Raw genomic sequence first — 68,436 nt, forward strand, 5'->3', positions numbered from 1 at the left:
GAGAGTTTGCAGCCCTGGACATAGGCTGCACTCGACAGTTATTTATGTATTCATTTATTTAGTTCGTTTTTACTCCATTTTCCCTAAATAATACGTTTGTTATGCAACCGTGCAATTCAGAGCCGGTCCTGACCACCCTGGGGCTCTAAGCAAAATTCTGTGAAGGGGCCATCCTACCTGACCCATGAGCCATGCAAACCATTGACCACTGCCACACGGTCAGACCTGACACCCCAGTGCTCCCACTACAATCCTCCCACCTTTAAAACAGTTTGCTCCATCTGTCGGTCTAAGAATAATCAGACCTACACAGAACAGAATGAGGTATAAACAAACAATATTTATTAAACAGAATGTTTTCTAAAGAATCTTACGATGAGTGAATATTAACATCAGCATAAATAAGACGTTGTAGAAAATATAAAAAGTTGAAAATAATAAAATGTATCACTGAGCTTTGGCCCTGCTGCCCGGTAATCAGTCCTGTCCTCAGCATATTATACAATTAACTTTGGCTCTACGATGTAAACATACGCCTAGAGGCAATGGCTGCAGCTTTATGTCTCAAAATAGTCAAATGAAACCTGTACAGCCGTGTGACTAGCTTTGGCTGTACAATGTAAACATAAACCTGTAGGCTATGGCTGCAGCTATGTTTCTCACAAACAGTAAGATAAAGCCTACAGGGCTCTGTGGTTGACTTTGGTTCCTTTTAGCCTGGGCATCATTTTCAGCATCAGCATGGGCCCCGGGCCATTTGGACTGTCTGGAAGAAAATTGAGAAAGTGTGTCACGTAGTTAGTTAAGCGATCGTTTACGCAAATGCACTTCTGCCATACACTCTTACATGGTACTGAGTGCATAAAACATTTGAATGTTTGAATTGAAATCTTACCATCGAAATATTCCTCTTCTGCACTTTCTTGAGGCAAAATCATTCACGCTGTCATCATAGGACATGCGTTTCCCCATGTCATGATTTCATGCTCGTGATGGCCAAGACCATTCAAACGTCCCTGTGTAACCGAGCCTTTTCCTACCGCTCTCCCTTCCTCTGGAATGGTTTACCTACGGAAGTTAGAGAGGCAAACTCTCTCAATACTTTTAAAACAAGACTAAAGACTTATCTATTTTCTCGAACTTATGCATATTATAATTTTGATTTGACTTTGTTATAAACATGTAAAGCCCTTTGAGACTATAAATAGCGATACTGGGCTCTAAATAAATATTATTATTATTATTATCAGTATTATTATTATATGGAAGACCTCAGGGAGCTTTTGATGAGCTTTAATTCTGAGAAGCTTCTCTCTGCCGATGCTTCAGTCACTGGTAGGGTGACTGCTATTCTTAGGGCTATCGAAAGGTTAGAAACGAGGGTTTTTCTCACGGAGAAAGGAGAGTAGACGGCAGATCGGGTAAATTCTAAGTCTCGTGCGCCAGATCCATTCCACTGACGTCACAGTCACCTCTGAAAGTTAAGAGCGTTTTCAACTTCCATGCACTGAGCCTTTAAAGATCCTCGGGACATCCGAGAGGCAGTGCTGAGGTCCGGCAGCACTCCGTATTTGGAATTCACCCGGTGGAGTGTTTCAAATCTCTCATCCGTGGATTTCAAAGCAGAGTCGCAACCACAATGTTGAAGTAATCGACTTCAATTGTTGTTGTTTTTTCAGTGCATCAGTTATCTCATAGCTGAAATGCCTCTTGCTGTTTCTCAGTCTCTTCTCTTTCAGAACAGCCTCCACATTCATTTCTTCACAAATGCTTTTGGCTGTTGTCTGGGCCTCAGTGAATCAAGTTTCCCGCTATGTAGAGAGGGAAGCTTATGCATTTGATATTGAATTTACTGCTATGTCCGGCTGCATTAGGGCGGATTGGAGCAACTTGTTCACCTTGTTTGTCATTGTCAGAATCCCACACCATTTGGCACAGCAAATCAAGAAGTGGTAGGACCCAACTTCCTCTGTGGTGCAATTTTGAATCCCTGTAATGGTGTGACTGACCGTTGCTTCCGTGAGAGCGAAACCTAAAAGCTAGCTGACCATTTGTTTTTACCTGTCTGGGTTAAGGTCTCCATGGCAACCTGTCGCGTGTGGAGACAATTTCTGTAAGTAACCCAAATCGACTCTAGGAGCCGCTGAAGCACAGTGACGGCTGCGCCAGTAGCGTTTTCTGTCCAACTGCACGGCAGTTTTTGAAACAAAATGTTTAAGTCAGATTAAAACGTTAATCCACACATTAAACATAAAGTGGTATGTTCCCATAGATTGAACGGGTCTTGCTACTTAAACCTGGTGAACAAAACCGAAATGAGACACATGGAAGTTATTTTCTGGAAAACACAAAATGTTAACTAGGGCATGGCTGCATGATACAAGTTGGGCAAGTTTGGCCCGAGGGTGAAGTCTTCTTGAACATTTAGTAGTCTTCCGGTGAACGCACTGAGTTCGGATGCTGTGAATCCTGCTCGTATTTTTGAGGCAGAACAAACCAAATTGCATTTAACTTAGATCTACAACAGGAACTAAGGTATGTTAGAACGACTCTGTTAACGTTGAAATGACGGTTGTGTGTGGATTGTGTGTATGTGTGGATTATCCGCGAAACGCTAAACAGTGTTTGAGGAAACGTAACACGACTCTTGCATATGATACCTGTTTGGTTTCACTTTAACTTTGTCATAGTATAATAGAATATGATATTATTGTATTAAACACCATCCCGTACAAAGAAGCTGCAAGTTACAGAACATGCACAAATATGTCAGTTAAATGGTAAGATAGGCTAATACGTTGACAAAAGTTTCTTATATTACATTTATTTAGTGGTAGGACAACTCTGGCTACCTTATAATGTGTTATATTATAATGTGAGCTAATTAGAGAAAAGAAACGTATGGTAACTTAGTTCACATTGTAATATTTGATTAGGAATGTGCGTTTAATAACAGTATCAGGCTGCTGCCCTCAATAGATCTCGGTCGTCGAATTCGAAACTATGCTCCTTTTTAGCCGAAAACTCACAGGGTAGGTTACTTCGTTAGCGACGGAGGTAGTACATAGTCATGAGTGAAACAGTGGCAATGAAATATCACGAACTTGGCAAAGTTGGATAGAATTTTGAGCTCGGAACATATTTGTATAAGCATATTTATCACACATAATTTTCCCTCCAGAGTTCGGTAAACCCCGCCCCGTAAGGCAGCGATGTAACGTGGGCCTCTTGCTAACCCTCTTTGAAAAGTCATTACGAATTCAGTTATGACCACTGATGTAACGTGTTTAGATAAAGGTATCATAAAGATTTAGCAACACTCAACGCTTACCTTACTTTCTTATTCTACCTGTGTACACCTGGGGTGGGGAGGTCTTCAGTCTGTAGTGCTGTTTTCCTGACCTCGCGAATACTGGCTGTCACTTATTTAGGTTAAGATCGGGTTACTGGTTTAATTATGAATGTCCCCTGACCCAATTGTATCTCACAAATTTATGGAACCCGAGGAGTACAGGCAGAGGTGGCAAAAGTACACACATTCTTTACTCAAGTAGAGGTACAGATATTTGTGCAAAAAATAAGACTTTGGTAAAAGTAGAGGTACTGATTGAACGTCTTTACTCGAGTAAAATGAGTATAAGCGATTTATAGGGCGATGAGGGGGGACGCCTTCCCCCTTGTTAGCAAAATGACCAATGTGAACCTGCCATCCCCTTACGTACCCTATAGAGTCGTGTCAGTGACCATTGGGCCATCCCCCATGTTAAGAAAAAACAAACCGCATTCTGAGTAAAAGTGAGAAAGCATTGGCTCTGAAATGTACTCAAAGTATAAAAGTAAAAAGTAGTCCTTTGAAGGACATTTCTACCGACTGTTTCTGTGCAAAGTTAACTGAAAGTCACGTCATATTAATATAATTCATATTAATGTAATTGCTAACAAGGGGGATTGCATCCCCCCTCATCGCCCTATTAATCGCTTATACTGCTTTTACTCGAGTAAAGACGTTCAATCAGTACTTCTACTTTTACCAGAGTTTTTTTTTTTTTTTTTTATTTTACACAAGCATCTGTACTTCTACTTGAGTAAAGAATGTGTGTACTTTTGCCATCTCTGCCTGTATTCCATACATCTGAAAAATGATTCGCGGTAGTGTTATTTTTGACGTTTCTGTTCTCCGTCGCTTGGTTGTAAGGTTACCAATCAAGCCTGTCAAGAAAAATAATGCATGGCTTGCACTTTCTATTTCGTAAGGAGGAACTTCTACATGTTTCTACCTTACATCAGCCTCGGGTTCCATAAATTTGTGAGATACAATTGGGTCAGGGGACATTCATAATTAAACCAGTAACCCGATCTTAACCCAAATAAGTGACAGCCAGTATGCGCGAAAAATCAAGAAAAATAAATACTCGAGAAAAGTACAGATACCCGAAAACTCTACTTGAGTACAGCAATGAAGTATTTGTACTTCCTTACTTCCCACTTCTGAGTTCAGACCGCATGTGAATTGTTGGTTGTGACAACTTACTGCATTTAAAATTTTAAGATTTTCCCCGGGTCAGCAAAATATTCCCTGTCTCATCAACCGGAACATCGCTTCAGTTGTCTGCCCGCTCATGTACCACTGTGGAGAAGGATGATTATTTGGGAAAAATACAAATGCCATCCTATAACGCCGCATCGAAAAACATTCACCATATTAATTTAATATTAATCACGGTGATTTGAATAAGAATCATAAAGGACTTACTGAAACATAATTATGCAAATGAACATTTTTTCCCATGAAATGTGAACAAATGTCATCTCCTATTTTATACACTGATCATGTGTATCTCTATTTGTATATCTCTGTTGTATGTTACTGTCCCCCTAACCCCTTTTAAAAGATCCTTTTCAAAAATGTCTTTTTAGGATTTAGTCTTTCTAAGGTGAAACATGGAGATTCTGCGCGACAACAAGACCGCCCTCATCGAAATTCTGTCCACTGATGCAGAGTTTCTCCTACAGCACGTGGACAAGAAAAAGCTGCTAACTCCCCGAGAATACAGGAACCTGAAAAGCAATAGTGCGAATGGCGAGAAAACTGCTATTGACTTATTGGACAAACTGAGGGGGAAGGGGCCAGACTCCTGCTGTGAGTTTGTCAACTTGCTGAAAGAGGACGAGATACAGGACACCTTTCCAGAATTAAAACGAGTTTTATCTGCTCAGCCTCCGACCGCCACGCCGGGTAATGCCACCTGTTACGCTCTCAGTGCTGCTAGTCGCTGAGATTTGGACTATGATCGAATTTTTGCCTGGATCTCTTTGTTTGTGTAACCTTTCTGTTCTCTTTCACAGAGCCTCAAGGCCCTAGCAATACTAACCAAGGTAAAGCCATCTAATTACCCTCACAGTTTTGGAAGATACTGAGATTTTGGATAGAAATGAAGTATAAATCTCTCTGTGACACGTAACCTGTTCATTTTTGTTCTACTCTACAGCGATTCGAGCAGCAAGACCCAATGAGGTGAGAGATTAACCAAACACTTTTTAAACCATTGTCTCATCAATCAGGATCTTACAGAAACCCACTAAATCCATCACTCATGGGTCTTAGCTAAGTATTGCAACTGTTTTCCAGGAATACAGCATAACTAATGAACCACGAGGTTACTGTCTCATCTTCAACAACATAGACTTCACCGCATCCAAGCTGTCACGAAGGAACGGATCCGACAGTGATGCTGGTATAACACTCTCTCTCTCTCTCTCTCTCTCTCTCTCTCTCTGACTCTCTCTCTCTCTCTCTCACACACACACACACACACACACTCTCACCCACTCCCTCTCTATCTCTTTTTTGTAAATATGCACACCGTCTGAATGAAGTGCTTAGTATATAGTTATAAACCATACATTGTAATTTCCCCATTGAGCTAAGAGAAAAATGAACGTTTCAAGATTGTGTTGGGAGAGTGTGTTTTATAACATAACCATATTTCCAGACACTGTGTCATATATGGCACCAAACTGTAGAGCACAGCGGTGCTGAAACTAACATCGCTGCTGCCATTCAATACAAGTCTTTGGTTCTGATGGTATAGCGTCTTCTTTTGTATGCTGTTATTCATTTGAATGCCTTCTTAGATGCTCTGGAGAACGTTTTTAAGTGGCTTGGATTCCGTGTGGAGAAGCGTCGGAATCTGACTGCTGCGGAAATGCAGGACACAATAAAGGAGTTCAGGACAAAGCCCGACCACGGAGACTGCTTCGTGTGCTGCGTACTCAGCCACGGCAACCAAGACGGGATTTTTGGGGCCGACGGAGATCTGGTCCGGATGGAGAACATCCTCGATCCGTTTGATGCGAGCCAATGCCCAGGGCTGGCCAATAAGCCCAAACTGTTCTTCATACAGGCTTGTCGTGGAAACCAGCACCAAGACATCGCCCAAGTCTCCTCCGACGGCCCTGAGGACTCAGAGGAGATTGAGTCTGATCATCAGATAACCACCATTGCGGCGAAATCAGACTTCCTTGTTGCCATGGCAACTGTCAACAACCATTATTCCTACAGACACTTCCGTGAGGGGTCTTGGTTCATTCAGTCTCTTTGCACGCAGCTGAGAGAGGGCTGTCCCAAGTGAGTGCCAATATATTGCTTACATATACTGATATTAAATATACCAATATATTTCTCAGGGGGGTAAAGATTAGCTAGTGAAAGAAAGTTAGAGTTGTATAGATAAAACCCTCATTGTCGTACAGCACTGCAGGGTGGGCTTTTTTCTTCAGTTGACGCATTTGGATACCCGCTAATACCACGTTTCTCTCTTTTCTCCCCAGCGAGGAGGATATCCTTAGCATCTCTGTCCGCGTCATTAATGAGGTCAGCGAGCGCGAGGCGAAACTGAAGGGACAAACAGTCAAACAAACACCTGAACCGAGATTCACCCTGAGAAAGAAAGTGTTTCTCCGCGTGCCTGCCAAAAGCCGCCCCCTCTGAGCGTGGAACCCACTTCCTGTGGGTGTCCAACGCCGGGACCTCAGTTTCTACTGAACTCATGGCATCTAAGCGAATGCCATACTTACATATCAAAGCACTCAGGGATTCACGTGAGAACAAAAAAAATCCATTTTGTAACGTTTATCCGTACTGAAAGGGAAACAAAAACATAAGATTTCAAACATGAATATATTTGCCATTTCATGCCTAACTGCTTAAATACTTAAAGCGATCAATAGTTTTTGTTTGTTTGTCTGTTTGTTTGGTTGGTTGGTTGGTTGGGTTTTTTTTTTTTGTTAATACAAGGAATAATGAGCCACTGTATCCATTTTTTTCTTAATCACTTCACAGGTGAATGTTTGTATTGCCTGATTCTGGGTCAGTTTAGTTTTGTTTTTTTACGTGTTTGCTTTGATAGAAGCCTTTTACCAAATACTGATGTAATTAGGATGCAATAACGAATTAATTCAAAGGTGTGTGCTGGCGTGTGTGGAGAGAAAACACAGTGTTTACAACATATATTAAAATGTCTTCCCTGTCTAACATGATATAGGTATAATTTTCACTGAGTTGGAACTGGGAACTTTTCTTTCTCTTTATTGAGATATTCATTGATGTGTAAACAATAGAAAGTTAACTAATCACTGCTGTACTTCACTGCTATATTTCAAATATGATTAAAAAACTTAAAGACATGCTTCAGTTTCACTGTACACGTTCATTTCACAAGTGTCGTAATTTCACGAGAAGCTTATTTCATAAGACCTTCCCAGTAACATTTCTTTTTAATGGTTAAACTTCCTTCTCAGTGGCTATGCTACGGATAAGCATTTTCTCAAAACTACTGACTCTGCAATATGGAACATTATGGGACCACAATGCTGTGATACTATGAAATCAACATGTTGCAAAGTCTTCATACTGTTCAAATCTCTCATATGTGCTTTGTTTGCACGTACACACACACACACACACACACACACACACACACATTATTCCAGTTCTGTGGGGATACAGTATATTAACATGTCTTGGTCTTTTGATGTTATTGTCCCTGAGACTTCGGTAACGGAACACTGATTCTATGTGGATCCACCAATCACAATAGCTTTTTTTTTGTTCCTTAGCCAATCAGGTTTCAGTCCATGGGAAGAACCAGCCTTTTGGTAAGAGCATAATGAGGTTCAGGCATCTGTGTCTCCTGAACTCACCGGTGCTCACTTTGCCATTCACTCTAGTCAACATGGTCAATATGTCTTCCTTCCTGACAGAGTAAAACATCAAAACATCATCACAGAGCTGAAAACTCAGAGAAAAAGTAGGTTTAAAGGAAAAAAATGTTTACGTTCATGAAGACTGTACTGGTTTATGAGCTTCACGGTTTTGTTTCTGAAGCAAACAGCTTAAATCCACCGCCTGAATGTTTCAAAGACTTTGACTGAAAATCCGTTGGCTGACCAGCGCTTTCCCTGTGACTGCCACTTACTAGACGCAGCCCAGCTCAAGCTGTCCGCAGAGCTCCCGAGTATAGACAAAACCTTCTACGGCGTGGCGAAAGCTTTGGTAGTCCTGAACCGTTGCCACGCCGATCGGAAAATCTGCCATAGCCGGGATACTGATGACGGTAGTTATACTGCGGGTACCAACCGTGGGCTGGTCACTGTCGTTGCATTCATCTGTTTGCACCAGAATAACCCTCAGCAGCTCTCCGCCCTGACTGCCCTCAAAAAAGGAAGAGCTTGGGCTTCTGTGCCAGGGTTTGACAGGAGGCGAAGGGGTGAGTGAGTTCACTGATTGGTCCCTGTGAACCGTCCACTCCCAGGACGTTACCCATATCACCGTGGGACGAGACGCAGCAAGCAAAAGCATCAAAGTCAGCGTGGTTTTTGCTCGCAGATTCATTCAGTATATTCAACGTTTCCTGCCCAGTTAAGTCCTTACATACAGATACTTTAAAATGCATTTTGCCGAAGATTTTTTGGAGGTACTCTGAAGTGAGTGAGACAGAGAAAGTGAGGTAGAGAGAGACAGAGAGAGAGAGAGAGAGAGAGAGAGGGAGAAGGATTTGTTCAAAGCCTCTTTAACATCCATAAACTCATATTCAAATTAGAGCAAAACAGCCAGTCAAAATCAAAGCAGAAACACTGAAATACCTTCATCCTTCTCTGTCCCCTTCCGGCTGCGGAGAGTTCTGTGAGATTGAAACTCATAGTTGTTCGATGATGACACAGTGTCCAACAGGGCGGCGACTCATGGGATAGCAGCCCTCCTCCTGAGAAGATGCACAGTGAAACTGTTTAGTTTCCACTTTTTAAGATCGTAGCTGTTAACCTGAACTCCCAACCTCTGAAAAGACTCCTGCTGTTCTCAATCTTTCACACACACACACACACACACACCTTTCCTACTTAAATGGACATACTTACAACACACTAAATAAAAATAATAATTTTATGCAAAAATGTAATACTTTTATATACAGTGATGGGATCAGCGAGAAAGGAGATTTAAGAGAAATATCAAGTGTATTTGTTCATGGCAAGTAGCAGTTTGAGTCTAAATGTTGTGTATTTGCCTGTGTGTATGGTTAATTGGGGAAAGAGAGAGAGAGAGCGAAAGAAAAATTTACTTCCTAAAGAGAAGCGGTCTCACTCCTGTCCTTTCTCACATCTGAACTGTTGCACTGTGCTGGCCTGCATTTTGTCACACTGATTCAAAACCTTCGACAATACATAAAGGTTGTCCTCTCCCAGTAACTCCTTCTTCTCCATCTCAGCCAGAGCATCTAGAAAGTTCTGAGGAGAACCAGAAAGGAACATGCACAAAGTGCATGAAACACCTTGAGACCAAGGCAAGTCCAAGCAGCAAAGCAGATCAGTTTTTCTAGCGTGGCACTTACTGACTGATTTCTAAACAGCTTTCATTGGAAGAAGAAGCGATCCCTAAATTGACACAGTGATTACAAATTCCAGCAGGTAGACGGAGGGATGACGAGTTCATTTTTAGAAGGTCCGCTGAGTTGTACGAATAACCCATAGGCAGATACGGTGCTATAGAGAGGCCAAGGATGTAAATAATCCACAGCATCCGCAGCACGACGAGGTGGGACGCTATCCAAAACTAAGCAACCAGCTTACACACAGCCAAAACAGTGACGACAGTCAAGGTGCCTAGGGTCCGGAGGAGATCAAAGCGTCGGATGGTGAAGAGCGGTTCTTCAAGGAAGAGCTGGCCAGCCATCAAAACCTTCTCGTCCAGACATTTGATAAGGTCGTTGCCGTCACTCACATGTTCCAGGAGCTTCGTGCTGATGTGCTCCAAGCATAAGAACTTGAGTGCCGCAGTTTCTTTAGAGTTCAGTTCTTCGTCTATATTGGCTACTTTAGGAAGATCCATAATCGATTAGCTACAGGGGTGGAATAAAAGAGAAAGCACCTGTGCGGACTGTATAATAGATCAGTGTAAATCTACATCGATTACCTGCTGCAGTTTTGTCAGTAGCACGGTTAATTTTTTAGTCTGCTTTTCATCTATCTATCCATCTATCTATCTGTCTATCTGTCTGTCTGTCTGTCTATCTATCTATCTATCTGTCTGTCTGTCTGTCTGTCTATCTATCTATCTATCTATCTATCACCCAGCAATCAAAAGATAACACGTGAAGTTGATAGGTAAAGTAGGCTACACCACTGTGAAATATAATGAAAAACTAAAAAAAAACACTTACTGAAAGACAATCAAACAGTTGGCAAGTTAATGTCTTCTACTGTAATGACACAACAAATTCTACCAAAATATTTACATTCCTGATCTGTTTTTGATCGATTTGTCAGAGCGCTTAGAGAAGTGTTGTAAATTAAGATGAATATTTTTGGATTTGTTTTTGTTTTTTTTTTTCTACCGCAACATTCAGAGCAGAGTGGTAACTGTACTCAATTCTTACCGACGAAAAATGAGGTGAAGAAAATCTTGCATAAATACGTTAAAATGCATTCGAGAGAAAACGTTTTCTTCATCCGGACACTTCTGTTTCACAAGTCAGAAATACGCGTGCGCTGCGCCGACTGCCGGATGAACCTGTTGTACCTTGGTGCATAAATTGAGCAATATGCAGCCTGAAGGTAAATGTAAGTATCTGTCATTGCACACACACACTGTGAATAGTGAGCAGTGAATTTGTCCTCTGCATTTAACCCATCCAACACACCAGTAGTGAACACACACACCAGACGCAGGAGCAGTGGGCAGCATTCCTTGCGCCCGGGGAGCATTGGGGTTAAGCGCCTTGCTCATGGGCACACAGCCATGGATGAGCCCGGCTTTCTAACCTTTTAGACCACTGCTGCCCTAAAAAACAGAAAAGGACGAGCCAGCCAGGAGTCGAACCCAGAATCTTCTGATCCGTAGTCAGACGCGTTATCCATTGCGCCACTGGCCCTGGCAGAAATGACGTAAATGTCGTTGAACAATGACGTGCAGACATACCTCGAGGTGACTTCGTCATAGACATGTAAAGTCTTTTGAGACTATTCATAGCGATATTGGGCTCTAAATAAACTTATATTATTATTGTTGTTCTTATTATTATTATTATAAGAATTAAAGGTCAAGGGGCTCAAACAAGACAGAGTTCTTGAGCTCTTGAAGACATTGCCCGTATGTTACGGGAAGGGGAAAATAGTGTCTGGAAATAGCAGTGGATTACAGCTGAAGACAGCCCTGCGTGATGAAAAAGGCTGTGGTTGTGTGAAGGTATAAGCAAAAATCAATGAAAACGACGAAATACGGAGTACAGATGGGGCTTGGGATGAATGCATTGATTGGGGTGAGATGTGCTCTGTCATTTGGAGGTACTTTTCATCAAAAACTTTTGATCTTGAATAATAAATATTTTGCAACCGCAGCTGTCGCGGCAATTTAAGCAATTTATATTATCACCTCGATTCTACAAATACTGTGCACCTGTAACTTCCACAGATTTTCCAACAGCTTCGTGATCAAGAAAGAAATATATGTAGGTCCATACAGTCCTTATACAGGGTCATTACTGAATGTTAGAACTAATGTGATATTTTACCACCCAAATTAAAATAATTTAGAACACAAAACAAAGGAATAAATAAAAATAATTGTTTATATCATATGTGAAAATATCTTGCTTACTGAATATGAAATCTACAACCAAGTAATGTGTGAAGTGCTTTGTCTCTGTAATTAGATGTTTGTATACATGTAAACAACAGGCTGCACTCGTGGACCAGTAGTTATTTATTTATTTATGTATTTATTTAAATAATGCATTTTCTTTCATATGATCTTTGCTATAATATTCATTAATACTCATAATAGTGCCCCAGGAAGAAGCCTCATCTAAGTTTGATCTGGTATGATGAATGAATGCTTAAACAGATACATGAATAAAGACTGATTCAATCCTTAACAAAGAGCTTTGAACAGATACTTAGTCGTGTCAAAGACTCTGACACCTGGCCACTTTGTTGGCTCATTTCTCCAAATGGCATCTAATAGAGAGAAGGCAGAAGGGAGGAGCCTGAAAATATTGACTCTTTCACTACACCTTGGCCTTCCTGCATGACACAGAACAATACTAATTCTAATATTCCAAAGTCAATCATCAACTGATGGTTGCATGTAAACAAAGCAGATTTGCGCATGAATGTTGTTATTGCAGAAAGCTGCTGCTAGCAGCACTGTGAGTGTGCAGCGGCTAGCTTGCTGGTTACTATGCACAATCAGTCGTAGCTGCATTGTGAAGGAAATAATTGAGGCTACATCTGGTTTGGTGAATGCATGAAAAAGTAAGTGATTGAGCAAGGGTATACACTGATTAAATAAATGCCATCTGAATCAACATCTTGTTAGGAGAATTGGTGGAATAGCTATACGTCAGCGATTGTGACGTTAGCCAAAATTAGCCTAACCTCCCCGCCCGGGAGTCGTAGCGTGGCTCGTTGGTCTAGGGGTATGATTCTCGCTTTGGGTGCGAGAGGTCCCGGGTTCAAATCCCGGACGAGCCCTTTTACTTGGCCAGAGCTTGTTTTGGTGGATCACTGATCCCTTTGCTGGTCTGAAGTTAATGTGCATCATAGCACATTTCATAGATGCTCGAACAATTTACTGACAGACTCCTTACATGGACAAGTTTTTTTGTTTTTGGAATCAGAAGTTTTCTTTCATACAGCATTAGAAATAATACTTATTTTTCCGTGCCTAAACCTATATGACTAAACATTTTTTCAAAATTAGTCACTCTGTCCTATTTTCATTACCAATAGGATTCAGTAAAAAATATTGACACAGAAAGCATATTCCCACCATGTTTTATGTGTCGGTTTTCAGAAGTTTTTGAGCAGCTTACCTCTCTTTCTTAACATTGCTTCTGAGATAACACAGCAACATCACCAACTGACACACTTTCTGATTGTTGTAGCTGCCCTACCCTACATACTGCCCTACTGACCCCAAAAGTCTCCTCTATGAGGTGTGGAAGTAACAAAAATTAACTGATAAAAATGGAGGTGATGAAAATGCATGTGAATTGAGAAGCAGAGCAGTTAACATGGACGTGAAATGAAAAATAGAGTGATAAATTATCAAGTGATTTAACTTAAAGTTGATTTGATTAAAACAGTCGTGATATGATGAAAACAGAGACATGTTTCATAATTTTCATTTATCACTCATCATTTACAACACAAAATTGCCACAGGAAAGTACCCTCAAGGGTGGAAGTAACAAAAATTAGCCGATAATAATGGAGGTGATGAAAATGCATGTGAATTGAAAAACAGAGGGATAAAAATGTGTATAAACTGAAAAATAGAGTGATAAATCATCAGTTGATTTGATAAACATGGAGAAGGCAGAACTTTCCTTTTACCAGTTTACTGGCAGGTAAAGGTGAGTGAGTGTGTGGTCTACAAGAAACAAACACATGCAAGTTCCACAGAGAATAATCAGATTGCACATTCTATGTGATCATGACACTACATACTGTGGCTGACAATGAAATAAAATAGCAAATTCAAGGTAAGTAATGAACTACATATGCTCTGTCAAAGCAAGAACCGATATAACAATATCAGTGAAAAAATTAATAAACTACTCTTCAACATTTGGTTTTATAGTCTCCCTCCTTGAAATATGTTACATATTTTAACTATAAGGAAATGCCTTTATGGTCTCATAGGCTATTGATGGCACACTCAAAGGTTGGAAGGTTTTTCATTCAAGGTTATCTGATACATGTTAATAACACAAATAACGCTAAATCGGAAGCATGAACTCTCACAACAACATGTATGTTTAACCTTTCTTGGCAATCTAGGATAATTATGAAACACAGCAATTAAACAGGTTTAACAGGCAGAATGTAACGTCCACCTAAGGCAAACTTAACGAATTGCCTCTTAGAACGATCGGTTACAGTGCCGATATAACTACGTATGAAACACAAGGCAAGTAAAACCTACTTTTTGGTTCAAACACACAGGTAATCCAAGGGGGAATTAACTGCTCATTAAACTGGTAACTTTAATTTACTACAACTGTTTCCTGCTATTATCTTTTTCTTCTTCACTTCCCGTTTTTTTTTTTACTTGCTGGTCTACTGTAGGACTGAAATGAGTCAAAAAGTTAAAGCATTTATTGCCGTATGCACAGTTAAAACAACGATGTAAGAAATCACTCATGCGTAGAACGGATCGGGCGGTGTAGTAGAAGAGATTAAATTCTGCGCATGCACTGATTTGAGCGCACGTGCAGTACGGATCGTGCTTCCGGGTACGAATTGTAGTTTTACAAGGATTAACGGGCACTGATTGGCTTTGGCCACTCAATGAACACATGAGGGGGGGGGGGGGGGGGGGGTGGGGGGGGGGGGGGGGGGGGGGGGGGGGGGGGGGGGGGGGGGTTGATACGCTCATGCATATGACGTGATCGCAGGGGTCCACTCTCACTTCAAGAGTCAATTGAACAGCTTAAATAGTGGGGCTTCAAGTTGCTCGCTCGTGCCGATCTGTAACCAACTTCGCCAATTCTCCTATAACAGCAAAGAAAGGTAACATCAGCCGTTTCTTAGTCATTGTGTAATGGCAACTACCAAAAGATTTCAAATGTCTCCATAAATGTGCAAATGTAATGGTACTCCAGGGCGTTGTCGCTGACTGCGTCTCTGAACATGGCTTTTGCACCTGTTGATGATGTTAGTGTAATGCTTTTATAGATCAGCGCTAGAGGTCTGGCAAGCCATTCTTACATTGATTTATGACAGCATAATTCAAAATTATTTGGCCTTAAATACTCATAACTCCTGAATATAACTTTGTTAACGCTCAGATTTCATCTCGCATCCTTAATATTCATAATTCAGATATGAATGTATTTACCCAAGAATGATATTAATTACCGATATTAATATATGCGCGCGCAAAATTCCATATCTCCTGTGTGTAACTTTGTTGACGTACAGATTTCATCTTGCATCCTTAACTGTCATAACTCATATATGAATGTATGTACCCAATAATTATATTAATTATCGATATTAATATATGCGCGCGCAAAATTCCAGAGCAACATTCTTTTTATAAGCCTAGAGGCTAATATTTAATTATTAAACGTTACGTTAGAGTGCCAGTTTTTTTTTTTAATTTAATCCATTGGTTGCACCCCCGCCAATGATATCTTCTTATTTTTAGTAATCGTGCGAGCAGCGCGCAACTACACTGTTTGAGCGACTGACAGGCGCCAGGACGGCTACAACGATGGTGTGTCATCTACTTCAGTTCGTTTCGGCGTTCCTTGGATACATGGAGACTGAGGCAAACGAATTTGAGATGTGGCGAGACTACATGGGTTTAGCATATACAGTTACCGCCATGAAAGCGGCATTAGGAGCTCCCCAGGTGGATGCAGAAGGCGAAGTGAGCCGGGAAGGATTTGATGTTGGAGAGGGTGAACAACCGGTGCTACCCCGTCAAAGTGAGACGAAGATTTCTGCACTCCTCGCCGACTCGTCGACTTCTGCTCCTCGGAGCGAAGAATGTGCCGTGTCAAGACGTCGAGGTGCACGCGTTCCAAAGGAGCGAAGGCGAACCACCCGTCGCCTCACGACTCCAGAAACACGCTCTCGTTCATCTGCACAAGTGTGTTGCAGCCTCTGCAAACATAACGGTGAGTCGGAGGCTGTGTACACTTCTCACTGGTTGAAAGACCAGCGCGGCGAAATTCTCTGCCCGTACCTACGGCGGTATGTCTGCCCTCTATGCGGAGCTACTGGAGCCAAAGCGCACACCAGAAGGTTTTGCCCATTGGTCGACAGCACCTACTCTCCAGTGTACACTAGCAGTCCGCGCTAACTTATTTTCTCTTAATTTTATTTGATCTCTTCTCGGGAAGCCGTTAATAACTTGGGGTGGATGCACGCCTGAACTCTTGTCTGACATACGAGGACACCCCTTTGGACAGTGGAGGCACGGTAATTTTAAAAGTTTTGTGTTTGCGTTTTCTTAATAGTTTTATTTGTGTTGTGCCATAATAAGTGTTTCGCATACAGATGAAGCGTTGTCAAAAGGGTTTCCTATTTGTCTAAGTCTGTTACGTTGTGGCTCGTTATATATTCATTTACGCATGCATGTTTGCACTTGAATGTACCATCACTTGGTGTGTTTTTAATTTGCATATTTTTTGTCTTCACAATGGTGAGATGGTGTGTTTGAAGGTTTTTCAGCCTCAGCCGAGCAGGCTTGTACTCGGGTAGCTATTGGCTCGCTTTAAATTCGCTGAAGTTTTGAACGAATATTCCATGCCCCTGTTTTAAAGATTTTAATTGTTGCTTTGTTCAAGAGCATTCAACGTTTTGTGGTAAAAATGTTAAAAAGGATTTTTACTTAAAAAAATAATTGTGTATGTAACACTTAAACCTTTCTGGGTGGTTCTGATTACTTTTTATATTAACCAGCTGTTTTTGCATGCGTTTGTATATTTAAAAAATGTTATTACCAGTGTTTCCCTGTGTTTTGTGAGTGTGTTTTAAAATCTCAAGCAATGAAAGCAATGCAACTGTGGGAGGAAAGATTTATACTTCTTTTAGTACAAATACATAGCCATATTCGTAATAGTACATGGGTCGTTGACATGTTTGCTCATCACACCCAGTCATAAATTAGACCCTCTTCCACACAACCAACCAGGCAACTTTTGTGCATGTCACTGTTAAGGTAGTTATAGTTTCCCTCTAAGCTTTTGCTTGTCTGGGATGTCTCAGAATCAGTGGCGGTTCTAGGTTGTATGGCGCCCTGGGCGAGCCTTCAGCGGGACAGGAATGTATTTTCAACATCTAGGGTAGCCTAGTTTAGATGAAATTACAAAGAAACTGCTTTACAGTCAAATTATCTCTGTTGGTGATTCCGCTTTTCCAACTCAACAAAATACATTGCACAGCCAGTGTACAACAAAATATAATGTGCAGCCAGTGTGATTGGCAGGTGGTGCAGAGTGACACCATAACCGGGAGTCAAACATTAATCCTAAAATAATGTGGACTGGACTGGCTATGAGCTCCCTTGCTTACGAACGAGAACGTGTTGCTGCTTATTCTTGTCCAGAGTTTATATGGATCAGCTAAAGAAAGGCAGATGACACCCCCTTCCCAACATAGAAATATATCTACCTGCACAAATCAACGAGACTTTAGAAGCGAGCTAGGTTACTGCTGTCATGGTTAACTTCTCTCTCTCTGCCTTTTGGTGTAACATTGACGTTGTTGATTAGCATAGATATTCTGAGAGCCAAAAGTCCGGCTTCCAGTGCCCCAGGTGCGTACTGGTCTTATATTATTCTTGAGGATTTTGCACAAACCAGAAAAAAAATGCAAATGCAATGTCTGTGAAGCTATATATTCACAGTATTATGAATGAATTGTGGTTTGTGTTGTTGCATTTCATAGTGTGACCAATTTTACTAATTGCATTAGTACTGTACAAGGTTGGAGGTGCACCATTTGGTAGATTCTCCCTGCTCCCCCTACCTCAGGCTTCCAGCAGGGAGACCTGAGGTCAACCAAACCCCCCCCCCAAACTATTTCTGACTGGAAGACCTTCCCAGACAGTAGCCTACCTAACTCACAAACTAGAATCAAGGAGCCCACTCCCACATCTGAATTTTTTTTGTGCGGGTGCCCCAGCGAGATGCCGCCCTGGGTGGCTGCCCCGTGTCGCCCATGCCTAAGTCCCCCCCTGCTGAGAATCCAATACCTAACTATAATTTAAAATCATCTCCTTCATATAAGTTCTTCTTCCTTCCTTTTTTTTTTTTTTTTTTGAACTTCAGTGTAAATGAAGTATTCCAGTACTTTGTGATCACCTACCTACCTGATCCCACAACCCGCAAATCACCAGGCTCTTCATTAGTGGAACCAAGTGCAGTTGTGCTGGGGTAGGATTTAAACAGTGCAGTTTTGCTGGGTATGTCAGAAAGCGGGTCTAGTGAAAACCTTTATTTTTCAATTCATGTGCATTTTCATCACCTCCATCATTATCGGTTAATGTTTGTTACTTCCACCCTTGAGGCTACTTTCCTTAATGATAAATGTCAATTTTGCTTCATTAAAAAATTCACAGTTATTTCAGCTATTAGATTAGATTAGATTCAATTCAACTTTATTGTCATTGTGCAGAGCACAGGTACTAGGCCAATGAAATGCAGTAACATCTAATCAGGAGTGCAAAGCACAGTATTATTTACAGATAAGTGCAGGTATAAGTGAATTCTACAGCATAAGTGATGCTATATCTTACAGTATGTACAGCATTATAGACAGTGGTGAGCAATATATACAGATTAATATATATGTATAATATGTTAATTATGTGATGCATTCTGCGATGGACTGGTGACCTGTCCAGGGTGTTTCCCCGCCTTTCGCCCTATGAGCGCTGGGATAGGCTCCAGCACCCCCCGCGACCCTAATCAGGATAAGCGGCTTAGATAATGAGTGAGAGAGTGTTATTCATTGACGTGAAGCTGACAGAGCGGGAAAGGGGAGTGTATATGTATGAGTTATACATACATAATAGACAAAAATATTTACAATAGGTTGTATGTACAGTATAAATAGGGCAATCTGAACAACATGAGAGGTTCAGCCAGTGCAAAAAAAACAGTGCATATAAAAGTACAGAGACAGTGCAGTAATGAGTGCAAATAAAGCTTAGCGCTGTGGTGTGGAGATCAGCAGGGTCGCAGCCTCATGAAAGAAGCTCTTCCTGAGCCGGCTGGTGCGGGAGTGGAGGCTCTTGTAATGCCTGCCAGATGGGAGGAGAGTAAAAAGTCCGTAGTTATGAGAAAAGGTCAATCAAAGTGGGAGAACAGAACTACAAGAATTACAGATTGAATCGACAGAGATCAAGAATCCACCCTTTAGCACCTTTATTTGTTTCTTCGATAAGATTTGGCCAGGTTTCTTTTCCTATAAGAGAGTTGAAAGTGACTCAGAGGAGTTGACAGAGTTCCCCACCCTTAAAAGAGAGGATAGTAGCGTTTCATGGTGAGCCACGCATTTGAAGTGAACTTGGAAACAGTTGGAGTCACCATGGTGCTATAGCTCGAGTTGTTCCCATTGACGACATTAAGTCGAAATATCACAAATACACCATTGTAGAGTACCGCTTTGGGTCATCTATTGAATCAATAGTTCCCCTACTACCCCTTTACCTTAGCAGACAAGCAAGATCCATCCACTACCTACCAGATAAGAGCCCTTAGCAGTACCTGCTCTACCAAGGTGAGTTCAGGTGCCATAAGCTCTTACTTGGACACTGTAAAGAGCATTGCCAAGCAGAGTGGGAAGTCTTTCATCAACGTTCCTGTGTGAAGAACTCTCAGATTTCAAACTCATTGACACCTGCTGATGTGAGTGAAGACAGTGATTACGGAGATGAATATGATCATGCAGAGCACAGCCCTGCTAGATATCCAGACACTTTGAAGGCAGGAAAGCCTATTAACCATGTTTCTCGAGATACAAGTCCCACGCTCAACGTCAGAATGCAGAGTGAGTGTGAACAACCAAAGCATAACGCTGAACTTTCCGGTGTTGCAAGCTCAGTTGACTTCAATCCACCTGAGGTGCAGAGAGTCACTGTGGAGCACATACTCAAGAGTGAAACAACGGCAACAGTCCCCCCCCATTCTTTAGTTAAGCTCCGCACTTCCTCTGGCAGAAGTCCACTGCCCAAAAATGAAACAGAGTATGACACCTGATGTAGCAATGTTGAATGACTTCTCGATGATCCTTCCTTGTCTGATTTGCACAGAGTCCGCAGGATCATGAAGAGTCTTCTACCTCCAGCTACAGATGTCATTAAACCTTTAGCGTCTCATGCCTTTCTACAAGCTTATCTTGAAATGCTTGATTCAGCTTTTAGTACAGTTGAAGAGTTGTTTGTAAAGTTCACGAACGCGTTCCAAATTGATGGTGAGAAGGCGTCAGCCTGTCTCAGCAGACTGCAAACAGCCTTGAACAAGGCAGTCTTGAGAGGTGGTCTTTCCCAGTCTGAGGCAGGCCACCATCTTATTCAACAGTTTTGCAGAGGCTGCTTGGATGATACCTTATTACTGAGCTTCATCTTGAGTCAAAGAAAGCTGACCCACCTCAATTTCAAGATTTGTAGCTTTCGTTTAGAACCAGAGAAAAGAAGAGTGCACTGAAATTGTCACGCATGAAACAACACCTTGGTGCTTCAAAGCAGAAAGCGCATTTCCCACCTCAGTCTGCACCTGCATGTCACAAAGATACTGCCTTTGCAGAAGATTATTTGACTGTCTCAAAGCTTTAACTGAAACAGCAGATATGAAAAAAAAACAACAACAGATAGCTGAACTCAAAAATCAGCTTGCTTCTCTGAAGCCCTCAAAGCTGAAAAACAGCAAATCAAATCAAGGCAGGCCACATTTGTCCTTGACCTCAGAACCTGTGTAAAGGGAAATTTGGGGTCTCCTTATGGAAAGTTGGTAAGTCTCAGAGATAACAAACTTCAGATGCGATGAATCATTTACCTTTATTCCAATAGCATGATCACGGGAGAGTACACTCCAATCAATTGGGAGCGCAGTCTCTCCGAACAGAGAGAATTACAGAGTATTTGTACAGTGATGCAAACAACTTTAGAGGTGGCGCGATGAGGGAGCAGGACCAGTCCATTCAGCCCCCGAACTTCAACACATCATGTTACTAAAGGAAAACTGCAGAGTTAGCCCAAAATGCTCCCTAATAACTTCCCTTTGTCTGACATATGATTTTATCTTTAATACAGACACAATTTTAGACTGTGACAGATGGTCACAGCCTAACATCCCTTTAACAGTTTCACTTGTGTAATCTAAGATACTTTCACCCAAGGTTACAGACAGTTCAAGCACTGACCAATACTCTGGATTACATAGAGGTTACAACAGATCAATAATACTTCTTTTGGGCTTGCAGACACATTCCTACACACTCAACCATCGCATTCTCGCATAACTTCCTCGTTGTTATTTTTCATTGTTCAACCAATATGATATTTAGTATTGCAGCTTAAGACTTGGTTACACAGAGTATATGTTCAGGCAGTGTTAATGCTTGAATATTTTCCACACCTGTTGCACAGCAGCTGAGACATGATAAGAGCCACACTAAGCATTCTAAACCATGCCCTGGATACTCTTTCAAGTGTGGAGAAGATGGGTATATTGCCACCACATGTGATAACCTTCCTAACTCGACACTAGTTGAGACAAAGAGAGCATCACTGTGCTTAAAACAACAAGAATGAGGGAGAGAAAACGGTCAGACTGATTCAGCCTCTTTAAAACGAGTATGAGTTCCGGTTGCGGGAACAAACAGGAACTTATGAACCACGCAACCATCCCAATAAGAAACAGTCAATAGTGCATTGTAGATCCCTCCAACTCTCCCAGTCATATCTTAAAAGACTGGTAGGATCAAAGTACACTGCGCAAGTTAAGATTGCTGGAGTGAACTGTAACTGTCCTCTAGATACAGCAACACAGGTGAGCACCATCCCCTTGTCATTCTACCACACTTGTTTGCCAGATCAAAAAATTAAGCCTTTGAACCATTTGTTTGAAGTAAGTGGAGCCAATGGTCAGCCAGTCCCATACGAAGGATATGTTGAAGTCTCTATTACTTTCCCAAAAGACATTGCTGGGCCTGATGTTTAAATTTCCACACTAGCTTTAGTTGTTCCTGATTTCAAGTCTTGATTGGAACCAACGCCCTTGATTCTCTGTATGTTCGATGCTCTGACTCAGATACATTTGAACGCCATTCACCATGTTATGGATACAGTACTGTTCTTAAAACTCTTGAGATACAACATAGACAAAACAGAGACCGTTCTCTTGGAGAGGTGAGACTGCAAAGCAAAGGAACAACCGTAGTTCCAGCCCAACAAACAGTTACGGTCTGTGGATTAGCAAACACAAATTGCCTTCATATCGACAAGTGTATTCTTTTGGTGACTCCATCCAAATCTTCTCTTCCCAGGAGTGTCTTTTTGTCAAGATCTGTGGTCTGCATCCCACCCACAAGGCCACAACAGTTGTCAGTCCTATAATGAGTTGATCCATGATGTGATACTTCAGCCCTATTCCATTGCTGCTGAAATAAATGCCATTGAGAGTATCATTTCTCAGAGATGTAATGTGAATTCCATGACTTCCAGCCAATCTAACTCAAGACCGACCATTAGTTTCAACTTTGAGAATTCTCCAGTGTCACAAGAATGGAAAGACAGAATCACTAGAAAACTGAATGACATGTCTAACGTGTTTGCACAACACGACGTTGACTTTGGCTGCACGTTGAAGGTCAAGCCTCTCACTTATATTTTGACATCTGCAAAACTGGATGCTACCAGCTATCGTTGGCTGTCATCCTTGGCTTCATTCTGCTTCAATTTGAAGTATCGGGCCAGCAAGCAAAACCAGGGTGCTGATGGACTGTCAAGATGTCCCCATGGTGAACTGGTGAATGACATCGTGTCACAGAAAGAGCATGAACGGATCAAACAGCTGACAGCAAAGCATCTAAAGGGAAGGTGAACACTCTATTGTGGACCATGCTATTGTTCACGCTGTATGCAAGAAGCATATCATCCAGCAAGGCTATGACACATCTTTCGCACTAGCAGAGTCTTTATCCATTGAGCAAGAAGCCATTCCTGATTGCTTTGAAGAGGAAGTACCATCTTGTGGGTTTCCAACCATATCTGGTTTCTCAGACACAGACCCGAGAAATGACCAAAGATCGGACTCAGCCATACAACAAATCATTACCCACTTGGAGACAGGTGAAATACCATGCCCTTCGGTGTGACATGAACTCCCTTGTTGTTGAGAGAGTGGAATCGTTTTGATTTGAAAGATGGAATATTGTATAGGCAAAGACAGGATAACGGTCTGACCATTTACCGATTGGTGCTACCAGAAAAGCTACGTGTCACTGTAGTGGAGAACTTACATGACCACTTACATGGCCACATGGATGTTGAGCATACACTTGACCTTGTTCGTTCCCGCTTCTCCTGGCCTAAGATGAGCGCTGATGTTGAAAAGACGATTAAAACATTTGAGAGACGTGTCAAGCGGAAAGCTGCGCCAGAGAGCTCCGCCCCCCTGTTCAATATCCAGGTGGTTTTTGTTCGCAGATTCATTCACTGTATTCAACATTTTAATGTGGACAGGGAAAACAGAGAGTTTCAGGAACGATGATGCTTGTCATGACAGTGGTAGAGCAGAGGTGGTACAGCTAACGTTGGTCTATTATTATTTTAACAGCTCAGGTCATTCAAGCAACGTAATAAATACCTGTTTTTTTGTGCACCATATCAAAATAATGAGCATATATCTTTTGCACATGGTGTATAACATACATTTGGGTCTATTAATTGTCTTAATATTTTCAATTTGGTAAAACATTTTTTGAATAAAGTTTTTTTGAATAAAATGATGGAAATACAAACCTTCACTCTTAATACTGTGGCCTATATTTATGGTAAATGATACAATAGATTAATAATACATATATTTTATGCATTTATGATTTACTAAACTTTTTTTTTTTAGTTGTCTTTAGAGCACAGAGAACAGAGCACAGCTGGGGCTAGTGACTGGCCTGAGACATTCTCTATCATTTGGAGTTAATTTTCACGTAAAACTTGAGCTCTTGAACAAAAAATATTTTACAACCGGAGCTGTTGCGGCAGTTCAAGCAATTTATATTACCAAAATTAATCTATTTAGAGAAATGTACCTTCCACAGATTTTTCAACATTCGCTTGGTGATCAAGAAATAAACATATGTAGGTCCATACAGTCCTTATACAGGGTCATTACTGAATGTTAGAACTAATGTGATATTTTACCACCCAAATTAAAATAATTTAGAACACAAAACAAAATAAAAGTATAACTGAAAATAATTTTTTATATTGTATGTTGAATATGAAATCTATAACTTAGTAATGTGTGAAGTGCTTTTTGTCTGTAATTAGATGTTTGTATACATGTGAACAACAGACTGCACACATGGACCAGTATATTTATTTATTTATTTATTTATTTATTTAAATCACAGGTTTTCTTTCAGATGATCTTTGCAATAATACTCATTTTTCAGTGCTTAAACCTACTGAAATATGACAAAACATCTCAAAACTAGTCTCTCTGACTTATTTTCATCGCAAAATCAAACACACTGACACACAGAAAGTATTTGCCCCTTCCTCTATGAGTTTGTCCTCTGGACTTAGTGATGCTCTGCGGTATATTTGAGCAAAGTACCTCTAACATATCTTTCTGATGACAAAAGTCACTTTAGAGAACCACTATATTCTCTCTCTAACATCAGCATATGAACTGCCACAAAACAGAAAGGTGGCGTGTTTTGCATCAAACGTGATACTGCACTGACACTACACTGGTACATAAAGCTGTACATCCCCCTATGTGCAATACCGTTGTTCACACTCGCCATTTTAAATTTTAATTTTAAGCTTCCCTCACACATGTATATAGTGTTATATTTCATATTTTGCTGTATTTATCGCGCACCCTCGTTGTATTTTAATTGATCTACTGCTCATACCTCCCTTATTTTCCAATACCTTTCTTAATTAACTCCTTATTCTCCTACTCTTTATTTTTTTTAATCTCTTTTTTTACTCTTGTTCTTAACTCATCGTCTAACTCTAATTTATTTAAATCCCTTATTGTACTCTTATTCTTACGACTAGTGTGTTCTTATTGCTGAGTTGACCTGTTTCTCTCGTCTCATACATTTCATTGTACCGTTGACCCTGTGTTAACCTACATATGACAAATAAACTCTTGAGACCTTGAAACCTAAAACGTGAGAAAACATCTCAGGTGATCTGGAGCTAATTGGTCTGGGGATATGGTTCTCACTGTGCGTGAGACAGATCCTGTGTGCAAGCCCCTTTACTTGACCTGAACTTCTCTTTCTCGTGAGAGAAGGATGAGTGCCTCATAAAGTTTGTCCACCGATGTCTACTAAATCTTAGCAGTCTGTAAATTGTCTTTTGTGGCTTGTTGGTCTAGGTAGGGGTATGATTCTTGCTTAGGGTTTGAGGCGGTTCTAGGTTCAATTCCCAGACAAGCCCGTTAATGTAGCTCATGATCCCTTTCTTGGCCCCTGGTGGCTTTAGTGTCAGGAGGCTCTGAGACCGGTGGGGATAGGGGCTGGGCCAGGGGTACTCTCAAGTTACACTAGCAAAAGTCAGACCTGGTCTTCCGTATCAGCTGGCCTTCCTGTCTTCGTCATTTTTGTAGCTCAGCTCGTAATTTCCTTTTTTTTTCGACGTACCCTCAGTCAGAGTCAGGACTGCTTTTTCATCCCCATGGCGGCAATTCCAGGAAGAAGCATCATCTAAGTTTGATCTGGTATGATGAATCTATGCTTAAACAGATACATGAATAAAGTCTGATTCAGTCCTTAACTAAGAGCTTTGAACAGATACTTAGTCGTGTCATAATACTCTGACACCTGGCCACTTTGTTGGCTCATTTCTCCAAATGGCATCTAATAGAGAGAAGGCAGAAGGGAGGAGCCTGAAAATATTGACTCTTTCACTACACCTTGGCCTTCCTGCATGACACAGAACAATACTAATGCTAATATTTCAAAGTCAATCATCAACTGATGGTTGCATGTAAGCACTGTGAATGCGCACCGCCTAGCTTGCTGGTTACTATGCAGGACCAGTCGTGGCTGTACTGTGAAATAATTGAGGCTACATCTGGTTTGGTGAATTCATGGATAAGTAAGTGATTGAGTAAGGGTATAAATTGATTAAATGATTGCCATCAGAACACCACCCCTCCACCCCCTCCCCTTCCAGAGACCATTTTGTGGCTCGTTGGTCTAGGGGTATGATTCTCGCTTTGGGTGCGAGAGGTCCCGGGTTCAAATCCCGGACGAGCCCATTTACTTGGCCAGAGCTTGTTCAAATCCAAAACTTTGCCTGTGTCCATCAGGGTCAAGCCCTGAGTCAAATCCCAGACAAGCCCTATTAAGTGGATTGCTGATCCCTTTGCTGCATTATAGCACATTTCATAGATGCTTGAACATTCAACTGACAGACTCCTTACATGGACGAGTTTTTTGGGGGTTTTTTGGAATCAAGTTTTCTTTTATACGGCATTTGAGATAATACTTATTTTTCAATGGCTAGACTTGTATGACTAATCATTTTTTCAAAAGTAGTCACTCTGTCCTATTTTCATTATCAATAAAATTCAGTAAAAATATTGACACAGAAAACATATTCTCACCATGTTTTATGTGTCGGTTTTCAGAAGTTTTTGAGCAGCTGACCTCTCTTTCTAAACATTGCTCCCGAGATAACACAGCAACATCACCAACTGACACTTTCCGATAGTTGTACGTGCCCTTCGCTACACTTCGCCCTATTGACGTCAAGAGTCTCATCTACTTAAACATTTCTTTACCGAACTCGCGAATGCGAACTGTAGATTTTACACATCGACCGTAAACACTCGACACATTGGAGTGCAATAGTTTTGAACACACCAAATCAAATTCCGCTCAAATATCTTGAACACTGGAATTCAGGTATGTGGGAACAACCTTAGTTGATAGTATTTGCGAATATCTAGACGAATCCAGCGGTGCAGCATAAACTTGAGGCGGTAATTTCACCGTGTAAAAGTGGGTACAATAGACCTATTATAATATTAAACCGTGTCCTGGGCAAAGCAATTATGTTATCAATTTTAACTTAAACCATTATCCTTATCAGTTTTATTCTTACTATCATTTCCTTGTCTAACAAGTTGTTCAAGCCACGTTATAACGACTACAGTAAACGACTTCAAAAGTGAAACCGATACTAGATGCAGTCATGAAACTTCAATAATAACAGTAGGCTATATTTCGTGTATTGATTAGATCATTTGTGTCAATCGTATGAACCGGTTGTAATAATGGGCGATTAATTATATATTTGACACAAACATCACTTGTTTGTCCATTGTGTAAACTCCATCGAATTGAGGTTCAGGGCGTACTCTCTCGTTTCCTGTTTTGACCTATTCTAATGAATTTCCTTTCGTTTGCGTTTTGAAAGCATTGCCGCACTTAAGGGCTATAGCCTGCAGATTACACATAGGTATATAGATAACCATTAAATAAATCCCTAACTGAACTATGCAAATACACTGAGCCTGAGCTACAGCTGGATAAACGGGAAAGTAATTTCGCAACGGTTTACCCTACGTTCACACGGGGGGCGGCGAGAACATCAAAGTGACCGAAAAAGTGACCGAATTCTTTAGAATCAAGCCTTCTTGGCTTAGCAGTACTTATAAAGCTTTAAATATTCATGTTAAAACAAGCCAAGACAAGTTCGTTTATGTGCGCTCTAAAAAACGACATTACTTTCGGGTTGACCTGATATTTAACATTTACATCTACATTTACATTTAACATTTAAATTTACATTTAACGTTTATATTTGTGTAATATTTTTTCATTTTGCTTTAATGTGGATCATTACTCTTGGAAAAGGTATTACAATATTTTACATGAATTTCTCCTTAAAGCTTGAAGAAAGTGACAGTTGAAAATTGTGGTGCATTTTTTTTAATATATCTGGCAGTGCTAAATGTGGAAAAACTGAGCAGGAAAACAGAAGGTGCAACTTTTTACAAACAGCACCCCCCCCCCCCACCCCCCTTTAAAAAGACCCTAAAACAGTCCTTTTCAAAATACTTCCAGGGTTCCATTAAGCTTGGTTTTGTTTGTCTGAGGAACCATGGAGACTGTACTTGGAAAGAAGACAACCCTTATCAGTATTCTGTCCAGTGATATAGTCTTCCTCCTGCAGCATGTGCAAGAGAAAAAACTGATAACGGATCGTGACTACAGGAAACTGAAAGTCAACTTTAGGGACTCTGAGCAAATTACTATCGACTTACTGGACAAACTGGTTGACAGGGGGGATGATATATGCCTTAAATTTATCAGTTTGCTACATCAGGAGCCAATACAGAAGACCTTTACACGGTTAGGAGAACACTTCTCACCTCAGCCTCCTGCCACCTGTCAAGGTACAGCTACAGATTGCACTCGCAATGTTTCTAGATGCCCCAGGAACTTGGGCTTCAACATATATTTTCCATTTAAACTTTAAAATTCAAGCATGTAACTTGTATCCCTTCTCTTCCATTCCCCAGAAATTTCAGCCCAGAGAACCAGCGAGGTGGGTCATCTGCCAAACACGTCTTACAGCGTCACTTTGTCAATCTGCAACTTCACCAAAAGCGAGCCTCCCAAGATGAAACCCGTGTTTTTTTGCATCATTTTCGCATTCTGTAGATTTACACTGTAATATTCCAAACCATATGCTTATTCCATACGTACAGGACTCTGACACCACTTACAGTATGTGACCTGTCCACTCTGTTAGACAGTCTAGCTTCAGCCCATGACTATAAACCCTGGACGATGTGCATGAATAGACTGATAAACACATCTCAGGGTGACAGTCTGGTGGAGAGATCTCTAGGACAACCATTGTTTCAGTTTTCTGTATTGTATCAATGTACCATGTTCTGCATTACGTCAATACATGCTTACATAACACTTATAAAACATACATATATGCAGTAGCATATTTTCTACTGTTTTCTGCTGTTACTGCTTTATATCAGGGCTTTGCAGGGAGGGAGGTTGGCCCACAACCAGTCAGTATGTGTGTGGGTGGAAAGATAGTCTTGATACAGTACTAGGGGACTATTCAAATTCAACTGAAAAGCCATAATTTATGTGTCTCTGTTCATCACAACTTTTTACAGGTCTTGGAATACAAGTTGTCAAGCGTCCCACGTGGTTTCTGTGTGATCATCAACAATGTGGATTTTATAACTATGGGAACCAGGAAGGGATCTGAACGCGATGCCGGTACGACCTTTTATCTCTTTTATTTGTTTGATTGTTTTTCAATGTACACCATTTGAGTGAACAGCTTAGCACGCTGTTGTAAACAGTGAAACGGAATGTACTTACTGAGCAGACAGAAACATATAAATATGTGGGAAAACATCATTTATTAGCAGAAAAAGACATGAAGAGAACTTGATTGGCCTGTTTTTTGCAAAAGACAGAATTCCAAATTTCAGTTTCTATGTCATTTTAAGGCTTGAACATGTATTACATGCTTTCAAAATGTTGGTCCAAGGAATGATGTTCTAGGGAGGTCTTCAGAACTTATTTGTTAGGGTGCTGTTGTTCATTCTTTTGTCTCTGTTTTGTCAGATGCCCTGAGTAAGGTCTTCAAGTGGCTCGGATTCACTGTGGAGCTCTACAAAAACCAGACTTCCCTGGAGATGCTAAACTTGGTGCATGAGATCAGCAAGAGGGGTGACCATGGAGACATCTTTGTGTGTTGCATACTCACCCATGGCAGCAATGATGGTGTTTTTGGGATTGATGGAGACATTATCCGTGTGAAGCACATCCTTGATCAATTCAATGCACTCAACTGCCCTGCATTAGCCAATAAACCCAAGCTTTTCTTCATAGAGGCATCACGTGGAACCATGCATCAAGTCAGTGTGCAGGTTCCTTTTGTTGAACCTGAGAGGTCCAAGTATCCTCGATTGGCCAGTGAACATACATTGCCTCACGGAACCAAGTACCAATATACTGTGCCTCACGGAACCAAGTACCAATATACTGTGCAAGGTTCCTCAGATGGCCCCAAGGGGTCTGAGTCTGAACATCACATGATCACCATCCCAGTCAATTCTGATTTCTTTGTGGGCATGGCAACTATTGATGGTTACTTTTCGTACAGAAACCAACGCGACGGCTGCTTCTTCACCCAGTCTCTCTGCAATCAACTGACTCAAAATTGTCCCAAGTGAGTATAATACAGGATATGTGCTCTGTGCATATGCATATTATCCATAGAGCTCTATGATTTGGTATTATTATGGTATTCGGTTTTACTGATTCGGTCGCAAATGTAACGCAAATGTAGGAGTCAAAGAAACCAAAGAAACCTTAAATCTTTAGAGGTTTGCATGACTGCAATGTGGGGCATACTCAGATGAAATAAGAATAGACTCACAGCATCTGCCCAGTGTTAACTGATACCTCCTGTTTCATTCTCTCCCGACGAAGTGAGGAAGATATCCAGACCATTTTTCTGCGTGTTGTTGACGAGGTCAGCAGCCGCGAGGTGAAAATAATGAAAGAAGCATTCAAACAAACACCTGAGTCAACTTCTACCCTGAGAAAGAAAGTCATTCTCCGTGCACTACCCAAAGGCCACACCTCCTGAGTCTCAAACCTCCTGACTGTGGGCATCTGATGGTGCTCAGTGCTGGAATCCCAATATCTACTTAAAGCTTTCACATAAGCATACCACAATATTGCATATCAAGGCACGAAGGGCAGACTTGAGAATATGAGATGTCTGTTTTGTAGTGTTTGTCTGTCTTTAAAAAAAATAAAATAACATAAACCGGTTTTTCAGATGTGAGAAAGAGACGTTGAGAGAAGCACTCTGTTTCCACGCGACTGTACAAATTATGTTCCCGAACATCAGCCCGTACCTGCTCGTGATCATTAAATAAATGTGATCTTACACAGCTCTGTTACCTGTATTCCAGCATTGCATGTTTCAGTTCAAATGTTGTACCTGTTTGAGTCACAGTCAGAGAAAGACTGAGACGACTCATTTTTAAGGAGTAAACTTTTCTTTTTTTTCCTTTCTTCCTCGCTCTCTCCACCAAGCAAGCACACGCACAACCTGATATTGGTGTTTTTGAAACACTGGTTAACAGCAGAAAGTAGGTCTTGAATGGTTGGAAAGTAGATTAACATCTAAAAGAATGATTAATAGTGAACGCTCCGTCGAACAGTCTGTGTGTCTGTGTCACTACTCAGAACTCACCGATTTCATCCTGATCCCTAAGTGACAGAATTCTGAGTACATGTCCCGCAGAGGCTAATATCGTGAAGAATTTAGGCATGTATCTGTGCTTCGAATGTCTACAGATCCCAGCAAAGTGCGAGACACGTATTTTTCTTTACAATTAGGAGTACGAACAAAAAAACGGTGGCACAAACACGTCATGTTCTTAACAGTAAGACCAGAGCCATTGAGAGGCTCTGAGTAAGACGTGAGTAAGAGCACTATGATTGGACAACGCCTAGGAAGTGGTCGTGTCAGAGTTGGGCGCCAGCGCGAAACGTACAGTTTGTATGGCCATAGCAACACCCTTCGGATTTAGAAGGCGAGGCTCGAAGTTTTTATACAGATCAAATTGAACTCGAATCCTCTACTGTGCATACCAGAATTAAGGTATGAGAGAACAACCGCCTCAGCACTGTTCAAATGATTGTATTTATACTAATTACGCTTCGTAGTGTAGTTAGCCTACAATGCAGTGAGATACTGTGGCCACGACAGAGTGCCTTTTGGCCCCATGGTAAATTGCGCATAGTTAGGTAGAAAGGAATATAAAGGAATGCATACATTTTTAAAAAAACGTCCACTGAAGTGAGGCTGTAACTCACAAAATGTGCGCGATGATGTTAGTTAGACGAAATCGTAAGATAGTCTGCAAACCTTTCGGCAGAAAACATGACAATTTTCGCTCTTGTTAGTCGAACCAGTCTCGCTGTATAGTACTCGAAATGTCATATTTTACCACTCGGCCGTAAAGTCTAAACATTTTCGCAATACTATATTTACTTACGCCATGTGTTGATGTGCGTTTGTGCTATTTCCGCTTTTATTTTAGAAGTCGGTCTATTAAAACTCCTCAGATGGTCTAAGGGCATCGAACTTGATAGTAAAACGTATGTTACACGTAGTAGACTAAAACCTTTATGGCTATAGGGTCCTTAAGAATCAGATAGCATTGCCTGAAGAGGAAAGCGGTCATAGAGCTTTATACAGGTAGATATGAATTGGAGCTCAAATAGATAATGACACAAACACTGGGCAGTCTTGATTCTTAAAACCCCTCCCTGCTTGGAGCCATGGTAAACTGGAAACTTGCTCTCCTTGCCAAGACGTCTGGCTTACTTACATTTAGAAATTCATTTTCGTTTGCAATTTTAAACGACTGACCTACTGCCTTGAACTAGGCCTATTGGTAGAAGGAAGCTGTAAAGCACAACTTTTCTTTCACTCTGGGTTCGTCCTGAGGAAATAATTTCACCGACAATGCGTGTATAGGCCTAATAGTTACTTAATTTAGGCATAGACCCTGGTGTTAGTATGACAGTAGTTTAGTTATTAGTGATATGATTTTATCTCGCAGATTTATGGCACCTGGAGAAGTAGTTTACATATCGAAGTGAATGAAACAGAAACGTCACAAGACTATTTTAGCCGTTTATTTTATAGCCCTGTATGAACAAGATGTCTGTGTCACTTTCGGTTTGTGACCAAACGGGGCTAATAATTTTGATCATTGTCTATCAGATGTAGTTGTGCGTGCGTAACATCAGGTTGTTCTTCCTCTTGTATAGCCTGCTTTTTGGTTTGCTACACATTTACGGATTTCAGAAAATTTATTTTCAGGGTGCCATTTTCCCGCTGAAGTATGGAAACTCTACGTAAAAGCAAAACTTCCTTGATCGATATTCTGGCCGTTGACGCAGAATTCATCCTCCAGCATGTGCACGAGAAGAAGCTGATTACCGATCGAGAATACAGGATCCTCAAAAGCAGCTCTCAAAACGGCGAGAAAACTGTCGTCGACTTATTGGATAGACTGATGGGTAAGGGAGGAGATGCCTGCAACGGATTTGTCAGTTTGTTACAACAGCGGGAAATACAGGAAACTTTTCCGCAATTAAGAGAACTTTTCCCTTAGCGTCACTTTGACAGACAACAAATGGTCTGGTCTCCACCGAAACTGCAGAAAAGCTTCGAGATATATTCCCACTGGACAAATTCAGTCTAAAACTGTGTACAAGTTTTACAGGACACGCTCAAAATGATGTCACAGCCAAATCAAAAGACGATACAGCTGGAAATGCTTCGAAGAGAACTCTGCAGATCATACGGCGGTTCACAAAAACCCCAGGACTTCAGGCGAATGATTCAGGAATGATTCTATTGAGTCCATCAATGGATTATAGTTCCCTTATTGTCCTCGACTCTATCATCTTGGGAATCGGGATTGCTTCCACTAAAAAATTTTCCTCCTCCTTGAGCAGACTGGGTTCATACTGCAGTGGTGGGCAGGAAATTATTAATTGAACCGCTAGACCCAGTCATGAGGAAAGTGACGTGTTATGATGGAGCGATACAGCCGCATAATTTCGAACGGTTGTCTTACATTAACAGGCCACACAAATGCTTATCCAGAAGTAGACCCCCCCCCCCCCCCCCCCCCCCCCCCCCCGTGGCCGTCGCCTTCCTTGGTAGTTTTTTCTCCCCTGCTTGCCGTTTTATTATCCTGTTTTATGACCACCATTTTTATCATCACATATTAGTTCTAGTACTGTTGTGTTTTTAATTTTTTTTTTCTTGTATTGATCATTCCAAAAAACCGCACTGTACATTTTTGTACTGTACAGTTGCAATGCATATGATCTGTTCAAAGCTTGAACCCCCCCCCCCCCCCCCCCCCCACACACACACACACACAATTAAGTATTAATTATTTATCTAAAAAAAAAAAAAAAACTTTCTCAGATCTTGTTTGTCACCAAAAAAGTGACTGATGCACTGGTGATCCATACTGCGATTTGATAGAATTTCCATTTAAGTCTGTCTGGTAACCTGTTGTGTTGTCAAGAGGTTCCAGTCCAGAGAGCCAAGCAGACTTGTGATCACTCAAAGACTTTTAGAAGTAGCCTATACTGACTCATCAGTAAGCAGCTACTTGGTATTTGAACAAATAAAGTTCGAAATCTTAAAAACTACTGAAAAAACGAAATCTTGTATGTGTCTTGAATCGTCGTTACCGTTTCCAACATCTTGAATGACGCATATCCAGAGAACCACATGTTGTCTGAATCTTTGTCAGAGGGGAGTTGTAGATTGGCTTTGATTCGCTGTGGAAGTGAACAAGAACAATACTTCTCATTGGACGCAACTTCTTTGCTGAAGAAATGAGAAAACCACAGGGATACTGTGAGAGTCTATCCAGGGGGCACTAACTGAAGTTTAGGTCCAACAGTCAAATTAACAGCTCTGTTAAATCAAACTTCCTCGTCGCCGTGGCAACTTTTAATGACCACTGATTCTTCAGACACGCAGTCAAACAAACTGCTGAGTCAAGATTGCATCCATTTTATCGTAACTTCTACACAAACCACTGTTATAAATTTGCATTGGCAAATTTTGACAAATTCTGAACAATTGAAATTCTCATGGCTAGGTATGCAGCACACATTGTGTTATGTGTATATACGGTACATATATATGTGTGTGTGTGTGTGTGTATGTATATACAGAGAGAGAGGTAACTGAATAATTTCGTTTGTAATTTTCACTTTATTTCAACAGATGTGTTGCTCCAAACAAATCAGACTGAGTGCTCGTTCTGTGTAGAAATTCAAGTTCAAAGGACTTATGGCAGAAAAAAATAAAGAAAATGGAATTACTCACAATAGATTTTAAAATATCAGCATCGTCAACATATCCATAATCCATAAACTATGTCTATTTATTGCTCAGCCAGATGTCTTGTTTTTCTCTTTAATCAGATATTTATATAAATATAAACAACAGGCCATCAGCCATACATTCATGGACCAGTTTCACAGTGTGCAGATACTTCACAAGTGTCAAAGTGTCAAAATTTTGGAATTAGAAGAATCAACCTTCCTGTGGTCTTTGCTATAATACATACAATACATACATACACACACACACCCACACACACATATATATGTCAGTGTGTGTGTGTGTGTGTGTGTGTGTGTATGTATGTATGTATGACTAAAAATGTTAAGCGTTAAACCACGATCAGTTCTCAAAACTACTCACACTATGGTATGGAATAACTCATTCATTCATTTATTTTCAAAACCACTTATCCTAATTAGGGTCACGGGGTGTGCTGGAGCCTCAGTGTTCATAGGGCGAAAGGCAGGGGAAACACCCTGGACAGGTCATCAGTCCATCGCAGTATGGAGTAAGTGAAGAGCACAATTTTGTGGAAACAGTTTTAGAGCTCAGTAAAGTTTTCATGCTCCTCAAGTCTTGTTCTCACACACACACACACACACACACACACACACACAAACACACAAACATCACTCCATTAGTGTATGTACACACAGTGCATTATTGTATGTTGTTAAATATAGTGTCACGTCCTGTCCTTTAGATGTCAAGGCACCATGCTTGAGACGTAGTCAATGGTTGACTGATTCTGTGTGGGTCCAGTCATACGAGGAATGGTGTTGTTCCTTAGCCAATCAGGTTTCAGTCCATGGGAAGAACCAGCTTTTTGGTGAGAGTGTATCGAGGTTCAGGCATCTGCTTGTGTCTCCTGAACTCACCGGTGCTCACTTTGCCATTCACTCTAGTCAAAATGGTCAATATGTCTTCCTGCCTATTAGAGAAACACATTAAAAAACTATCATTGACTTAATGAAAATTTCATCTGGATGTCATCTTATACAGAGAAATAAAAAAATGTAAAACGAATGAGGTTTGCATTTATCCGTGAGGTTCACGGTTTTGTTTTTTTTGTTTTTTTTAACCAGAGTCAAACTTCTTCACTACCACTACCAGGTGCCACTTTTCTGTAACCACTCGTCCTGTCACTTACTTGGGACAGCCGTTCTCGAGCTGTCTGCAGAGCTCCTGGATGTAAATAGATCCCTCGAGGGTGTGGCGAAACGACTTATAATCCTCCACCGTCGCCATGCCGATCAGAAAATCCGCCTTAACGGGGATGCTGACGGCGGTGATGGTGCGGGCGTCCTCCTCGACCGGCTCCTCCTCCTCCTCCTCGTCGTCGTCGTCCGGCCCGTCCGCCCGGACCAGGGTCCCCTTCTGTAGCTCTTTGCCCTGACACGCCTGGATGAAGAAGAGCTTGGGCTTCTGCGTGAGGGTGTGGCAGGAGGCGAAGGGCTGAGTGAGGTCGCTGATTTGTACCGGTGAGCCGTCTACTCCAAAGACCACGCCCTTCTCGCCGTGGGACAGGACGCAGCAAGCGAAGGCGTCAAAGTCGGCGTGGTTTTTGCTCGCAAATTCATCCACTATGTTCAGCATGTCCTGGCCTTTTAAGTCGTTGTGCACGGATACGTCGAAATGCATTCTGTCGAAGATTTTTCGGAGACACTCTGAGGTGAGACAGAGACAGAGAGAGAGAGAGAGAGAGAGAGAGAGGGAATCTCTTTAACACCCATATACTCACACTTAAGTGAAGAATAAGACAGCCAATCCAATCAGAGCAGAAATGCTGAACTACCTTCATCCTTATCCGTCCCTCTTCGGCTGGAGAGAGTTGTGTGAGATTCAAACTCGTAGTTATTGATGATGACACAGTGTCCAACAGGGCGGTGACTCATGGGATAGCACTCATCCTGCTGAGAAGGCGCACAGTGAAGTCTCACTGAAATCTCTCATCATTATGTGTTTAATTAATGTCTTTACCAGAGGTCGACATTACAGAACTTCATAAACTAACAGACGAACAGCTGTAGAAATACTATCCATCAATGTACAGCTTCATGGGCAGTTTTGTGTGTTACATGTTTTTTTTAAGCCTTTCTATCAATTGCTTGGCGACACATTGTTCCTCACATGAATCCGAATTTATTAGTATACTGTTGTCTCCTTCGGCATTCTACATTAACACGGGACAAGAGTTTTGGTTCCTGTGTTTAACGCAATTCTGGAGATCCACCATCAGCTAACTCCCTGGATTCCTACATTTTTGGCCGTTTGCATGGATATTATTTTGGTGGTCATTAAATTGGATATTTATGTATATATGTATGTATGTGTGTGTGTGTATGTTTGTATGTATTTATTCTTACATTCTCATTGTTAGACACTGATAAAGCATCCGAAACTACTGAGGAACCCCTTCTACCTATTGATGGGAGAAAGAGAAGAGATTAGAGAGAGTGTACCGATTCCTTACTCAACCAATGCGTATTCTAAGCACATTACTTGGAGTGTGAGTGGTGTGGTATGATATAGTGGTGTAGCATTAAAGTATACACGTTTCTACAAATATACTTACGTCCTTGATTGATTGGTATGTCTAGAAGACCCATTGAACCCTGATAAAGATAGAGAATCCACTCAAACTGAGCAACATCTGGGTGGCGTATATCAGCACTAAGTGGAATACTTGATTAATTCAATTAAACTGTGTCAATACACATAAAATGTTAGCTTTACGATGGATGGCAACAATAATTACATTGCTTACATTATTAGCTGTTAACAAAAATGAAGCTAAAATGATTTACATTACGTCGCAAGTTGCATGAGTCGAATCAAGCCAGAAATCCCTTACATGAAAACCATTTGCAAGATGCTACAATAGAAACTGCTTATGAAACATTCATACTTGAAGACTTACAGGATCAGGTAAAGAAGTCTCTTGTGATAGGTAACCTCCACTTACTGGAGAACAGATAAACAATACATCACAAACACATTCTCTCTCTCTCTCATTCAATGACTGAGGTGTGTATATGTATGTGCTTGGTTGAGTGGGCGGTACCTGTGACAGACAGATGATTTTGCTCCTTTTCTCTCTTTTCTTTGAAGTCCTGCACTCTGCTGGCCAGTTCTTTGTCACATTCATTCAAAACTCTCACCAGTTCATCAAGGTTATCTTCTCCCAGTAACTCCTGCTTCTCCATCTCAGACAGAACATCTAGAAAAGTCTACAGGTGGAAAAGAACAAAGACAGAAAACACTGCTATAAAAAACGCATGAGGACGATACCACTCTAAACAGCACAACAGAAGAGACTTATGTTTTCACTGTTGCTCCATTTGACTGACTAATAACCAGCTTTTGTTAAGGAGAATGGTTTACTTGCTGAAGAAGAAGAAGAAAAACTCACAGTGTTCTGCTGTAGTTTTGCTTTGGGTAATCTATTAAGCAGAAATTTGACAGTGCGAAGATTTTCGTTGGTCACGTCCTCGGACAACTCATACAGCAGTTTCCTGTGACAGACACAGAAAAATGTAGTTCATCAAACAATGACTGACAGTGCTCCTGAAACAAACGGTGCTTTGAATGGATCTTTTCTTTAATGCAACGTGGTCAAAAGTACTGCATAAAGACATGCCTGTACAGCTGAAGCGACCTAATGCTCACCTGTATGCTGATATACGGGGGTTTTGATTTTTTAGGTTCTCTCTGACCTCCTCTTTGGAGGTGCCAAGGATGTGGAGAAGATCGTAACGTCCGATAGTATACAGCAGCTCCGAGACAAAATGTTCGTCGTCCGTCAGAGCTTGCTCCCCCAGGCGCGTGAAAAGATCACGTCCATCGCTCACGCACTCCAGTCGCTTTTTACTAATGTGATGGCTGCATAGGAACTTGAGCGCAGCGACGTCGTCAGACCCCAGTTCTTCATCTATTTGATGTAGCTTCAGAGGGTCCATTTTCAGTTAGCTACAGGAAAAAACCAAACAAACACAGCTGATGCTCTGTGTCGTTTTCAATCTAGTAGCTACTTTTTTTCTGGGCCTGAATTGTCCCGATTCGTACTGCCAAGGTCCAGGAGAGCGTCTGATTATCAGGACAGCAAAAACAAGCAGAATACAGCCATTAAGAAGGATGCCTATCAAACGTTCAGTCGTAATAACATTATTTCATGTCAAGCACACATTACAAGAACCATCTATCACTTGGGAATAATATGAAGCGGACATAGACCGTTTTGGGACAGAAAAACGAAACTTCGGGGAATTTTTTGAAAAATTCGAGATCTAGAACGGAAGTCCGTGTATCCTATCTGGCTGAAAGAGCCAATAACCTTAAGTATAATATTTAAATGTGATTAAAAAAAAATTTACTCAACTGACTAGAAGTAGTGAAAGAACGAAAAAAAAAATCCCAGTTGTTCGAACGCGTGACATGACCATGACTCATACCCTTACATTATCAAAGTTCAACAGAATCCCAAAAGGTATTGTTGATTTCGTTAATATTACGCCACTTATATCAAAACCGAAGATCGGTCAGCTGTTTACTAAAGTAAGGTTAGAGTTTATTAGAATTTCTGTAGCCCATGTAGGGTCACGGAGGAGTCGTTCATTAAAGTTATACTGGTGTTTGTTTACTTCACTAAGTGAAATAAAGTACTCGCCTTGACTCATCGTTTATGTTGGTAAATGTAGATTCATACCTCAATCGAGAAGTACAAAACACACACACAAAACGTAGAAAAGAAAAAACAACTGATTGGTAAATGCCAAACAAAAGTTACTCAGTAAACACCGGGATGACAACTGTTAACTAGGTGTTTCCATTCGCAGTCTGTTTTCTTTGCTATGCGGGAAAGTTCAACAAGAAAGGAAACCATTATGTTGCTTACCTCGACATTCAAAACAGTGGTCGGCGAATGAGTAGAGACGAAATGTTAAAACGTAGCCCGTTGAATAATGTAACTAAAGTACGCTGCGTTCCAGTGTCGATCTTCCTAGTCAATTTCGGTTTCAGACGGAAGTGCGAAGCAGAAAAAAAAGTGTTCGTAGTTCATATGCTGATTGGCTGCTGGTGAGCCCTCACACCATGCATTGGTCTACAAACGTAAAATAATTTTACCAACACAACTTTAATACTAAAAGAGCAAACTTTATTAACATGTCCAGTCTACAGTCTTTACACTGAATTAAAACACAGGGTCAAGGCTTGTCAATCTCCTGTCTCTCGGGCAACCTGAGCGTTCGGGCGCTATGAAAGGCGCCACCTGGTGGCTGCCGGGATGAAAAAGGAGCAAAGTAATCTTGTGCGAAGGAGAAGACATCGTGGGGTTTTCTCAGCAAGAGGAACTGCAAGAAGTCAGCCAGCAGAGCTTTCAGCTCCGGATGGTGTTTGACATACGAGGAGTGGTCAGCCTTCAATTCCTCCTGTAACATAGACAATGTAGGAGAGAGAGAGAGAGAGAGAGAGAGAGAGAGAGAGAGAGAGAGAGAGAGAGAAATTTCAGGAAGAAGAGGACACAATTACAGTATCCCATTCGCTTCATAATGCTATTAAAAACAAAAATATGAATATTCACACTCAGGGGTTTCTGACTGGCTGTGACTGTGCGTTCTAATTTTTTCTTTTTAGAATACAGGACCCCTTTTATTCATTAAGAATGATTAGCCGGTAGAAAAGAACAGTTTGTTTCTTTAAATTCTCTGAATGTGGAAAATAGCCTATCACTGTTTTTTTCAGCCACCTCAGCTTTCAGAAGCATATATCTCTACATGAATTTTCGAACAATATGTTTGGTCAAAGGTCTGAATGAAACCAGAATACTTCATATAATGCAGATATAAAGGTTGCAGGTATCACTGGTGACGTTCCTCCTCTCTGACAAGCTTAATTTTTAAACTGTGACTGTGTTCTCTTCTTGACAAACTTATAAGAGAACAGAATATACAAATGTCTGCAGAGTATTTACATAAAAAAAACCCATCACCTTTCTCTCAAGAAACTTTATGTACAGTTCCATGTCCTCTTCCCACACCAGGGGCCTCTTCTCAAAAACAGGTTTGAGGTCTTCTTCTTCTGAAAAGGTCATATTTCAATTTTGGTGAGTTTGGTGAGTAACTCCTCTACTGTCGATTAACAGTAGAAAAAAAGAGTTAGACATCATATGTTAGCAGTCAACAAACCTTGACTACTGTGGACTGGAAGCTGCAAAAGCTTCATTCTGGCGGGAGAGCCCACCTGTACTCGACTCGCTAAATGTCTAGGTGGGTTGGACATGTTTAGTGAAGAGATGAAACATTTTAAAACATTTTCTTTTTTTTTTATCATGTTTTCTATAGACAAACACATTTTCTGTGGGGGGGAAAAAAAAAACATCTGATAATCTTTTAGAATATCTCTTGAAAATGCCGGAGAGACATTGGGTAAGAGACCTATACGAAACATGTCATATCTAAGCCAAAAAGGAGCGTCACCCGTCAAACAGAAAGTAACACTGCCAGGTGGCTAGGTCGTCCTCTTTTGTGGAAATGGTCCTTTCGATCCCAAACACGTCCACCACTTCTGTCTCCACCATTTGCTTCTTCTGGCCCAGGTCCCTCTGGTCCAAACATAAAAAACACAACATGATCCGTTTTTGTTAAAAATGCCTTACGTTCCTCCCGTCACCTTCCATCATCTCAAAACCAGGTGGCTTGGCCGGTTTTCCCTGGAGACGGCTGCGTGCATAGCTCAGAGTTTCAAGCTTTAAGGGTGACGGTTAAAGTTTGGCAGTTGAAACACAGCAAGACTTCCAGGCTAAGCTGGCCACCCCTGATAAGACTTATTGTGGCTTAAAGCTTAAGCAAGACAGTGTCACCTCAGGCTAACGCTCCCTCCGACATTTATGAAGCCAGTCACTGCATTTTCCTTTTTTTTTGTTTTTTTTCCCCTAAAACCGGCTTGGTACTGCGAAGAGACAGGACACACTTTGGGCGTTTGCCCCTTCTTTACCCTGACTCTATCCACGGATATAGATATAGACTCCTGATTGACAGGGATGGATGTGACGTCAGAGGGAGCAACTGATCACGGCCCGTACACCTGTCCTAGGGGGAGAACAGCCAAACCTGAGCTCTTACGCTCCTGATGTATCGTTTACGGGACCCCCCCCCCCCCAGACGTGGTCTTATGCTGAAGCACTGCATCAGTTCAAACGCTCAAGCACTCACGTATGTGGACAGGGAGACCCGAGTCTCCGTGTTGAATGACAGAAAGGTCATGTTTTCTGGAACTTTCTTCCTGCGCGCCAGGACACGCAGTATCAGGAGGTTCGAGGCCTCGGACACAAAGCCCTGCAGAGAGTCCAGAGGAAAGGAGAAAGCCCGCTTCTTTACCTCCTGCAGAGGAAGCGAAAGCTGAGTCAACGCGTTTAGAAAAAAACAGCTTTTTCAGTTCCTGACCTCAGCATGATTAATTGAAGTAGAGACATGATAAACGTGGTCTGTTAATATCTCGGCCAATTCTCCTTTGGGAAAGAGGTCTATGGAACTCAGTATAACTTCTTGGCAAAACAGAAGTAAATAAATGAATAATAACAAAGTGTACAAACAAGTTCCGCATGGTTGTAAGACATTTACAACCTTAGACGTTCAGACTGCCCTGTGGTTTTTAACCACAGTGCAAACTTCAAAAACTGAAGAAAAGTTGTGAGAAGTATTGGGAGTATGGCGACCTGTCTCACCTCTCTCTCACAAATAACTTTTTTCACAATCAGCCGTCCATCCTGCCGAACCATATGCACCTTTCTGTCCAGTGTGTAGTCCTTCAGCTGAACCATTCACGCCAATGAAAACAAAAGAAAACACAACAAAAGAAAACAAAACACAATGTGAGATACAAGAAACATACATGTATAGGCTAAATACTATTTTTGAAGGCTCGTACGGCCGAGGGACACACAGAATAGCTCGTGACTACGTGTAGCTGGCACATGCATCTGTCGTGATAACGGATATCTATTCATAAGGCTTCGTTACTGGCGCGAGGAAGAAAATACCTTCAGGTATTCATGGTGATTATGTTCTAACGTCTCGAGGCCGCAGGTCAAGTACGCTGCGCATGTTAGGGAACAAAAACAGGTGTATTAAGAAAAACTTAACAACGATCACGTAAACGCAAATCGTGTCCCTATACGAAAACTGAGCTGATTACAGCCGCTCCATCCAAGCAAGGCGTTGTGATAAGCTGCCCTCTGACTCACCCATAATTGAAGTTCCGCAGGGGTTGTTATCGATGGCTCCGTGACTTTTAGCGTGGACCAGGTAGCAGGGTTTGCCGTTGTAGCCGGCTGCCTGCACACTGACACGGAACTCCCCAAGTTCCCGGCCCATGTCGGACTCAGTCACCAAAGAGTCCGTAAACAGGCACTCCTGCAGTTCTCTGGGCTCTACGCAGACGCAGAGAGAGGGTCACATTTGAGAAATCACACCAAAAATTCTAAACAAAAAAGAGCGCGACAGGAGGTGGGGGGTGAAGTACCGCTGTGGTATGTGTTTGTTTGTTTGTTTGTTTTGTTTATGTGCATACTCTGTAGTTTTAATTATACTAAAATGCTGTCTGAAGCGAAATGTTTTAATGCATGTATGGTAGGATTCCTGTCGAAAATAATGATCATGTAGTTTTATTTTAAGGTCACAGCTGATATCTTTCTGTTCAGACGTGCATATTGAAAACACTGTCATCTTAAGACCTCTTGGAAGTGCGAAATGCCCATTTTCGTTAAGAATAAAAACACCAACAGCGTTTGCAACGGCAGCAAGCGAACAAAGGCTTGGAGGTTTTTAAATGCCATCAGCAGATGTTAACTGACCCCCAAAATAGCATCTGATAAATTATATACATATATATAATATATATATATAATATATATATATCACCTCGAATGAAATATGGTTTTTAGGCTGTGAATTTTCCAGGTACTCCAAGAAAGTATCGATATTTGCAACAGGGCTTGAGGTTGCTGAAATGCTTACCAATACTCGAAAGAAACTCGACAGCCTCTGTAGACGCTTTTAATTCTACTTTCTCTTCTTGCACTGCCTCCTCCCCATCCATCTCTTGATTTCGATAATGAAAACAATATGAACAAAGTTTCAGTTTAGAAAGGCAAAGAAGAAGACGTAAGAAAACTGCTCAGTGACAAAACCCTTTTAAGTTAATTAGGCTGCAAAGCGTACAGAAGCAATTTCGAATGTCTTATCCTCACTTGCTGATAGCTATCTTACCTATACAGCTATGCTAATTTCCCCACCAGCGTTTGAATCTGTGGACTACGAACCGATTGTCCCGTAAATGGCCGACGCCGTGTTACGACATAATGTATAAAATTACATTCGTAGGACTAAAAGTGACCGAAGACATTGCGAAATACAGAAAGAACAGCTTGCGTTAAATATTCATATTCCGCTCATTCGTTTCATTTCGTAAGACCGTCAACATTTCAGGTTGCCCTAGCAACGCTCTGCAATGTACCGTACATCTTGTGTAGACGCGCAACAAGAATGTGACATTAGAAGCCCACCATCTAATGTTACATCTTAATTTACGCCCAGCCTCAATAAACCATACACTTCATCTTATATCTCATCTTGGTAACTTAACTGTTTTGGAGTTTATAAATTAGAACCTCGGTTTAAAACGCAAAACGAAACAAAGACACAGTGATGTTAAAGAAGAAAATTTATTATTGACAAAAAAAAAGTCAGCGTATAAATATTTGTGCTTTCAGTACCAACCTTACTGAAAAGTTAATCAGTGTATGACACTCCATCCTAGTAATGAATGGATAAAGGAATGAAAAGTGTTTAGTCTAGTGTCACTGGTCAAGGTCTCAGGGTGGTCTCAAACTAAACTTCACATTAGTATGTCCTCTGGATTATGCAAAAAAATTTCTCCAAGAGGCCTCCTGGTCCTTGATACCATAAAACACCAACCTTACAATATCAAAATCCATAGGTGCTGTCACAGTTTGCATAAAAAGTCCATATTCACATTTTTTGCCATTAGTTTGCACACACCCTAACGCAAACCACTGGGAATTCGCTGTTTGTTAAGAGGGGAAAGGCTTTAGTGGCGATGTCTCCCCCCCCCCGAACCTTCACTTGCCAACGGATCGAATTATCGGCCCTTATAAATGTCCTTGCGTTTCCGCAGCGCCTCTAAAACCCGGGCCCGGTAAGCGGTCCAGTCCTCATCCTGGCTCTGCTGGAGGCCCAGTGCCCGGTGAAGCTCCTGGGCATGGCTCCGCAAAAACGGGTTGTACTGCTTCTCCTCACCCAGTGTGGACGGGCTCTAAGAGGTGAACACGGCAAAAAAAAAAAAAAAGAATATTACTACTGAAATACAACAGGAGGATTCCCAGTAAAGAAAAAGGCATGGCTCATTCAGCTGACAGACTTCTATAGCAAACAAACAAACAAACAAACAAACAAAAAAAAGGGAATGGCCATTTCATGATGAAAATCAAGACTGTGTAACACTTCGCAGAGTTTATGGCATCCTGAAAAATTAGCACCAAGAATAATACCTAATACTAAAACAGATGGAGGTCCAATGCTAGCACAATAACTTGACGGTCACCAAGATAATATAGATAACACAGAACATAGACTTTTCACAGGCAGCAGGCCCAGACAGGCATCATTCTGGCACCTCACCGTACACAGTCTTTGATCTCTCTGCTGTAAGACCCACTGCAGCTTCTGCTCCCGCGCCACGTTACCAGGCTCCACCTCCACGGCAAACATCAGGTTATCTTCTGCGTATTCATGACCTGCATACAAAAGGGAAAAACTGTTAAGTCTGTTACCCCTAAATCTGTTCATGTGTGTGGAAATAACAGATAATTGTTCCTGTTACATCACCTTCAAACATTAAGTGAAGGCAACTAATTGTAAAAACGTTGAGTAAACGTAGGTGATGTCTGAAAGGGTCTGTATCCTTTACATAATGCTGTGTATGAAGTAACATATTTACATATTGTGTTGGCAAAACTGTTTTTTTTTTTTTTTTTTTCATTTTTAATGTGCAGGGGGGAAAAAAAAGTTTGGTGAACTCCAGAACAACGGATGGGGGAAGTGAAACGCTGCTCTGTGTTCAGTGTCCCTTTTAAATGAGTCACAACCAATCTAAAGAAACTAAGGTCGTGATCTACCAGGCCACAGCAGAGTGTCATCATTCAGAGAACCCACAGTGTCCAGGGAAGAGAGCATTGTCGTGGCGCTCCCTTCAAACATTCTGCCTAGTGATTAGAAAAAAAAAAAACTTTATTAGAAACATATACGATAACCACACGCTGTACGTCCGGGAATTTCTGCTGCGTTGGCCAATTTTCCAAAGGAATGAGACAGGGTCTCTTACCGCAGCCGCAGAGGAACACCAGGTCCCCGGAGAACAGGCTGCTGGGGCTTCCGAACGGCTGTCCGTCCAGGAGGTAGATCATGTGACCGACCGTGTGCCCGGGGGTGTAGAACGCTCTGAAGTGCAGCCGTGTGCCGACGTTTATGGTGTCTTTATCCGAGACGGGGCTGAAGAACCCAGACACGCGGCAAAAGGGTCAGAGACGGCGATTATGCGACGCTTAGCCCAAACTCCCGCCAGTCTTTAAAGGCAACATTTCGTACGCGCTGGCGGACTAACACAGAGACGCGGCTCGTAAGAGTGTTCTTGTTGTTAAACAGACCAAGCGCAGGGATGAGACTGGCAGGGTTTTCACATAACAGGTTGCAATTTATGTAACAGCTGACATTTTTACGCATCTCATGTCCAGTAAGGTCTAAACTCAAAACCACTCAATGGACGTTCAGGCATAGTTACAATAAGAATTTGTCTGGGACTTATGTAAGATACAAAAAAAGAACCAAAATGTTGTTTTACTGATCATTTCTTTCTTAAGGCAACAACGTTTGCAATTTAGCCATCTCTTTAGCCAATGCTGATATGCCCTAGACTCACCGGGTCAGTCCAGGAATGTTATCAATGGCGTTCCCATATATCTGACAGGAGCTGTAGACTCTCCTAAGGGCCTGATTGCCCCCACTGTGGTCCCTGCCAAGAATAATAACAGACTTTTAACACATCCTGTATATTTAAACAGAAGAGTCCTGGCGATAAAAAGGCATCCAGAGCCAGTCAAGTACAATGTAATCTGTCAAGCTGTGAAGAGATCAGTGCCTTGTGCCTTCTGCCCTGGGCCCTCTTCAAGGAAAATCACATGGAATTTTAGGCATGAAATTCAACGTATGACGTCCACAAATACTAGTTCTGTTGTACTGTCCTGAAATCATCAGTCCTCTGCTTTCTAAGTAATTCTGGTTGTGCAAACTTTGCAAAATCTTAACTGAATACAGATCCATGGCTAGAGGTAAAATGTCTAAGGTCTCAACCTACTGTAACCTCAGTCCTCACCAGTGTTTGTGTGTGCATAGAATGGCTTCCAATGTCACCCCTTCCTCTTCCAGGCATGCCTGCATAAAGAAATGGGTTGCATATTTAAAAAAATTTAGATCGAAATCCCATCACTGAATACGTTCATGCTAACATACCTCATTATGAACACACACATGCTACATTTTGTCTTGACTGGACACGGTCTTTCTCTGTTAACAAACTGGTCTTTACCAACAGCAAAGGGACAACTTAACAACAAACAAAGAAACAAAAACAACAACTCAATTTCACTAGTTCAAAAACCAAGAACAATAAAAAAAAAATGTTGGACCACAGTCGTAAAATACAGATTCAGTACGGTTCAAATGACAGCGTGCAAACGCTAAATGATCTTGACAAATTACAGAGGGGATTCTCTGTTTCAGATTTATGGAGACGGATTTCACCGCTTTATCGCAGCTTTCCAAGAACACTGACTGTATGAATATTACACTGGATTCAACTGCTATGGTAAACCAGAGAGGAAGCCGGGGTATTTTTCTCCAAACCACATGCGGTGGGGAATGCTTTATATTATTACAACGGCATTCCAGAATAAAATAATGGCCATGTGCTGAGCGAACGGACTGCGTTCTGACAACAGAACACCTACTTGGACAGCTTGTGGGTCCGCTGGATCCACCACAACCGCAAGGTTTGATGCTGTGTCAATAACTACGTAACTGTAGTTGTCCGAGAGAATAGGCACTGGAATTATTTTGATTCCTAGAAGCCAAAAAAGGGGGATAAAAAACCACATTAGCACATCAAATAAGAGTAATTATAACATTCCCACTTTTCCCCCTGCTCAAACATATGTAACGCACCGTTGAGTGACGTAGACTGAGTTTTGGAGTGGCCAGTGGGATATCGTTCGCGAGCTTTTCTCATTTGACGTTTGTGGAACATGTAACCAAGTTTGGTCCGTGTATACAGCGCATATCTGCAAATTTAAAAGTCATGTTCAGAAACAACAGATCTTTTCGAATTCAAAAATAACACCACTGGCACTATCAAGGAGGGGTTGATTTATTAAACAATGTTGCAACGATGGAAGTTTTCCAACAGGCCTATTGCTTATGTGCCATCCAACCAGAGTGTTTACCATTTGTCAAAAACGCTCGTTTGAAGTAATGCCAAATATCACATATATTAGTTACGTAGATCCACACGGTACGATGAGAGTAAAAAGTTTTCCCTAGGCCTTGAATGGATGCAAAACGCATTCCACTAGCTTTTCAGAGAAACATCCTCGAAAGCACACATAAGTATCAAATCAATGGACGTACGACAAGAGTCGCTGAGTCAATACTTACGCTATCTTAAATAGCGATTTCTCTGTCCGAGCCATCAATCTCATAAACAAACCACTGATCAATGCACTTTTCCTGGGGTCCCTGCAAAGACGGTAAATGTAGAAACCCCCACTGATGATAACAACACCAAGGAAATACAGCGTCCAGTCCGGAAACGCCATTATGGTAGGCGTGTTTTCGCATGACGTGATGTAAAGGTAACTATGTAAGCCGAGGACCTAAAAGTACGAAAACCAAGTAAAGTATACAGGTTTTATAATGTTGTTGTTTGAGCAGTCTGGCAGTCAATTATTCAAAAATATTTCTTTGAAAATAGAATTTCTCCATCAGTCAAGTAAATAGTCGATTCTTACTGCAGGAATGAGGAGTCCACTATGACACGAGACAATACTTGTTTATCGCGCCCTCTAGTGGTATGTTCGAAGAGATAACCTGTAGTTTACATGGAGATAGTCTGTACCTTTTGCACAATACGTAAGAGTAGCAAAGAAATTAGTGAGAATTGTAGGGTGTGCCTGGTATGTGGTTCTCGGTAGGAACAGTAGGATCAAACATCAGTTTTACTGTATAATTTTGGACGAACTTATTATATTATATTTTTGGACCTATCAGAGTAAACTGACTTATTCCCAAACTAGCATTTTGTCAATAGACGTATCACCATTAATTTAAAGACGCCTCATTACAGAGTCTCTGAATTTGAAAGTTTAGACCAATGATTAGGAACTCCCTCGACCCCACCTACTGGCTTCAAGGCTGAAACCCAACAAAAGTCCTAAGTAACTTTTTCTGGGCGGAGGTCAACATTAGGATACGAGCTCCGTATCATATATTTACTTATTTAACTTACATTGTACATTTGAACCTTCGCACTTTTCGGCTGAGTGTGCTTTTCTCAGATAAAAGAAAAAAACTTGTGCGGATCCTAACTCTCTCTCACGCGGTAAGTAAGCAAGAACATGTTTAATCAATTATGACAGGTCGCTTTCGAAAATGTTCTCCAGATTCGCTCTCAAATTACAGTCTAAACAGTATTTGGAATATTCGTCACGAATATACCTTTATCTCCGGTTTTTTCTTGTATGTAATTATGATATATTTCTCGCTATCGATGATAATGGTTAGTTAGGGTTGGTTATGGAATGCGTAGAAACTCACGACATGAGCACATGACAGTGTGGCAGGAAGAGAAAACAACGTTAAAAATGGTTTTATTGCCGGGTAAAATATAAAACAGATGGTCTATACAGTCAGACGGACAAACTCTGATGTTCAAGGTTTTCTGATTTCCTAAGGCTGCAGTGTATTCACTGGCCTAATCAAAGAATCCATCCATATACGCTTCATTTCATTGCATTAGCCTACATTGGAGTATTTATCAGTTATCCTCTACGGACACGTAACAGAACAACTCATATAAGGGCTAACGTGATGTTTTAATAGTCAAATGTGTGAAGTGAAGTGGTGGAGAAATACCTAATGTGTGCGCTGAGAAGTGTGTGTCAGTCCTGTCCTGACAGACTTAAGAATTTCACCCGTTTTTGGGGGGAGGGAGGTTTTGGGAAGGGGCGGGGGGTCATATCAGATTATATCAGCGACCTCAAATGTGGTTGTCATCTTTCATTTCCTGATTAAAGATTACAGTCTGTCCAACAATGTACAAAAACTCTAGTGTGCTTTGGGGTCAATGGACTGATTTTGATAAACGTAAGACTCAAGTAAGACCATATGGCTGTAACATGTAGCATAATGTCCTACGTCTCAGAGCTGAGATGTGGTCGTTGTTTACAAGGGTCGATGTTGTAACAGTAGTTTAATGTTCGTGATGTTGATAACGCTGTTTTTATTTAATCTTTACTTGACTTATTAGTCACATTGAGGTTGAAGGTTACTGTTCTTAGCCAGTTTCTGCATAAACTGCCTAAACCTCCAGCCAAGACGTACCCAAAGATATATATATATAGAGAGAGAGAGATAAAGATGAATCCGCGGTTAAACCGGAATCCTACAATGCGCACAAATACACAGTGGACTGCATCACTGGGTGTGAAAAGTTTCTCATGACGCAATAGCCCTCATGCTACAAATGCCTAGGCGGCCCTCTTGCACTTTAGCAAATTCAGTGTTTCCGTCCATCACAGTGAGTTAACTTTTGTGTAGACAGTGCGTGGGCTACAGCCACTGTGGGATGCAACGTTATGATGGGAAATGGTGATAAGGAAAGGGATGGCGGTACGCTAGTTCTCTATTCACCTTGCGTAGATCGCTCCACTGTCGCGGCTGACAGTAGTAAACAACATTAGCTTTCCCTTCCATTAAAAGCAAGATATCCCCTCTCTAATTTCTAGTGTTGTGATGTGCTGACGTAAACGAGAATTAGGGCGGTTGACGCTGAAATGTGACATTTATGAAATATAAATGTGAATGTGAATAAAATTTAGATGATTTGGTATCAGGAATATGTTTCTTCGCTTATTCAAGGCTAAATCAAAGGCTGTCCGAAAGCAGAATAAGGACAGAAAAAAATGTGTGTTCTTCGAGGTTGTATTTTTTTTTTTATTGTTGCCTAGCAGCAAGCATGAGATAATAGATTTTCTTTTCTTTTCTTTTAAAGAGCAAGCTGTCATTTTCGAGAACATCTCGTGTAGAGTTTCTGGACTAGATGAAAATTAGAATCTTTGGCGTGTAAATTTCAAGTTATGGACAGTTACATCACGTCTTTGCTGACGATGCTACAAAGTAAGGCTTTGATTTTTCTTGTAGCCTTTTGATTTCAGTTCACTAGAGCGTACACAATGTGTCTCTGTGTATTGTTTGTTAGCCGCTGACATAATAACAATTATTTTGGCAGGTGTTGTGTCAGTCTTTTCCTTAGGTTATTTAGTGACATTCTGTAGAGGAACGAGCGCTTTTTGTGGTTGACCCAAAACTAGCTTTTGGAGCGGCGCAGGAGTAGAGAGACACATGGAAGTGTTTTATGTGTTAAGCTGATCCTCCCTCAGAGGGCCGACAAGTCCCCAGGGCAGATTCTGTTCACTTGAAAGTGAATTTTTTCAACAACGAGTTTTTTTTCAGGTGGTTCTGAGGGCCAACATCTCAGACGTCACACGAGAGGACTTATATGGCTTGTAACAGCCCTGCTAAAGTACAGCGGAAGCTTTGACCTGACATGTCCACTATTAGTCCACTTAACCGTTTGTTTGTTTGTTTTTCATTTCAAGTTCCAATGAACTTAGATTGTCTAACCCTTAACACGTAGCTTACTAGGCTATATGCTTATGGTCTTTGTACACAGGGAGGCGGAGCTAACATAGGTTAGGTTGTTAGCGGTTTACCCAGGAAATGTCAGCCGCTAACAAAAGAGTCTACTTTAGAGCCCCGCAGTGCTAAAGCCCTGTTGCTAATGATCCAAACACGAATAACCTCAGTGTTGCAGATATACATCTCTGTCTCTCTCTCTCTCTCTTTCTCTCTCTGTGTACACACACACATACCCACACACTAATGGGTCTCTCTTTCTAAACTGTAGTGGAATGTATCTATGTATCCTTATTGTACTATCTATAGTACCATCCATAACTGAAGTACTGTGTGTGAAAAATTTCCCTGGGAAAAGGCTGTGACTTCTAAGGAGAATGAGGGAGAACATTTTTGGTATCTCTTCTCTTGAAGATACTACACATGGGACAAGTTTGAATGAAATGAATAAACTGTGCATTCATTAGCCTGTGATAATTGTACTTATAATTGTAAATATAATCAAGATGTCAGATGTGGTATAGAATCTTCCAGACTTTATATCATCACACCATGCTTTTTTTTTGTGTGTGTGTTTTGTTTTGGTTTGTTTTTTAACAAGAACACAAACAGTGACTTGAATTACAACCAAAACTGCTTTTGTAACCTATGTACAATGTTGTCTCAAGTTAATCTAGCCTTTCACAGCTTGAATGGGTGCTATAACATTAACTGTAAGAAGGTAAAACAATGGCGTGTTACAGCTGGTTTTGGACTGAATGTTGACTCAAGATATGAACATTTCACCGTGAGACACAAAGAGAAAACATTGCTGAAAATGGGCTTTACCCAGGATAGTATGGAAACCGTTCATCCATAGATCTTCTTGACGTTATCGTTATAGCATGAGGCTTTTCTTATTCTGTTGTTTTTGTTTGTTTGTTTTAAACAAGGACGATAACATTTAAAAGAGCCTAAATACAGGCTATCTAACACTAGACTTAAATCTCTGGGTTTTTCGTCTACCGTCACACAGGAGTCTCGGAGAAAGCATGTCCAGGTCAGATTTTCCGCCCGGTTACGATGACTCGCGGGCCCCGCTCTATGGCTCCGGGGGGCACCCCGCCAACCCCCCTCCATCCTATGGCTTTCCCCCTTACGGAGGCCAGCCCCAACCCCAGCCACCTGGTTACTATGGTCCCCCCCAGCCAGGTTACCCTGGACAGCCTGGAGGATACCCCGGACAGCCTGGAGGTTACCCCGGACAGCCTGGAGGATACCCCCCACCAGCCATGCCACCCATGCCACCCATAATTCCTCCAACCATACCTGTCTCTCACAACGATTCAGGTAAGACTTATCCAGCGATTCACACCACTGCAAGAGACCCCCAAGGAGATGAGAACACTTGTATTTAACATAATATTTTGGTACAGTGTGTTTTAAAATGGAGTGCAGAGATGAAATTGGTAATGGTATAACTCTCTCTGTGCCATAGATTTTCTTCTCTGTGGCTGGTACTACCTAGCACTTCATTGTGATACTTAGCACTTGATAGTTTATATTATGGAGGCTTTTGACCCACTTGTAGTCCACTCTCTCGTTTTCTGTTAACTTTCTTGCATGTGACTCTGGCCTGATACTGAACTTAGCAATGACACTTATGCAACAGTCAGGTTCTTAATGGCTATTTGCTTGGTTTTGTGCTCGGCCTGTCTTGGAAGTCATTTTGGATAAAAGGCTCTGCTAAAAGAATAAAAGTAAATGTACACCAGACCTCAGCTGATGTCATCAGTGTACATGAGACAGTGGTTTAAAGGCTTATGTGCACAGTGGTTATTCATCCCAGTGCTAATAATCCTGCTCCTTCTGAACGGGCAAGGTGTAAGAATCTCCCTGAGGACTTTATGTTTTGTGTCACAGGTGATGGTGAGGGTTTCGCTGCGGAGAGCGGCTGGGACAGCATGAGCGTTCGACAGGCGTTCATCCGTAAAGTAAGACGGCGACGCCGTTTACTTCACTTTCAGCACCGTTTTTGAACAACCCTTACTCGTGCTTGTCAAATAAACCCGGAAGTATAGTGAGCCGAATCCACTCTGAGTTTGTGATGGGATTGGACACCTCAAAAAGACTTCTGATGTGTGTTTCTGCCGAATGTTTATTTATTTGTTTGTTTGTTTGTTTGTTTGTTTGTTTTTCTTTCTTTTTTTTTTTTTAACTTTGATCAGGTTTACATGATTCTGGCCTCTCAACTTCTTGTCACCTTTGGCATTGTAGCTGTTTTCACATTTGTGTGAGTATCTCTGTGTGTGTGTGTGTGTGTGTGTGTGTGTGTGTGTGTGTGTGTGTGTGTGTATGTGTTAGGGTGGGTGGTAGGAGTTTGTGTCTGTTGTGTGAAGCAGATTAGTTACGGGCAGTTTTAACCCACACCCTCTAATGATTACTGGTTTCACTGTAGTACACAGCTTTTACTGCAATGTGTGAGAAAAAAAAAGAGGATATGACAGATTCATTAAAAGCGAGAACATTTGGCATATTGTATTAATAGTGAGCTGTGATCAACTAATCAAAACGTCTTCTTCCCTCCAGGGAACCTGTTAAAGAGTTTGTTGCCAAGAATCCAGCCATCTACTGGGCCTCTTAGTAAGAACTTGACTTATGATCAATCACACATACCTTGTACTGTGAAATTTCTGGCGCGATTACACATATTAAGTCACACCCATAGACACATGTATTAAAAAAAATTAGATGTAATTCCTCCTTAAAGTGAACCAAAAGTGAAAAAAAAAAAGAACAAATAAGGTTTGCTCCATATTCACGCTGTCCCTCCGTTTTGACAAATCTATTATTAGTCTAGTGACACTCATGAGTTCTCTCATCCTGTTTACATAGTATCTCCGACCACTTGTCCTATGAAAAAAAAAAAAAAAAAAAAACCCACACAAGCAAACAAAACAAACGCAACTTCCTGAGGTTTCCAGACGCGAGGTCTGACCTTGACTGGAGCTGTCACACATGCGTGAAAAGTCTTGCGAAAATGTGTTGGGTTTCTTATAGCCTCTTGACTGATAACTAAAACATCCGTCCTCTCCCTCTGTTTCACAGTGCCGTGTACTTTGTCACACACATCGTACTTGTCTGCTGCAGCGGCCCAAGGTTAGTTTCACAGGAGTCTCTAAAAGCGGTTCCACAGCTGAATAAAACAGAAGAAAAACAAGAACACACACACACACACACCTATACAGATATATACACAAACACACACACACCCGCCTATACAGATATATACACAAACACACACACACATGCACACAGATATATATTTCCATATACATTTTTTTCCTCATGTATATATTTTTCTCTCTATATATATTTACATGTAAACATATGTATGAGTATAAATAATGTTTGCGCTCTCTAATGCTTGAATGTTTGCTTGGTCTGTTTAGGAGGCGTTACCCATGGAATCTCATTCTGTTGGCCATTTTTGTGAGTTTAGAAACACTGAGTCATTCTGTATAAGTGAACAGTAGAGGGTGTTCTCCAAAACCTGTAATGGAAACAGGATGTTGCCTCTGGAAACTGTGACATGTTTTCACTTTTGCTCTGTGGGGGAAAAAAAAGGCTGGATTTTTTTTGTTTTGTTTTTTTCAAGGGAGAACGAATCAATATCTCTGAGTTGTTGCATGTAACATAATTAAACATGAAGTGACTTAAATGAAACAGTAATTTAAAAATGTTTATTTTAACAGACGTTGGCAATGTCATACATGACTGGTACAATATCCAGGTGAGTCAGTGATACCAATGATTGGTTTAAATCATTAATTAATTAATCGTCAAAGGGTGTTTCTTTTTTTTTGAGGATATCTATAGGGGTAGTCTGTCTTTTGCCACCAGCATGTTTCCCGATTTACCATCTGTATGTCATCTATTTTGAAATATGAAAATGGAGAAGTGGGAAATTTTTGTAGATCTGTAATAAATGTACAGTCAGCATTTCTAACACAGCTTCGCTGCTGACAAATCCCACTTATTACGAGTTAAATTTGACTTAGGGACATTGTGTGGTAGTTTGGTGAGTATGAATCAGCAAGACGGCTTTCTGAGCTCCCACTGGTTGAAAACAAGTTCAAAAGCACAGAACCGGTACTGTTATAGAGATTGAGGGAAGCTGGGCCTTAAAGCCCGACAATTTGTTACAAAACATGTCATTCATGGTGGTGTTTTTCTGCTGAGTGTAACTGCATATAGACCTACTATTTTAAATACGTTTTGTAGCAACGCTATTTCAGTGTCGTTCCAATACCACGATAGCAATGTTGTTTTAAATTTATGTTATGCCACTTCGGGCATAACATTTCCAAAATAACTGCAGTATATGTTTTTTCCCCTTAGTTACTATGATACAAAGGCAGTGTTTCTGGCATTTGGGATTACGTTTGTGGTGTGCCTTGCGGTGAGCGCCTTCAGTTTCCAGACGAAGGTACGGGCCCGCGACTTTTCACATATGACCCCCTGTTCCTTTGTATGTGAGTGTGTGTGTGTGTGTGTGTGTGTGTGTGTGTGAGTGAGTGAGTTAGATTCCAATGATTGTTCAATTGTCTCCCCTCAGGTGGATTTCACCAAGTGCAAGGGTCTGTTCTGTGTCCTCGGCATTGTCATCTTTGTCACCGGAATTATAACCGTCATTGTGCTCTCCTTCAAATACGTGAGTTCCACTCACTACTGAACAATTACACCAGTGCAACTGTAGAAGTGCAGTTAATGACACGCATCACTTTGTTGTACACGGTGAACTACCCGTGTTTAAAAGCTGACTGTGGTTTCGTAATGGCTGTTATTGAAATTTTTTTTTCCCTTTGCGGACAGATTCCATGGCTTCACATGCTGTATGCTGCAATTGGAGCTATTGTGTTCACACTTGTAAGTTTGATCTTCAACGACTGATCGTTTCTCTTTTTTGACATTTAAAACGCTGCACGGGACAATTAAACAGACTTGTTAATACTTGAGTTTTAGATGTGCGCATTTTTGACACTCCCTTTGTTGTTCTGCTTTTAGTTCTTGGCTTACCACACCCAACTCCTTATTGGTAACAAAAAGTATTCCATCAGCCCGGAGGAATACGTGTTCGGAGCGCTGACCATCTACGTCGACATCATCCAGATCTTCCTCTTTATACTGCAACTTATTGGCGCTTCGTCAAAATAAGAGTCCCAAAGACACACGGAAGGAGCTTTTGAATTTGTCGATGTCGTTAAGTTCTTGTATGCCGTGCACTTTGCCTTAATCTTAGTCTTGGTCTTCACACACAAAAAAAGAATATCTACTAAAAATCGTGCTGATGTAAATCATCCGAAACAAAAAAAAAGTCTTGCCTATTTGTGTTAAATTAGTCTGGGTTAAGAGTTCAGTATACTTTTGAAATAAAAGTTAACATATCAAATCAATATCTCAGTTAGACAGATGGAGAACAGGTGTGATTCCATTAGATTGTAAGCTTCTAATGCTTCAGTGTGTTTGGCAGTGGAATGAAGTTGATCTGTGTGAGAACCAAACCGAAAAACCAAAGTTTCTAAGGTCAAATACTCATCATCCAAAACTGGATGCAAGGAGTTATGTGTATCAAAATCAAATCAGTTACTTGCACATATCCTAGTGTTATGCTAGTCATTTTAAGTGGATAATCGTGATTGTATGGTCATGTAATGTCCAAAGATTTATAGATAACAAACAGCTAGAGGTACCCAATAAAGTATGGTTGTGATCTGAAAGAAAAACATATATTTTTTTATACTTACTGTAATTCTTATTCGATAAAGAATTATTACACCTTTGATGCACTATTTTTCTTATGATTAGTACCATATTGTATGGGTTGAAATGTTTGTGTTTTATGATGGGAAATGTTTATTTTTTGGAAAAACAAATTCTTAGAGTAGGTAGTAATGAAACATGATGTCATGATTATGTGCTAAAACTTTACCATATCTATGGCTAAAGACAAATACAGGTTTAGTCATCTCTCAGTATTTTACTTCTGTTATACCGGATAATATGATCTGAATTCAGCTAAATTACATACTACTACGACTATTATTATTATTATTGTGTGAGATGGTAGACTATGATGATTTGACATGTGTAAGATGTTGAACATCATCTGTAAATAAAGGGGAATTTCATAAATGGAATTACCAGATAGATTCTGTGAAAGGTTTTAATTTCATCCAACACAATTTACGTTTGATATATGACACATGACAATTTTATACACAGAAGGAAAATATGGTGCAACTAATACGATAATCTTGATGTAAAGAGCTGAATTTCATAGACGCAAGGCAGGCAAACCAGTAGAGAACAGCTGGTTTAAAGGTTCATTAATATTGAATGCCACCATATGTTCGGATTCCATAAACCCAAAATGTATTCTTTTATACTATTAACATTACCCAAGCCAAGTCCTTTGTGTTGTTTAATGCACTTGCTTTTCACTGGGAGACGACGGTCTTTTCAAATAGATGTCTCTTACATGGTAGAGGTTCTTTTAACAGCAAGTCTCCCCCAACAAATGGAGAATGTGTTACTCAGTTTTTGAAACTGCTCTGTAGCGTTCGCTCTCATAGACGCCCTCGTTCGCTTTCTTCATCCTTTGTCGGATTCGCAATTGCTTAAGTCTGTTCTTGTCTACTTGTCTCTTGGCCAGTATGAACCCAATAATTCCAGTGGGTAAACCGATCATCCTGTTTGGAAAAGTACACAAGTTACACATACCACCAGAGGGACTTTCTTAATAATAGAGGCTCACTTTACGCTATATAAAACATCTACGTCACGCTTACCACGCATATCCTATTTTAATCATTGGATTTTTTGCCTTTCGCGTCGGGATATATTCTGGTTCATCCAATTCCTCCTCCTCTTCTTCTTCTTTATTCGTTGTTTGCTGAGGGTCTCGTTTTTTAACAGTCTCCGTCTCTTTCGGTGAGTCTGCCCCTCTTTGCGTTTCAACTTTGGCGCTGGTTAGTGTTGGACCGTGGCTGTAGTGGAGGGCTTGCCTGTGTAAAACGGCGCAAGCTGCTCTGGACCCAAAGTTTCCCTGCATCCATAGCGTTTGATTTGACAGTTGATAAAGACCTAACAAAAAATCCAGATAACATTACACTGTTCATTAGCAGCCGTTGTAATTGTTTTGGGCTAGTTTACATGCAGAATGTTATATTGTTAGTTAGAATAGAATAGAGTAGAATTCCGTGATAGCGCACACACACTGTGAACAGTGAATTTATCTTCTGCATTTAACCCATCCTTACACACACACACACACACACACACACACACACACCAAGCACAGGAGCAGTGGGCAGTACACCTGCGCCCGGGAAGCAGTTGGGGATGAGGTGCCTTGCTCAAGGGAACCTCAGCCGTGGATGTTTTCTGCCGGTCCTGGAAATTGAGCTGGGGACCCTTCGGTCACAAGCCCGATTCCTTAACCTCTAGACCACAAACGTTAGCGTCGGGTTAACGTTTTGACACGGCAGAGGGCACGTGAATACTGCTGATATTTAGTAACGAAGGTCTCGTATCACTTTGAGATAAACTGAGGTCCTCACTGTATACTTAGCTTAATGGCCTAAATTCGCGAAAGAGATCATCAGAGTCACTTGAGTAAAGATTTCATTGATAGTGTAAACAGACGGGTTTGAAATAACCATGAACCGTGCATTGTCCTTCTTCAACTCTTCACTTTCGTTATATTCCTAAGTCAACTTTACAGACTGACAGTTAAACCATGGTAAACTGTAGTTAAAGTTAATTGCGGCCATGAAATCCGACCGCAGGTACCTGTGTTTAGACAGACAGAGGCTTAGAACCGTTCGCATTTACCTTTCACAACCGACCCCATCAGCTTCCTACAGGTCGCCGCCATAGTTGTTGTGCAAGGAAGAACGCTTTACGTTTTGCTTCGGGTACGTAGTGACGCATTCCCCCACACGTTTTCAGGGGTACGTTCGCGGACGTCGTGAACAAACAAACAAACGTAACAAAAAATATGAAACTAAGCAAACGCTTGTCATTTCTTCATTTGTAAAGTGCAGTGTCATCGCTAATAATTATTTTACGTTTCTTATAGACCACAATCAAGCGATGGTTTTGTTTTGACTACAGTTTCTCGTTTTAAGCTTTTAGCCCAATTCCTCTACAACTGCAGCGACATTCATTCATTCATTCATTCATTTTCCAAGCCGCTTATCCTAATCAGCATCGCGGGGTGCTGGAGCCTATCCCAGCGCTCATTGGGCGAAAGGCGGGGAAACACCCAGAACAGGTCACCTGTCCATCGCAGTGCAGTTACTTGGCAATCCGCTGATACAACGATGTGCCTAGCATCCTATAGCAATACTGAGTAAACAATATGAGTAAAAAAAATAGAGAAACTCAAGAGAACAGTACTCAGTTTTAAAAATTTAAAGTATCTGACATTACATTTACCAAAAATACAAGCATCAAAAATACATCTAAATGACAAAAACAATGAAAAAGCAGAAGAACCCTCTCCTAGTTTTTAAATGTTTTATTTGCGGTTAAAAAAGGACTACTGACACCCCATCCTCACGTCCCCATAAAACTAAAGACAATCTCACACCACACACATACAGTCACACGCACAAGCACAAACACAAACACACAATATATATTGTGTTACCCATATATGGATTATATTGTATTATATTATAATAATTATTATCATTACCAGTCTCAAGAGACAACAGTCTTGAATATTTCTGACAAATAGCTATTAAACAATTTGAGGTCCCTGAGATGGGTCACCTTGTCCTGCACGTTTTCCAGAAGGTGGGAGCGATAAGCCGCGTTTCTGTGTCTGTTCTTCAATCTGACAAAACCTCCAAAGACTCCACTGATATGGTATCGTTCATATTTATTGCATTTAACAATTTTTTTTTTTTTTTTTAACATTCAGCCATAAACACTACACAGAAACCATGATAAAAGAAAAAAAAAAAGCTTTTAAAAGGCATAAATCTGAAAGTACTTAAAATGTCATAGTTAAATGTTTGAACCACTCTCTAGAAATCAAACAAACATATTTACACAGATATTGACCGGACTTAAAAGTTTTTTCTTTTTTTTTTAAACTAAAAGCAACCTTCCCTTGAAAACAATGAAACTGTCCTCTCCAGTCTGCAGCCAGACGTGATGCATACGTCAGCCTGTTTCTCTTGTTCACTGTCCTTTTCAGTACGTGCGAATAAACCGGTGTTACTGATCAGATCAGGTGTACACGCAGGGCAGAGGTCACTTTGGATCCCGGTCTCTAGTCCTCTAGAGTGTAGTTAGGATTCACCACCAAAACCACATCATCTGCCTGCATCGCCTCGGTTTGGCCGGACTCTGTGGATGCCTTCAGCCCGGACTGGGACAGCTCGATGAGGATGTAGTCCTGAGAGAGAGAGAGAGAGAGAGAGAGAGAGAGAGAGATGTAAAAAGAGAGAAAGTTATAGACCGCAGAAGGATGAAGAGAATGTAAAAAAAAGAAAAGAAAAGAATGTTAGAGAGGAAAGATGAAGAAACAGAGTGATGGAAAAAAATCAGAAAGTGAAAAGGTTAAGCCACTTAAGCGTAGCTCTCAAAGTTTTTAGTCTGTGTGTGAATGTGCTTAGGAGAATATTCTCTGTGTGTGTGTGTGTGTGTGCGCGCGCGTGTGTGTACGTGCGTGCGTGTGTGTGCTGAACTTACATAATGGACCAGTCTGTGGAGGACCTTCTCAATAACGGTCTTCCTGTTGATGAGCTCTGCCTCAGAGTCAATCTCAGACTCAATCTCTTTCAGATACCAGTTCACCACCGCACTCTTCTTCAGAGCCTCCTCATCCTCGTCTACAGAAACACACACACATGCACACCACTCCATAAGACCTTCCACATACGCTTGAATGTATTCATCCTCATATCAAGAAATCCTGCTTTGTGTGTGCTGGTGTGAGAACTGTCAGAGAATTTAGACCAAACTTACTATTTTCTCTTAACCTCTGGTATGTGTGCTGTACATCTGAAACCTATATTGCTTGCTATATGAGTTAGGTTCCTGTGTTGGTATAGGTGATGCTCTGTGTGTGTGTGTGTATGTTATTAGCTCTGAATGTATCCTGTTTGTGTTTTATATCAAAGCATTTCACATACAAGACTGTACCTGTCAAGTTGTGTGTGTGTGTGTGTGGGTGTGTGTGTGCGCGCGTGTGAAGACTGTACTCACTCTCTTCAGCTCTGCGCAGGTGCAGAACCACCAGGTTGGAGATGCGTTTGTACTCGGAGAACGACAGTCGGAGCGAGGATTTAGCCGCGGTCTGGCTCTCACCGTTCACCGCGTGGCCGTTCACCCCGTTGGTATGGTCGTGTCCGTTAACCTGTCCGTCGACCTGTCCGTTTACTCCGTTCGGTACGTCATGCCCTGTGACAGAGGCAGAGAGGGAGAGAGAGAGAGAGAAAGAGAGAAAGAGAGAGAGAGAGAGAGAGAGAGAGAGAGAGAGAGAGAGAGAACTTCAGTTCATTTCCGTTGAGTTCTTGGATCCCTGAATCCAATCAAAAGCTGGATTCGAAGTGTCGTATCTGACGAAGAAGAAGAAGAAGAACGCATCCTCTCATTCAGTCAGACGGGGCGCATGGGGCCTTCGGTTCCGGGCGTTTAAGGAGGAAGACCCTACCGTTCATCTGGTTGTCCTCCTCTTCCTCCATGGCCTCTTCCTCCTCCTCCTGGTCTAGGTTGACGTCAGGGGTCTCCACCCGAATGATGGATTTGTTGAGGAGCCGGAAAGCTTCCTTCACATGCTTGGGTTGGACCTGACAAAGAGAGACAAAGAAACCGTTTTAGACGCGTTTGAACATGATCTCTCCTACCCGACCCCCCTTCCTTTCAGCGAGCCCGAATGGAGAAAGTATGCTTAACGAACAGATATGGAATTTTCAGGATCATGACTGAAAGAAGAAAGCATCTGACTGAGCTCTAACCTCGAAACACACACGCACACACACACACACACACAAACCCCTACCTCGTCACAGCAGTGCATACGGGCCATAGCCTCAGACAGACGGATCATGCTCTCCAGCTGTCTGACAGTTATCCTCCAGGCCGACTTAGTGACTCCAGAGCCGTCCCTCTGCCTCAGACGCTTATACTGCTCCACCATGAAGTCCTCTGATTCTTTAGAGATCTGAATAACAACGATAACAACAACAACAACAACGTCAACAACAACATCAACAAGAACCAGAGACACGCGCGTTACATGTGCAACACCGAGAGACGGAAGTTCAATGCACATTCATGCTAGAAGTTTAGAACACCCAAAAACGTTCTGGAACTCTTTCAAAGTCTAACAGCACCGAGAGACAAGCTGTTCCAATGTCGCAGGCAGGTCAAACAGATTACATCATCCACCTAACCATGTATCTGCTGCCATCTGTTATCTCACGGTGACAGACACAGCATTAGAGCATCTGGTAAGGTGTTTAGCGTGTCACTCCTGACCTTGGGTTTGAACTGGCGGGCGAAGAGAAGGTATCTGCGGATCTCGTCCAGGGTGTAGAGTCGCTCGATGGAGTCCTGCACTCTGGAGTGCAAGTCGACTATACGTCTAGCAATGGCGTAATCTGTCACCTGCAGAGAGAGAGAGAGAGAGAGGTGTGAGTGAATGAATCAGGAGTCCTCCATAAACGAGAGAGCTCAAAAGACTTTTAACATTAGTTTTATAATCAGCAATTATCACAAAATCAGCAGTTACATACTAGAGAGAAGATACTACATACTACATACTAGAGTTACATACTGTACACAGCTTTAATATCACGCCTCTATAAACAGAAAAACATGCGCACACACACACACGTACACACACACACACACAAGTACACACGCACGCGCACACACACGTACACACGCACACACACATAAACACACATGCACACACACGCACACACGTACACACACACACACGCACGCACACACACACACACACACACACACACCCACGTACACACACACCCACGTACACACACACGCACACACACGCGCACACACACACGTACACACACACACACACACCCACACACACCTCATTACAGTCGTCCACCAGAATGAAGAACAGGTCGAAGCGAGACATGATTGGAGCCGTCAGGTTAACGTTCTGTTTGAGGGATTTGGAGCGGTCGTACCTCCCGCCCACCGGATTCGCCGCGGCAAGGATGGACGTGCGGGCGTTCAGAGTGGCCTACGGAAGAGTCCGGAACAAATCACTCCATCTACATTCAAAAAGCGACTACATCCCCAAACAACAAAACTTGCAGAAATCTTCCAATCCAATACGTTACAAACCAGACTCATTGCACTGGAGAGACCCCTGGTAGAGATAATGAATTAACTTGGGGGGGGGGGGGGGGGGTGTTGAATACCTTGACTCCTGCTTTGGTGATGGAGATAGTCTGTTGCTCCATGGCTTCATGAATAGCCACCTGGTCTCTCATTTCCATCTTATCAAACTCATCGATACAGCACACTCCCTACAGAATACGTTAACGACACGTTAACAACAGAACTAAAAACAGGACCAACTGTGACCTCAGTTCAATGTGCATTTAAGAGCGTTTGTATTTGGTTTCTGTGGATATAACGACCGAGCTGTTTATGTAATGACCACTCACGTTGTCTGCCAGCATGAGAGCTCCAGCCTCAATGACAAACTCGTGCGATTCCTCGTCTCGGACAACGGCGGCCGTGAGACCGGCAGCGCTCGACGCTTTTCCGCTGGTGTACACCGCTCTCGGACTGAACTCCTCCACGTGCCTGAGAAAGAGAGAGAGAGAGAGAGAGAGAGAGAGAGAGAGAGAGAGAGAGACAGAGAGAGACAGACAGAGAGAGAGACAGAGAGAGAGAGAGAGACAGAGAGAGAGAGAGAGAGAGAGGGACAGAGACAGAGAGACAGAGAGAGAGAGAGAGAGAGAGAGAGGGAGAGAGAGAGAGAAAGAGAGAGAGAGGGAGAGAGAGAGAGAGAGAGAGAGAGAGAGAGAGAGAGACAGAGACAGAGACAGAGAGACAAAGAGAGAGAGAGAGAGAGAGATTGATTAAGGTAGGCATGATACAGAAGAACTTATACTTTATGCTGCAGAAGCATTTCTCAGCTGTAACATGAAACACAGTTTAATCAAAACAGCCACGTATCTCAATCATCATTACATTTCCACAGAATAACAGCCCTACCGCTTCAGCATATACAGAGATATCCCAACTGCAACATTTAGAGCAATGAGACTTTATAGATCTGCCAAAACATTACAACTTCTGGCTGACATATCCAAATGTAACCTTTGAAATATATTTACAGTGTGTGTGTGAGTGTGTAAGTGTGTGTCCATGAAATAAAAAGTAGCATGATGTGAGCTGACAGTAGGATAACAATTCTTTGCTTTTCAGAAGCTGAGATTCTGGGATTACTCAGGACACTTTTTCTATGTTTAAACACACAGTCAACGCACTCCGCCGTACGCTGGGGAGTCAGGGCTCATGAGTGACACTCACTTGAGAAACTGGCTCTTGGCCGTGCTGGGGTCCCCCACGATGCACACGTTAATGTCACCCCTCAGGGACGTGCTCTCCACAGTGGTTTTGGGGACCCCTCCGAAGAGCATGAGCAGAATGCCTCTCTTCACCTCGTCGTTGCCTAAGAATTAAAAAAAACAAACAAACAAACAAACAAAAAAACCAATAACGTCAGTCACACACACACGCACTAAGTCACGTTACGTTCACTAACTGTTCAAATCTACTCGGACAGAACGACGTCACGTCTGAGAAATGACTCATGGTTTTATTCTAGCCACACTGGTACGTTCAAAGTGCACATACTGCCTAGGAAATGTTCCAGATCTCATTCCATTTCAAAACAGAGCTTTTTGGCAGCGTTACATAATGACATTACTGCTGAGGTTGAAACATCTGATGGAGAGAGCGGGAGAAAGAGAGCCTAAATACCGGACAGACCGAGAGGGGGGGGCGGGGGCGGGCTGAGCGAGATGAAGAGGAGGAGAGAGCGAGGGGAGGGGTTTGTTTAAACTGACCGTGTATGGTCGGGAACAGGCTGGTGCACAGGTTGTGGTACAGGTTCTTGTCTTGACTCATCTCAAACACTTTCTCCCACTCTTTCACCGACATCTGGTTCTTAATGCTCTCCGCCGTCTGTTCCTCATCCCGAATCTCCTTCCCACCAAACTGCAGCGTACAGAGCACGTTAGGACCGCAAATCCCACGACACGCATTGAGAGACAGACGCTTGCTCATTGGCTGGGGGCTAGTTGTCTTACCCTGGGATTGGTGGGCGTCACGTGACAAGCCAGGAAGGCCAGTTTGTAAGAGAGTTCTCTGACGCCCAGCGCTTTGAGCCCGCGTACGCCCTCGTTCTCGTAGCCTTGCGTGCCGGCGGTACGAGAGCTGGTCTCCGCACGTACGCCTGGTACACACACACACACACACACAGATTACATAAGCAACTCCAGACACTTAAAACTTTCTGGATTCTCTCATTTTAAAAAGAATCCAATAACACCTGATAATGTTTATGGATTGTTAAGTTAAACTGTATCCATTCGTTTTAATGAGACAAGTTCTTTCCCCTCACGCTTTGAATTCAATCTTGCAACAATCCTAAACAAAGCCATGGGCAATAGTTCTCAGACTCCTATAAATTTCTAAGAGTCTCTGTAAATTCGTTCTTTGGCGGTCAGTACCTGGGGTGGCCAGCTGGCCTACGTCCGGCACCACGATAAGTGAACCGATGAAGTCACACTTGTCTCCTGCCTGGGCTGACTCCACCGCCTCCGCCCGCAGGATCACCTCCATGCTGCGCGGGATGGAACCCCGAGGCAGCTCCGCCTGCGTCTCCTGGATACGCACCTGGTTACCGAGCACGAGACCAAACAGCAAAGCATCGTTAGCTTCAGAGAGTCGCATATCTCAGCATGGTAGAGGGTGAACTCTGAACGCACGAACTTGGGTCAAACATTCCCCTGCACACCCAGCTGAGGCTAAAATACTGAACAAGAGATCTAAGATCCTACAGGTTCACGAGCATCTGGGTTCAAACCTTCTGGAAGTCGATGAACTTGGACTTGTTGGTGTCCAGGAGGAAGCGTTTGCGGTTGTTGCAGACGGGGTTACGGCAGATGTTGGGTTGCGTGTATTTGAACTGCTGCTCCACGTCACGGATTACGCCCTGGCAGTCCAGGCACAGGAAGGTTCCGCTCACCAGCTCCGGATGGACCGGGTGGGTACGGACAACCTGCCCGCTGATTCTCGTCAGGGACCCGACCCGGAGCGTGGTCAGCTCACGTATCCTGGAGAAGGGCAGAGGACAGAGACCAGAGAGGTTAAAATGAAATTCGACGGCCTGGCTTTCCAATAACTGAATTGGGCTACTCACGGGTTGATGAACAAATATCGGAAAGTGACATTAGGGCTGTTTTCAAAGATGTTACTCTGTTGTATCACTTATTTGATGTCATAATCTACTGCAGCAACGAACCTCGTGGGACAGTTACAAAGCCAAACTGCTTACTTGTGTCTTGTCGGCAAATCCTGAATGGCAACATAGAATTCCTTGGAAACAGGAATGTTCCCATGATCCCTGGCAAAGTTTCTCACGGCCCGGCACAGGTAGGGATACACTCTAGGAATGAAACATAATAATCACACAGTGAGGGTTAGAACTCGTTTATGTCATCAAATGCAGACTGACAGAAGCACTGCCGTTAAACAGGTTCGTTTACGGAATAATACATGATGCTATTCCGTACAGTTTTACACTGTGAATCTTCACAATTAAGGAGTATTTTAATAACTGTAGCTTCAACAATGACTGAAAAACGTGTCCCTTTAAACAGTGTTGTTGTTTTTTAAACGCACAAAAGAGCGGTTAAAATGCCGTTTTAATTCTGCCGTTTCACGTTGGTTACTTATTGTAATTGGGTACTGGTACCTGTAAAACTCTTCCTGAACGGTGGTGGCGAGTTCCTGGTTAAACCCCTCCAGGTCCGTGAAGCTCACCAGCAGAGTGTTCCGCTCGGGCCGGATCAACTCCTCCGCATCCCGTAGGTACTTCACCTCGCCGTCGCTATTC

General features: G+C 41.8%; 7 protein-coding genes, 3 non-coding genes and 1 pseudogene across 10 annotated transcripts in view; 5 read left to right on the forward strand and 6 right to left on the reverse strand.

The window, feature by feature from the left end:
- Positions 1 to 2,468: 2,468 nt before the first annotated feature.
- On the forward strand, positions 2,469 to 6,991 carry casp20 (caspase 20, apoptosis-related cysteine peptidase). The gene is made up of 7 exons (XM_030781809.1): positions 2,469 to 2,535; positions 4,918 to 5,236; positions 5,347 to 5,376; positions 5,490 to 5,515; positions 5,630 to 5,735; positions 6,136 to 6,628; positions 6,832 to 6,991. The coding sequence occupies exons 2-7, from the start codon at positions 4,942 to 4,944 to the stop codon at positions 6,989 to 6,991; spliced, it is 1,110 nt and encodes a 369-aa protein (XP_030637669.1). The 5' UTR covers positions 2,469 to 2,535; positions 4,918 to 4,941.
- Positions 6,992 to 8,129: 1,138 nt separating this feature from the next.
- LOC115818439 (caspase-8-like) lies at positions 8,130 to 10,387 on the reverse strand (annotated as a pseudogene).
- Positions 10,388 to 11,356: 969 nt separating this feature from the next.
- On the reverse strand, positions 11,357 to 11,429 carry trnar-acg (transfer RNA arginine (anticodon ACG)). Its single transcript has one exon. It is a non-coding gene; the product is annotated as a tRNA-Arg (tRNA).
- Positions 11,430 to 12,957: 1,528 nt separating this feature from the next.
- On the forward strand, positions 12,958 to 13,029 carry trnap-ugg (transfer RNA proline (anticodon UGG)). Its single transcript has one exon. It is a non-coding gene; the product is annotated as a tRNA-Pro (tRNA).
- Positions 13,030 to 26,448: 13,419 nt separating this feature from the next.
- On the forward strand, positions 26,449 to 26,520 carry trnap-ugg (transfer RNA proline (anticodon UGG)). Its single transcript has one exon. It is a non-coding gene; the product is annotated as a tRNA-Pro (tRNA).
- Positions 26,521 to 27,127: 607 nt separating this feature from the next.
- On the forward strand, positions 27,128 to 31,176 carry LOC115818968 (caspase-8-like). Its single transcript, XM_030782496.1, has 6 exons — positions 27,128 to 27,170; positions 28,335 to 28,666; positions 28,793 to 28,818; positions 29,414 to 29,519; positions 29,874 to 30,480; positions 30,744 to 31,176. The coding sequence occupies exons 2-6, from the start codon at positions 28,372 to 28,374 to the stop codon at positions 30,901 to 30,903; spliced, it is 1,194 nt and encodes a 397-aa protein (XP_030638356.1). The 5' UTR covers positions 27,128 to 27,170; positions 28,335 to 28,371; the 3' UTR covers positions 30,904 to 31,176.
- A 4,637-nt stretch (positions 31,177 to 35,813) lies between these two features.
- casp8 (caspase 8, apoptosis-related cysteine peptidase) lies at positions 35,814 to 40,212 on the reverse strand. The gene is made up of 10 exons (XM_030781193.1): positions 40,115 to 40,212; positions 38,890 to 39,189; positions 38,633 to 38,735; positions 38,285 to 38,450; positions 38,141 to 38,184; positions 37,796 to 37,835; positions 37,587 to 37,642; positions 37,016 to 37,133; positions 36,371 to 36,887; positions 35,814 to 36,151 (listed from the first exon to the last, which is right to left on the reverse strand). The coding sequence occupies exons 2-10, from the start codon at positions 39,177 to 39,179 to the stop codon at positions 36,022 to 36,024; spliced, it is 1,464 nt and encodes a 487-aa protein (XP_030637053.1). The 5' UTR covers positions 39,180 to 39,189; positions 40,115 to 40,212; the 3' UTR covers positions 35,814 to 36,021.
- A 212-nt stretch (positions 40,213 to 40,424) lies between these two features.
- On the reverse strand, positions 40,425 to 44,316 carry catip (ciliogenesis associated TTC17 interacting protein). Its single transcript, XM_030781811.1, has 9 exons — positions 44,235 to 44,316; positions 43,463 to 43,648; positions 43,259 to 43,314; positions 42,944 to 43,030; positions 42,432 to 42,599; positions 41,697 to 41,821; positions 41,406 to 41,482; positions 41,210 to 41,295; positions 40,425 to 40,649 (listed from the first exon to the last, which is right to left on the reverse strand). Exons 1-9 carry the CDS (start codon positions 44,314 to 44,316, stop codon positions 40,425 to 40,427), a joined length of 1,092 nt encoding a protein of 363 aa, XP_030637671.1.
- Positions 44,317 to 44,976: 660 nt separating this feature from the next.
- On the reverse strand, positions 44,977 to 49,165 carry pnkd (PNKD metallo-beta-lactamase domain containing). Its single transcript, XM_030782511.1, has 9 exons — positions 49,005 to 49,165; positions 48,516 to 48,631; positions 48,302 to 48,414; positions 47,668 to 47,726; positions 47,215 to 47,307; positions 46,621 to 46,787; positions 46,415 to 46,501; positions 45,918 to 46,033; positions 44,977 to 45,552 (listed from the first exon to the last, which is right to left on the reverse strand). The coding sequence occupies exons 1-9, from the start codon at positions 49,163 to 49,165 to the stop codon at positions 45,379 to 45,381; spliced, it is 1,086 nt and encodes a 361-aa protein (XP_030638371.1). The 3' UTR covers positions 44,977 to 45,378.
- Positions 49,166 to 49,216: 51 nt separating this feature from the next.
- tmbim1a (transmembrane BAX inhibitor motif containing 1a) lies at positions 49,217 to 58,267 on the forward strand. Its single transcript, XM_030781860.1, has 12 exons — positions 49,217 to 49,228; positions 53,278 to 53,591; positions 54,165 to 54,235; positions 54,470 to 54,534; positions 54,831 to 54,884; positions 55,350 to 55,400; positions 55,694 to 55,733; positions 55,997 to 56,034; positions 56,643 to 56,730; positions 56,860 to 56,955; positions 57,117 to 57,170; positions 57,309 to 58,267. Exons 2-12 carry the CDS (start codon positions 53,294 to 53,296, stop codon positions 57,456 to 57,458), a joined length of 1,005 nt encoding a protein of 334 aa, XP_030637720.1. The 5' UTR covers positions 49,217 to 49,228; positions 53,278 to 53,293; the 3' UTR covers positions 57,459 to 58,267.
- Positions 58,268 to 61,587: 3,320 nt separating this feature from the next.
- The window catches only part of mcm6 (minichromosome maintenance complex component 6), a 7,426-nt gene continuing 577 nt past the window's right edge, over positions 61,588 to 68,436 (reverse strand). Inside the window, exons 2-17 of the mRNA XM_030782591.1 lie at positions 68,296 to 68,436; positions 67,876 to 67,986; positions 67,405 to 67,654; positions 67,049 to 67,214; positions 66,626 to 66,771; positions 66,383 to 66,533; positions 65,844 to 65,985; positions 64,970 to 65,111; positions 64,721 to 64,828; positions 64,384 to 64,539; positions 63,801 to 63,929; positions 63,322 to 63,483; positions 62,974 to 63,109; positions 62,526 to 62,720; positions 62,010 to 62,149; positions 61,588 to 61,713 (exon numbers count right to left, since the gene is read on the reverse strand). The exon at positions 68,296 to 68,436 is cut by the window's right edge and continues 6 nt beyond it. Coding sequence (XP_030638451.1) covers positions 61,588 to 61,713; positions 62,010 to 62,149; positions 62,526 to 62,720; positions 62,974 to 63,109; positions 63,322 to 63,483; positions 63,801 to 63,929; positions 64,384 to 64,539; positions 64,721 to 64,828; positions 64,970 to 65,111; positions 65,844 to 65,985; positions 66,383 to 66,533; positions 66,626 to 66,771; positions 67,049 to 67,214; positions 67,405 to 67,654; positions 67,876 to 67,986; positions 68,296 to 68,436 — 2,401 coding nt within the window. The remainder of the gene's footprint in view (positions 61,714 to 62,009; positions 62,150 to 62,525; positions 62,721 to 62,973; positions 63,110 to 63,321; positions 63,484 to 63,800; positions 63,930 to 64,383; positions 64,540 to 64,720; positions 64,829 to 64,969; positions 65,112 to 65,843; positions 65,986 to 66,382; positions 66,534 to 66,625; positions 66,772 to 67,048; positions 67,215 to 67,404; positions 67,655 to 67,875; positions 67,987 to 68,295) is intronic.

Source organism: Chanos chanos, chromosome 8 (genome assembly GCF_902362185.1).
Source record: "Chanos chanos chromosome 8, fChaCha1.1, whole genome shotgun sequence".
Taxonomy (NCBI): Eukaryota; Metazoa; Chordata; class Actinopteri; order Gonorynchiformes; family Chanidae; genus Chanos; species Chanos chanos.

What these genes read in the sequence shown, in the direction of transcription:
- casp20 (XM_030781809.1), top strand. Translation starts at nt 4,942, where the DNA reads ATGGAGATTCTGCGCGACAACAAGACCGCCCTCATCGAAATTCTGTCC. An exon ending in CCCTAGCAATACTAACCAAG is followed by an intron (nt 5,377 to 5,489) that starts GTAAAGCCATCT and finishes TCTACTCTACAG; the next exon opens with CGATTCGAGCAGCAAGACCC. An exon ending in CGGATCCGACAGTGATGCTG is followed by an intron (nt 5,736 to 6,135) that starts GTATAACACTCT and finishes ATGCCTTCTTAG; the next exon opens with ATGCTCTGGAGAACGTTTTT.
- LOC115818968 (XM_030782496.1), top strand. Translation starts at nt 28,372, where the DNA reads ATGGAGACTGTACTTGGAAAGAAGACAACCCTTATCAGTATTCTGTCC. An exon ending in GGGATCTGAACGCGATGCCG is followed by an intron (nt 29,520 to 29,873) that starts GTACGACCTTTT and finishes CTGTTTTGTCAG; the next exon opens with ATGCCCTGAGTAAGGTCTTC. An exon ending in CTGACTCAAAATTGTCCCAA is followed by an intron (nt 30,481 to 30,743) that starts GTGAGTATAATA and finishes CTCCCGACGAAG; the next exon opens with TGAGGAAGATATCCAGACCA.
- casp8 (XM_030781193.1), bottom strand. Translation starts at nt 39,179, where the DNA reads ATGGACCCTCTGAAGCTACATCAAATAGATGAAGAACTGGGGTCTGAC. An exon ending in AAATCATCTGTCTGTCACAG is followed by an intron (nt 38,185 to 38,284) that starts GTACCGCCCACT and finishes TCTGTTCTCCAG; the next exon opens with TAAGTGGAGGTTACCTATCA. An exon ending in AGACTTCTTTACCTGATCCT is followed by an intron (nt 37,836 to 38,140) that starts GTAAGTCTTCAA and finishes TATCTTTATCAG; the next exon opens with GGTTCAATGGGTCTTCTAGA.
- catip (XM_030781811.1), bottom strand. Translation starts at nt 44,316, where the DNA reads ATGGATGGGGAGGAGGCAGTGCAAGAAGAGAAAGTAGAATTAAAAGCG. An exon ending in AAGTTATTTGTGAGAGAGAG is followed by an intron (nt 42,600 to 42,943) that starts GTGAGACAGGTC and finishes CTTCCTCTGCAG; the next exon opens with GAGGTAAAGAAGCGGGCTTT. An exon ending in TGTTACTTTCTGTTTGACGG is followed by an intron (nt 41,483 to 41,696) that starts GTGACGCTCCTT and finishes CAACCCACCTAG; the next exon opens with ACATTTAGCGAGTCGAGTAC.
- pnkd (XM_030782511.1), bottom strand. Translation starts at nt 49,165, where the DNA reads ATGGCGTTTCCGGACTGGACGCTGTATTTCCTTGGTGTTGTTATCATC. An exon ending in GGTGTTCCTCTGCGGCTGCG is followed by an intron (nt 46,502 to 46,620) that starts GTAAGAGACCCT and finishes TCTAATCACTAG; the next exon opens with GCAGAATGTTTGAAGGGAGC. An exon ending in TGACACTCTGCTGTGGCCTG is followed by an intron (nt 46,034 to 46,414) that starts GTAGATCACGAC and finishes TTTTGTATGCAG; the next exon opens with GTCATGAATACGCAGAAGAT.
- tmbim1a (XM_030781860.1), top strand. Translation starts at nt 53,294, where the DNA reads ATGTCCAGGTCAGATTTTCCGCCCGGTTACGATGACTCGCGGGCCCCG. An exon ending in GCCATCTACTGGGCCTCTTA is followed by an intron (nt 54,885 to 55,349) that starts GTAAGAACTTGA and finishes TCTGTTTCACAG; the next exon opens with TGCCGTGTACTTTGTCACAC. An exon ending in GAGCTATTGTGTTCACACTT is followed by an intron (nt 57,171 to 57,308) that starts GTAAGTTTGATC and finishes TTCTGCTTTTAG; the next exon opens with TTCTTGGCTTACCACACCCA.